Source organism: Diceros bicornis, chromosome 2 (assembly GCF_020826845.1).
Source record: "Diceros bicornis minor isolate mBicDic1 chromosome 2, mDicBic1.mat.cur, whole genome shotgun sequence".
NCBI lineage: Eukaryota > Metazoa > Chordata > Mammalia > Perissodactyla > Rhinocerotidae > Diceros > Diceros bicornis.
Genome location: NC_080741.1, coordinates 18,651,149 through 18,705,456, shown reverse-complemented (window position 1 = coordinate 18,705,456; position 54,308 = coordinate 18,651,149). Strand labels below are relative to the sequence as shown.

At 44.0% G+C, this 54,308-nt stretch overlaps 1 protein-coding gene across 1 annotated transcript; it reads left to right on the top strand.

Moving 5' to 3' along the window:
- The first annotated feature begins 5,684 nt into the window (after positions 1 to 5,684).
- Positions 5,685 to 47,155, top strand: LOC131412822 (inhibitor of carbonic anhydrase-like). Its single transcript, XM_058552923.1, has 17 exons — positions 5,685 to 5,727; positions 14,218 to 14,387; positions 18,597 to 18,705; positions 19,619 to 19,780; positions 20,768 to 20,915; positions 21,750 to 21,802; positions 25,053 to 25,231; positions 26,569 to 26,740; positions 27,645 to 27,787; positions 29,843 to 29,933; positions 31,088 to 31,144; positions 33,970 to 34,125; positions 36,954 to 37,095; positions 43,369 to 43,433; positions 44,344 to 44,528; positions 45,841 to 46,027; positions 47,075 to 47,155. Exons 1-17 carry the CDS (start codon positions 5,685 to 5,687, stop codon positions 47,107 to 47,109), a joined length of 2,097 nt encoding a protein of 698 aa, XP_058408906.1. The 3' UTR covers positions 47,110 to 47,155.
- The last annotated feature ends 7,153 nt before the right edge of the window (positions 47,156 to 54,308 follow it).

Here is a 54,308-nt window from a genome sequence, read left to right as displayed (position 1 = left end):
TTGCCCACAGGTCTGCAGAGAAGATTGCTCAACCTACTTTTGAAACAATCATTTATTTATCTATATGATCACTTTTTTGAGCCTTGTGTTATCCTAGGCACTATTTTCCAACATATGATTAACATGTTGAACAAGAAAAATGTAGTCTCTGCCCTCAGAGACCCTATTTCCTTTCAAAGGTATGAATAAATGCAGGAAGGAAATGTTATAAATGAGCACAACAACCTGTGAAATTCATTCATTCAGAAATAATATATTAGAGCCTTAAAAAATGAAGGTTAAAAATTAGTATCTAACATAGTCCTCACTTGTGCTTGTGTCGTGATGAAGTAGCTTTGCAGGAATTGTGTCCTGTTGAGTGCATCTAGGAGATGTGGATACAGCACCAAAAAACATCTATTTAAGAGCATTAGAGACTAGAGGTACCAACTTTCTGGAAGAGGGGCGGGGTAATACAGAGAAGTGAGATGACTTTCTGCAATCACATTTCTCCCGGGGAATCTGCCACTTCTGGGCACAAGGCCTCGCATCTGGCTTTGCCTGAGCAGAGGGCACTGCTAGCAGAGCTTATGGCAGTCCAAGGCTGCAATAACAGAAGTGGAGGCAAAGTCCCAATGAGAAGGGAGGTGCAGAGAACTAAGCCTGACAGGTGACCAGTTCTCCTCTTAAGATATTTGGCACAATTGGAAGCTCTCTGGAATGGGAGGCAAAAGGGACAATTCCACACCTTGGAGAGATCCCAATGAATAGAGCAGGTGTATTAGTTTCCTATTGCTGCTGTAACAATTACCACAAACTTAGTGGCTTAAAGCAACAGAAATTTATTATCTTAGAATTCTGTAGGTCAGAAGTTAAAGGGGTCTCAACGGGGCGAAATTGAAGGTGTCAGCAGGGCTGTGCTCCCTTCTGAAAGCTTGACAGGAGAATCCATTTTCTTGTCTTTTCCAGCTTTAGATCTGCTCACATTTCTTGGCTTGTGGTCCCACCCCCTCCCGTCTTCAAAACCATCAATGGCAGAGTCTTACATTGCATCACTCAGACACTAACTCTTCTGCTTCCCTCTTCCACATTTAAAGGATCCTCATGATTACATTGGCCCACCCAGATAATCCAGGATAATCTGTTTATTCCAAACTCATCTGATTAGCAACTTTAATTCCATCTGCAACATTAATCCCTTGCCACATAACATAACATATTCACAGTTTGTGGGTTAGGATATGGACATCTTTGGGGGGGCAATTAGTCTGCCTACTACACCAGGCTTTCAGTTGGAGGCTATAGAAGACTACCAAAGCTGCAACCTAGCCTTGATTCAGCCCAATCTGGTTGGATCAAAGTGATCAGACCCCTTTCTATCTTCTTAGCAGAAGGGTAAATGTGCTTTGGAAATGATGGCGTATCATTTGTTAAATTCCAGAAGACCTAATGAGTAAATATTTGGGGCAGAAAACCGTAATGTTAAGAAAGTCATCCACTTCTTTTAACCTAATTTCTCCTTCACATGAATGGAAGATAAATCTGTCTATGTCTAAAAAAAAAAAAGAAAAAATCAATTCCAGATGGATTCTAGATCTAAATGTGAGGGGTAAAACTACACAGCTTTTAGAAGGAAACAACAGAATATTTTCATGAACTTGGGACAGGCAAAGATTTCTTAAATAGTATACAAAAAGTGCTAAATATAAATGAAAGTGTTGAAATTGGACTCAGAAATATTGAAAATTTCTGTTTATCAAAAGACACCATTAAGAGAAAGAGCCACAAAATGGAAGATATTTGAAATACATACGTTCAACAAAGTTATCACATCTAGAATATGTAAAGAATATAAAATTCTTTACAACTCAATAAAAAATAAGCAAACAATCCAAAGGAACAATGAGCAATCACAAAATAAGAATCTAAATTGCCAATAAACATATGAAAAAGTGTTCAACTTTATTAGTCATCAGGGAAGTTGATATTAAAACTACATGAATTCATCAGATTCTCTAGAATAACTAAAATTAAAAAGTCAACCCAAACCAAGTGTTGGCAAGGATGTAGGGCAACTGGAACTTTCATACACTGTTGGAAGTGGGAGAAGAGTGGACATTGTACAACCACTTTTTAAAAAACTGGCAGCAGTTATGAAAGCTGACATAGGCATACCCTGTGATCCAGCAAATGTACCCTTGTGTATATATCAACAGAAATGCATACACATGTTCACCAACAGACATGTGCAAGAATTTTCACAGCAGTATTACTTCGTAATAGCCTTAAATTGAAAAATAAAATAAATGTCCATCGATAGACATTGATATATTCACCATTGGAATACCACACAGCAATGAGCATGAATAAATTACAATATATGAAACAGCATGGTTGACTCTCACCAATATTATGTTTAGACAAAGAAGCTAGACAGAAAACAGTGCTTGCTTTGTGATTCCATTTTATAAAGTACAAAAACAGGTGAAACTCATCTATGGTGTTAAAAATCAGAACAATGATTACTTTTGACAATTGGTGACTATAAGGCAGATGAGGGGGCTTGTAGGGGTACTGCTAATATTCTCCTTCTCTATCTGAGTGCTGGTTACATGGGTGTGTTCATGTTCTGCCAATCCATAGGCTGTACACTTATGATTTGTACAATTTCTCTATGTATGTGTAAGTTTAATAAAAGGTTTGCATTAAAACTATATAAATTCCTTTTCCTCTAGATTAAAAAGAGGAAGAAACTGCTATTCTTATTTTCAAAAATGAGAGGTCAAAAGATTCCTTGAGTGGAAGGAGAAGCAGAAGCAGCTGAGAGACCCACTTTGGGATCTCTGCCCTCTAGTTTCTTCAGCATGGGGTAGGTGTAGCAGGTGGCTTTCAGGACTTGTGTGTCACCATCATAGCAGGCCCAGAGTATGGGGTTTACCCCTTAGCAGTCTCTGGGGCAAATCCCATGCGAAAGACTCCTGATGAGTGTCTCACCAAGGAGAGGACTTGTTCATCCTTTCCTTTGGGATGATGTTCAGAAGGGATTGCTGGTCTAGAGATCACTTGAATCTCTGACCAGAAATATGCTAGTTATTTCCAGCTCCTGAGAAAATGGGCTGTGGTCAGCAGGGACCCTGACAAACTCTCCGCACAGCACGGACCCTGTGTAACTGAGGCTCCTATACCTTTCTCAGTGGGATCCACCTGGGCTCTCTCCAAAGCCCAGAGGGTCACCTTAGAAGCAGACCAGATGTGAAAGCTCCCCTCCCCACTCCACCCTACCCCTAGTCATCTGGCACATAGAGAGGGACAATGCACATTTCTTGAGTTGAAAACTTAACTCAGTTGGCTAGAGGTAGTGTGAAGGGGCAGAGGAATGGTGACAATCTCCCAGTGGGTTGTCTAAGGATGGTGATGTCTGCAAGATGGAAAAGGAAGAAGATAAGCTGTTTACTTTGAGGGGTGTGTGTGTGTGTCTATTTTGGAGAAAGGAAGGAGAGCCTAGGTTTGTGTATCATAGTCTCATGCCCTTGACCTTGTGACTTCTGTGATTTACAATCTGTTCTGACTCTCTTGGGACTACCTCTGTCCTTAGTGGAGGGCAGGGTTAGTCTCTGGCAGAGGGAAGAACTTTTCATAGTCTTGGTAGGGGCTGAAACAAACAACAACATTTACTTAGCAAAGATTCACCCTTTGCATACAGGGAGAGGGTGCAGAATAAAGAGCTATGGTGGGTTAAAATAATAAGATAGACTGTTGAGATTTAATTATAAGACATTCTTATATTCTTAAGGCCCAGTTCTGAGGATGCTTTATTAGACAAGTCTTGGTTTGTAGTTTGAATTATTATATTGCCAGTCCCCAAACTTAATTCAATAGGAAGTCTATTTTAAATGTATTCAGGGCAAAAGACTGAAACCAATACTTTACACAAGAGGGCATCTAGATGGCCAATAAGCATATAAAATCATGCTCAACCTCATTAGTCATGAGAGATACTGAAAATTATGGTGCAAAACCACCAACACTCCCACCAAAACGGCAAAAATGTGGAGCCACCGAACTCTCGTACTCTTAAGGTGGGAGTGTAAATTGATTCAACCCTTTGGAAAACTGTTTGGCAATATCTATGAAAGCTGAAGGTATGTCTACTTTATGACCCAGCAATTACTCTTCAGGGGAAAGACCCTGCAGAAATGCATACCTTTATGCCCTAAAAGACGTGTACTAGGATGCTCATAGCAACACTCACTGTTCATAAGAGCCCAAACTAGAAACTGCAATCCTTAACCAGAAAGACACGCGCTACCTACACAGTACAGGATAATAGGCAACACTGAGAAGGCATGGACAGCTACACACAACATAGATGAATCTTACAAACACAACCTTGAGTGAAAGAAGCCAGACACAAAATTGTACTTATTGTATGGTTCTATCTTTATAAAGTTCAAAAATCAGCAGAATTAGTCTCTGTAGTTAGAAGTCAACAGGTGGGGCCGGCCCCATGGCTTAGCGGTTAAGTGCGTGTGCTCCGCTGCTGGCGACACCGGCCAGATCCTGGGTGCCCACTGACACACCGCTTCTCTGGCCATGCTGAAGCCTCCTCCCACATACAGCAACTAGAAGGATGTGCAGCCATGACATACAACTATCTACTGGGGCTTTGGGGGAAAAGTAAATAAATTAAAAAAAAAAAAAAAAAGAAGTCAACGGGTGTCTTTGTGGGGGAGATGGGAAGTGACCCGAAGAGGGCAGCAGGGGCTCTGAGAACGTTCTGTTTCTCCATATGGTGCTGGTTATACGCGTGTTCAGTTGGTGATAATTCATCAAGTTGTACACTTAGGATATGTGAAGTTTTATGTGTTTATTATACTTCAATAAAAAGTTCTTAAAATGTTGTTTAAATCCGGAAGACTTCCCTCAGGCAGAGTGCACAGATTTCAGGAGCACGGGGCTGCGGGCTGCAGGGGCGAATAGAAGCTGCTCTCTCCGGGTTCAGCCTTCAGCAGAGGGTTGCAGGGGACAGTGTCATTGGTGGTGGGGGGGCCCTCTGGGAGGGACCCGGAGTGGGGAACAGAGACGCTTTTGGAGGAAGAGTCTGAGGATCCCTGAAAATTGTGTTCAAAACTTTGTGTATTTTGTGCACATTCTCTCCTGGGGGGAGGGCCCACAGTTTTCACCCTGAGGACTGTCGTGTCCCGTCCCCACCACCCGACTCCCCCGCGGTCCCAACGAGTCTGTTTTCAAAACATTTAACAGCTGCTTGGCTAAATGAAGGTCTGGGGGTCAGGGGTCCTGAGTTCTAGTAACGATCCTGGGACCCAAGCAGATCACTCTCACCTTAGGCCTCAGTTTCTCTCTTTGTGGAGTAAGGCGGTCAGTCCAGCGAGCTCCGAAGTCGCCTCGGCTCGTACACCCAGGACGTGGACCGCTAGCCCGCGAGCGGAAGTCCAGCTCCGTGCGCGGGGCAGAGCGGGCAGGCGCGGGGCGGCGGGCGAGCGGTCAGCTTGCCGCCCTCCCGCCCCGCGGAGGCCCAGGGCAGCTGGCGAGCTGCCCCGGGGAGGGTTGGGGGTGTGTGTGGCGAGGGCAATCAGCCCAGACCGGCGAACCCCTCGGAGGAGGCAGACCCGCCCCCCACCGGGGCAGGTAAAGCTGGCCGAGGCGCGGCGAACCGAGCCGGTGTCCCGCGCCCGCAGCGGAGAATGAGGCTCGCCATCTGCGCCCTGCTGTGCGCGGGGATCCTGGGTGAGTGCGCACTGGGAGCCAGGGTGATGGGGACCGGGTGCCAGCCGAGGGTCAGCTATAGCGGGACACTGCGCTGCCTGGGTCTAAAGGGCGCTGAAGCAGCCTGGCTGGCCCCAAAGTGCCTCTGCCCCCAGGTGCACCTGGTGCACCCGTGCACCGGACAAACTTGCTTCCTTGCAGAAACCCCGCAGTCTAGGGCAGGGATTCGCAAACTAAAACCAGCGGGCCAAATCCCGCCTGCCGCCTGATGTACAGCTGGATGAGCTAAGAATGCTTTTTACATCTTCAAATGGTTGAAAGAAAATCGAAGGTACAATAGTTTTGACACAAAAATTATGTGAAATTCAAATTTCAGTGCCAGTAAATAAAATTTTATTGGAACACAATCATGCTCATTCAGGTGAGTATTGTGCATGGATGCTTTCAGGCTTCATGGGCAGAATTGAGTACTTGTCGCTGAGACTGTGTGGCCCACAAAGCCTAAAATATTTGCTTGCTAGCCCGTTACAGAAAAAGTTCATGATCCCTGACCTGGAGGCTGTTGATTCCCTTTACAGTGAAGGAAACAGGATCAGAGGAGAGGCAGGATTTTCCCCAGAGTCCAGGGTTATTTTCAAGTGGCGGAGGGGCAAGTATCTAACCAAAAGGATCTTTCCTGCTCTGAACTGTACACGGCCTCCCAACGCTCCACACAGTAAGGAGGTAGAGGAATGTAGGGGGAAAACAATCCCCCTAGAATGGGATCCACCTGCCACTCGGTACTGTGTGACTACAGGCAGTCCCTTGACCTCTCTGAGCTGGTTTCTTCATCAGTTCAGTAGGAATTGCTTTTTCACAACACATGGTTGCTGTGAAAGTGAAATGAGGTAATGTACCTAATGGCAGAGCTCTAGACACAAGTGAGTTATCACTGGTAAAAGCCCTGCACATAAATGTAGGCGGCCCCTTCCTGTGTTGGGGGGTGGTGCCCAGGGCTCTTGGCTGGGTCACTGTAAGGAAGGTAAGGTACAAAGTCAATGAGCTCCTGTGTGTGAAGAACTCTCCCTGGCTCAACCACTGTAGGTTCTCTCCAGCCGTGGTTCTGTCTGGTCTTAGACTGTCTTAAAAAATTTCTGGGATAGGGTATCTTAGTGGAGGGGCAGGGTAACCTGGGCAGGGAGGAGGGAGGAGAAGGCAGGAAGGGCAAGGAGTGCCATGGTGGGCCCTCTCTGGCCGGGTACTGCCACATGGGGCCGCACAGTGAGCTCTGCTGGGGCTGGGGAAGGCTGGTAAGGTAGGGTAGGCTGTGATCCAATGACGGCCACAAGAACATCCAGAGCGCAGCCCCCTGGCCTCTCTCAAATTCTTCCTGAACAGGGCTGGTGGTGTTTGTTCTTCCTCCATCTCCTCTCCTGGCAATGCCAGGCGCTGACCCAAAGTTCATTTTCCCAATCGGCTCAGTGTTTACAAACCAGAGACAAGAGCTGCCTGTCCGCTCACTCCCAGCCACATTCCTTCCCTCTTGGCCACTGGACAAGGCTGGCGTATGGGATGTGCATTCTTCAAAGCTCAGTGTTCTTCTCTGACAAAAACTCTTCTGGCGGCAAATGAGAAAAATGCAACCAAACCAGCTTAAACTGAAGAGATCAAAGGAGTGGGAGTGATTATTAGTAGGCCTTGTAAGAGCCAAGAACCAGGGGCTCAGAACAGCCTGTACCTTGACCTTGGGCTCCATCTCCTTTCTCAGCCTCTTGCTCTTCCCGGGCTTAAGAGGTTTCTCCACGCAGTGAGCATGTGGCCACCAGCAGCATTTCCCTTCCGGGATCAGTTTGAAATATTCACAGTAGGCTCTCTTTGTCCCTTCTTGAAACTGTCACATGGTTGGGGGTAGTGTAATTGATGACTGGCCTAGTCTAGCTTACTCGACACCATTTACCCTTAGCTTGCTTGCACACACTCTTTTTTTCTCTTTCTTTCTGAAATCATTTTTATTGAAGTATAATTTACTTATAATAAAGTGCACTCATTTTAAGTATACATACAGTTCAATAAATTTTGACAAATATACCTACCCATGCAGTTACTGCCACAATCAAGGTGTAGAATATTTCCATCGCTCCCAAACTGTCCTCTACCCCTTCCCAGTTATTCCCACTTTCTGGCACCAAAGACAGGTTTTGCCTTTTCTAGGATTTCACATAAGTGGAATCATACGGTACATAGTCTTTTGTGTCTGGCTTTTTTTGTGTCAGTATAATTGTTTAGAGATCCATCCATGTTGTTGCATGTATCAAAATTCATTCCTTTTTATTGCTGAGTAGTATTCCAGTGTATGGCTTTACCCCAGTTTGTTTACCCATTCACTTGTTGGATGTTTAGGTTTTCTCCGGTTTGGGGATATTATGCTATGAACATTAGTGTACAGGTCTTTGGGTGGGCATATGTTTTCATTTCTCTTGGTTTAATATCTAGGAGTAGAATTGCTGGGTCATAACGGTAAGTGTATGTTTAACTAGTTAAGAAAATGCCAAACTTTTTTGAGTAGTTGTACCATTTTACATTCCCACTTAGCAATGTATGAGAATTTTAGTTGCTGCACATCCTGCTAACACTTGGTGTTGTCAATCTTTTCACATTTAGCCGTTCTAATAGGTGTATTGTGGTATCTCACTATAGTTTTAATTTGCATTTCTTTGATGAATAATGATGTTGAGCACCTTTTCATGTTTTATTGGCCACTTTTATATCTTCTCTTATAAAGTATCTTTGATAAAGTATCTATTCAAATCTTTCCCCATTTTCAATTGGATTATTTGACTTATTGAGTTAAAAAGCCCTTTCTGTATTCTGGATACAATTCCTTGGTCAGATAGATGTATTGCGATTGTTTTTTCCAAGTTTGTGGCTTAGCTTTTCATTTTCTAAATGACATCTTCTGAAGAGCAGATGTTTTACGTTTTAATCAGGTTCACTTACCAAATTTTTATTTTTTTGTTACTATGTTTTGTGTCCTCTCTAAAAATATAATTGGCTACCCCCAAAGTTGCAATATTTTCTTCTCTGTTTTATTTTAGAAGTTTTATAGCCTCAGCTTTTATGTTTTGGTCTATGATACATATTCAGTTAATTTTGTGTATGGCGTGAAGTAAGGGTTCAGATTCATTTTTCTCATATGGACATCCAGTTATTCCAAGACTTGTTTTTATTTATTTATTTATTTATTTATTTATTTTCCCCCCAAAGCCCCAGTAGATAGTTGTATGTTGTAGTTGCACATCCTTCTAGTTGCTGTATGTGGGACGCGGCCTCAGCATGGCCGGAGAAGCGGTACCTCGATGCCCGCCGGGATCCGGACCCGGGCCGCCAGCAGCGGAGCGCTCGCACTTAACCGCTAAGCCACCGGGCCGGCCCTCCAAGACTTGTTTTTGAAAAGAATATCCTTTCCCCACTGAATTACCTTGACAGCTTTGTTGAAAATCTACTGACCCATAAATATGTGTCAATTTCTGTACTCTATTCTGTTCCATTAAGCTGTATGTCTCTCCTTGTGCCAGTATTGCACTGTCTTGATTACTGTAGGTTTGTTGTAAGTCTTGAAATTGGGCAGTATAAGTCCTCCATCTCTATTGTACTACTTCAGTGTTGGTTTGGCTGTTTAGATCCTTTGCACATCCAAACATATTTTTGAATCAGCTTGGGAATTTCTATAAAAAACAAGTGTAGTTATAGATTATTATTGAGGTTGCATTTAATTTATAGATCATTTTGAGGAGAAATAACATTGGCGTCTTAACCATATTGAGTTCTTTAATCCATGACTATTCTATATCTATTTGTTTAGATCTTCTTTCATTTATCTTGGGAATGTTTTGTGGTTTTTATTGTACAAGTCTTGTTCATAATTTGTTAAATTTATCCCTAGATATTTTATATTTTTGGATGCCATCATAAGTAGTATTTTTTAAATTTCATTTTATGGTTTTTTCTTTTAAGTATTATAGAGATTCAATCGATTATAGTATATTGACCTCGAATCCTGGGCCAATTCTAAACTCATTTATTGGTTCTTTTTTTTTTTTTTTTGGTGAGGAAGATCAGCCCTGAGCTAACATCTGATGCCAATCCTCCTCTTTTTTCTGAGGAAGATTGGCCCTGGGCTAACATCCGTGCCCATCTTCCTCTATTTTGTATGGGATGCCGCCACAGCATAGCTTGACAAGTGGTGTGTTGGTGCGCACCCAGGGTCCGAACAGGGGAACCCCGGGCCACTGAAGCAGAGCGGGCACACTTAATTGCTATGCCACCGGGCCAACCCTCCTCATTTATTAGTTCTACTGGCTTTTTCACAGATGCCTTAAGATTTCCTGTATAGACAAACATGTTATCTGTGAATAAAGACAAATTTTTGTCTTCTTTTCCAATCTGTATGCTTTTTCTCTTTTGAGCTTTATTAAAACGGCTAAGACCTCTAATACAACAATAACAGAAGTGATGAAAGTATATATCTTTGCCTTGTTTCTGACCTGAAAGGGAAAGCATTTAGCCTTTCCCCATTAAGTATGATATCACCTGTAGGTTTTTTGTAGATGCTCTTTATCAGATTCAGGGCATTCCTTTCTATTTCTAGTTTACTTGGAGTTTTGAATTGGCAAGTACTTTTCCTGTATCTACTGCGCTAATTGTATGGATTTTTCTCTTTTTTTCTGTAATTTGTTGACATACACTCATTCCTGGGATAAGGGATAAACCTGTATATACGTGTATGTGTATGTCCATTAAAATTTTTTTCTGCTGGATTTGATTTAATATTTTATAAAGGATTTTTGTATCTATGTTCATGGGGGATATTTGGCTGTAGTTTTCTTTTCTTGTAACATCTTTGGATTTGGTATCAGGTTAATGCTGGCCTTAGAAAATGAGTTAGGAGTATTCCTTTCTCTTCTACTTCATAAAATAGTTTGTGCAGCATTGGTATTCTTTCTTTCTTAAGTGTTTGATAGAATTCACCAGTGTAACCACTTGGGTCTGGCACTTCCTTTAATATTTATTGTAGCGCAAGTTTGCTGTTACCAAATTCTCTCAACATTCATTTGTCTGAATAAGTTTACTTTTGCCTTCAGTTTTGAAAGTTATTTTCAGTGGGTATAGATTTCTAAGTTAGCAGGTTACTTTCCTTTTAGCACTTTAATGATGTCATTCCACTGTCTCTGACTTGTGTGGTTTCTGACAAAAAGTCTGTAATATTTATTGTCTTTGTTCCTCTGTGCCTAATTTGTCTCTTTTCTCTGGTTGCTCTAGAACTGTGAGTTTATAGTTTTCATAACATTTGGAAGAATTCTGGCCAAATATTTCTTCATATATTTTTCTGCCCCCCCCTTTTATCCCTAGGACTCCAGTTACACATACGTTGGACCACTTGATATTATATGACAAGTCACTGAAGCTTTGTTCATTTGTTTTTCAATCTTTTTTTCTCTCTGTGCTGCATTTTGGACAGTTTCTAATAATGTCTTCCAGATCATCTTTTTTCTTCTGCAGTATCTAATCTGTGCTTCATCTCATCCAGTGGAATTTTCATTTCAGATACTCTGTTTCCCATCTCTAACAATTCCTTTTGGCACTTTTTATATGTTACATTTGTTTCTTCATTATGTTCATGTTTTCCTTTAAGTCTCTAAGCATACTTACAATATTTAAAATAGGTTTTTGAAAGTTCTTTTCTGTTAATTCCATCATCTCTTTCATTTCTGGTTCTAATTCTATTGACTGCTTTTCCTCCTGGTTATGGGTTACATTTTCCTGCTCCTTTATTTGCATAGTAATGTTACTGGTTGCTGGACATTGTGAATTTTACCTTGTCAAATAATGGATTTGTCATTTTATTTAAAGAGTGTTAAACTTTGTTCTGGCAGGCAGTCATATTAGATCAGCTTAATTTTTTCAAGACTAGTTTTCAAAATTTTTAAACTGTGTTTACAATACCCTTTGTTCTAGGGTGAGTTTAGCCTACTTCTGGACTCTTTAGTAAACACACTGTTTATTCAGTGAGATTTTCTCTACTCTGAATGGTGGGAACTCAAATGATTCCTATCCCCATTTGAGCTCTAAGAAATGTTTGGCTTAAGCTCCCCATTAAATTTTCTTTCCCTGGCAGTTGCCTTTGCCTGGCCTCTACAATGCTCAAATTGGTATTTAGCCAGAATCTGAAGGGTATGAAGATTTCTGGATCTCAATCTCTCTCTCCTCTCTCTTTTTTCACTTCCCTGCTCTTTGGCACTCTGTGCTGCAAATTCTCCTTGCCTCAGCTGTACCAAACTGTGATCTCTGTCTCCTCAACTCGGTAAAACCATTTGGCTATTTGGTTTTCTCCCCTCTGCCCTGCCATCTGGAAGTCTTGTCCAGGAAGAAAGCTGGGGTGATTATAGGGTTCACCTTATTCATTTCCCTTCTCTTAGTGATCACAGTCCTACACTTTCTCTTGTCCAATATTTTAAAACAGTTTTTTCATACATTTTTTTTAGTTGTTTAAAGTGCTAGGGCAAGTCCCATATCAGTTACTCTTTCATAGGTGGAAGCATAAGTCCTTACTGCCTTTGGTTTTTTGTTTTGTTTTGTATTTTTATTTTTATTTCTTGCGTTTGGTTAGTTCTCTGTTTTAAAACCATGTTTCTGTCAAGATTTTAGCTTTTCCCCTAACAATGCAAACTTCATTCACCCTTAAAAAAAGCATACACTCACACTTAAAAAAAATTGGAAGTGAAAAAGTTACAGTTTTAATCATTTGAACATAAACACAGTGGTGACTGAAAATATAGACTTTCAAAAAGGTTTTACCAATAAATGCATGCCTTTGGGAAAAAAAAACTGCAATTGTATATAGTAGCTCCTTGTATAACTTAACCTGCTTGCAAAGCTATTTTCATTTATAGAGTTGTCATGTCTCTGCTGTTACCAGTCATTTCTAAGTACAAAATGTTTTAACAGTCTATATTAGCAAGCGGAGTAAACGTGCTTTTAAAGGCTCAAAATGCTCATGTAAGTTATTACTCCAGACATCTCTATTCTTCTCGAGGGCACATGGCCTGATAGTTCCATTCCCTCGCTTGATCTTCTTTCCCTGGGCTGCTACTATCAAAGCCTTTTTCAAATGGAGCCGAGTGGCCCCATTTGTCACTTCCTGTCTTTGGTATGGGATTCTGTCTAAGGAAATTTGGCATCTCCTGTCCCATTTCTTTTGATATTTCCTACTTACAGACAGTTAAAAGGCAGTACAAGTTTCAGAGTCAAACAGACCTGAGTGGTTCAAATATTAGCTTCATCTCAAGTTATTTAATGTCCTTGACTGAAGTTTTTTCTTTTTTTTTTAATCTCATCTACAAAATGGGAACATTAATATTTAAATGGCAGGACAGTTGTGGACATTAGAGGAAGGTCATGTGCCTGGCACACTGCCTGACATCCATGGCCTCATCAAACACTGGGAGCTGTTACTGCTATAGCTTTCATCTTCTAGATTTAATTTAAAATGACATTTTGCTCAAATACTGCGGATTTGTAAACAGCATTTTGCCTTTGTAATAGTCTCTACACTAATTACTACAGCTTAAAATACCAGTGAAATAAACAGGCACTGATTTCAATGCCTGAGCAATTAGTACTATGTGAGGTTGGAGCAGCCAATATGAAGATAAAGACAAATCACTAGGCCCACAGCTTCCTTCCCATAGGCTTTTTTTTTTCTTTTTTCTTCTTCAAGATGAAATTTGCTAATATAAAATTAATCATTTAAAAGTGTACAGTTCAGTAGTATTTAGCACTTTCACAATGTTTTGCAACTACCACCTCTATCTACTTCCAAAATAGTTTCATCACCCTAAAAGAAAACTCGTACCCATTAAGCAGTCAGTACCATTCCCCTCTCCCCCAGCCCCTGGAAACCACAAATTTGCTTTCTGTCTCTATAGATTTACCTATTCTAGGTATTTCATATAAATGAAATCATATAATGTGTGGCCTTTTGTGTCTGGCTACTTTTGTTTAACATAATATTTTTGAGGTTCATCAACGTTGTAGCATGCAGTAGTACTTCATTCTTTTTACGGCAGAATAGTATTCCATCATATGGGTATATCATATTTTGTTTACCCATTCACTTTTTTACATACGTTTGGCTTGTTCCCACCTTTTGGACCATTGTGGATAGTCCTGCTATGACTGTTTGTGTAACACGTGTATTTGAGTACCTGTTTTCAATTTTGGGGGGGTATATACTTAGGAGCAGAATTTCTGGGTCATATGGTAATTCTATGTTTAGCTTTTTGGGAATGCTTTTGGCTTTTTTCTCCAAGAGGAAAGGCAAAATCAGAGAAATGGAACCTGATAATTTATGAGCTGTGCAGCCAATCCAACTTATATCTACCCAGCCAACCCTTGACCTTGTCTTTAACCTCTTCTGCCAGCAGAGAAAGATGAGTGCTGTGTTTCCCTTACACCTCTGGCCTCTCTCCCCAGGGCTGTGTCTGGCTGTCCCTGAGCAAACTGTGAGATGGTGCACTGTGTCAAATCATGAGGCCAGGAAGTGCTCCAGTTTCCACAACTATATGAAAAGTGTCCTTCCTGTTGGTCCTCATATCACCTGTGTGCAGAGAGCCTCCTGCCTTGAGTGCATCAAGGCCATTGCGGTAAGTCACTGCTGCCTAAAGGAGAGTGGAAGAAAACCCATACTTTCTCTTTCTTTTTCTGCACTTGTTGTTGTTTATTGCTTCAGTACAACTTTCTCCCCATGGGAACTAGACCATGCTTTAGAGGAGAGAGAAATAAGCTGAAGACCTGAAAGTACAGGGGCTGTGTGTAGAGAAAAATATAGTTGCTCATTAATAGTAAAAACAGTAATAATAATGATAATAATAATAATTAAACAATGAATAGAGAAGGATTCAGTGAAAATGCCTACAGTAAAGCAAAGACAGGATTGCAATGGAAGAGAAATCTATAAAGACTTAGAAATAAACAAGAAACTCTAGCATCAATGTTACTACTTAACATTGTTTTTGGAATTTCCTGGTAATGCAATAAGATATAAAATGCGTATGAATGGAAACAAGCAACATATTAATATTTTCAGATGATTGTATGCCTAGAAAGTACAGTGGAATCAAGGGAAATGTTACTATAATTATTTATTAATGATTAAATTAGTTTGGTAAAAAAATATATCCTGTGGCCGGCCCCATGGCCTAGTGGTTAAGTTCGGCAGGCTCTGCTTCAGCAGCCCGGGTTTGCAGTTTCAGATCCCAGGCGCGGACCTACATCACTCGTCAGCCATGCTGTGGAGGCAACCCACATACAAAATAGAGGAAGACTGGCACAGATATTAGCTCAGGGATAATCTTCCTCAAGCAAAAAAAACAAGATGATTGGCAACAGATGTTAGCTCAGGGCAAATCTTTCTCAGCAAAAAAAAAAAAAAAAAAAAAAAAAAAAAAAAAAAAATATATATATATATATATATATAGGGGCCGGCCCGGTGGCGCAAGCGGTTGAGTGCGTGCGCTCCGCTGCGGTGGCCCGGGGTTCGCTGGTTCGGATCCCGGGCGCGCACAGATGCACTGCTTGGTGGGCCATGCTGTGGCGGCGTCCCATATAAAGTGGAGGAGGATGGGCACAGATGTTGGCCCAGGGCCGTCTTCCTCAGCAAAAAAAAAAAAAGAGGAGGATTGGCGGATGTTAGCTCAGGGCTGATCTCCTCACAAAAAAAAAAAAAAAAAAAAAAATATATCTATATATATATATATATCTCCCAATTAATGTCATTTTCATATGTCAACAGTTATTAGTTGGGGAAAAATACCCCCAAATTGTGGTCTCATTTATGTTTAAAATGCTATACAGAAAAATGTTTCAGGAAAAAAAATCATATGAGAGATCTACAAGATTCTCATAAATATAATACAAAAGTATGGGACAAATGAACAATATTTATTAATAAGTTAAAACATATGCCATATTCCTAGATGGGAAGACTACATATCATAGACTTGCATATTCTCCCAAAGTTAATTCATAAATTTAATATAGTTTTCATCAAAATACAGTCTTTTTAAAAGAATCAATAAAATAATTATAAAATTTTAAGAAAAAACACATGGATGAGGATATAAATAGTGTTATGAAAAAGAAAATTAGCAGAGGTGTAGCTGAGTCCAACGTGAAACTATAACACACTTAAATAACAGTGTTACAAAGAACAGGGTCCTGGTGCAGATGTAGAAGACCTAGAAGAGAACACAATTCAGATATATTCCCAGCTTCTATATATGCATCCATCTATCTAATTATTTACATGATACAATGTAGACGCAAACCATGATAAATGTCCAACATTAAGGGACTAGAGCCCCAGGCTTAATAAATTTAAGTAAGATACACGTAGATTTAGATTAATATGTATGAGAAGGCAAGCTTTCCAAACAAATGGCTGAGAAGGGATTCTTTAGTTGGATAACTAGGTAGCCATTTATTTATTCATTTAATTTCTCTTTTGTGAGGAAGATTAGCCCTGAGCTAACATCCGTCGCCAATCCTCCTCTTATTGCTGAGGAAGATTGGCCCTGGGCTAACATCCGTGCCCATCTTCTCCTACTTTATATGGGATGCTGCCACAGCATGGCTTGACAAGCCGTGAGTCGGTGCGCGCCCAGGATCCGACCCTGTGAAACCCGGGCTACCGCAGTGAGTGCATGCACTTAACCACTACGCCACCAGGCCAGCCCCAAGGTAGCCATTTAGGAAAAATATCAACGGAAATTTTTAATCCATTTACCAAAATGAACTCCCAGCTTGACTCAATTTGACTAATACAGATAGACATTACAAAAAAAATCACAAAAGTAGACAAATTTGGAAATGTAAAAATTTTAAATCTCTGACAAAGAAAAAATTTTTTAAAGCCCAAAGCTTACAAAAAAATATATTCACATCGGCTATGACAAAACAGTATACTATAAAAATTATATATGTGTGTCATTTAAATTTATAGGAAATGCTTAAGAATAACAAGCTATAAACAAACCACTCACAGAAAAGAAATTACAACTAATAGATGATATAAACAATAAAGGAAAACATTCATCCTTTTTAATAATTGAAGAAATGCAAATAAAACCACTCTTAAAGTAACACTTTATACCTAGTAATGTAATAGCATTTCTTAAATGATAGCATTTCTTGCTGCTAGGTGTGCATGAAATTGGTATGCATTGCTATTGGCATTATAAATTTCTACATCATTTCTGGAAAACAATTTGGAAATATTCAGTAAGGGTTATAAAGATGCACACAACTTTTGTTTATTTATTTTTCTCCAATTCATATATATAGAGGGCGGGTGATTTATTACAGGAATTTGGCCTTATGCAATTGTGGGAGCTGGTTAAGCAGTCTCTATGAGACTGTTGTCTTTGCATCTGATACTGGAGCCTGAGGAGGAGGCAGTCAGGAAGGGAAGATGTATATAAAGTGGGGAAGAGCAAGAACAGCCTGGAACCACAGTCATGAGCTGGAGCCCATGGGGATGGACTGAACCCATGTCAATTCTTGTTGCTTCCGACCTTGATGGTGTTCACAAGACCCAGTGGCCTTCTTGATCTTTTACCTCTATACTAAATCTCTCCTTTTCTCAAGTTAATTTAAGTTGAGTTCTGATACATGCAACCAATGGAGTACTAACTTTATATATATTCATATTCATATATAGACATTAACATACACAGATACATATATGTGTTAAAAAACAAAATTCAACTGAGTAAATTTTAAAGACCTTGTTGGCTTTGTTCAACGATTCATGAATCAGGCAGCATCCAGTCGAGGAGATAGAAAGGAGCTCTGAGGAGCTGTACAAAATGAAAGACTTTTATAGGGAGAAGGGAGCAGGAACAAGGAGGTTATACTAGGCAAAAAAGTGGATTGGTTATTGCAAAGTTACTTTCCTTTAGGGGATAGCAGGGATCTGTCAGGCAGATGACCTCACTAGTGCTGATCAGGGGATTCCTGATTGACTGGTTCAAGATTCCATTTCTGGGAGAGCTGAAACTATAATTAAATTGTCTTGGTTTGGTGACATGAGGCTGAGCATAAGTGACTCCATTTTGGGCCTGCTGTGTTGTTTTTAACATATGCATATATACATGCATACATATATATGAATATATATTGTAAAACATATATAAGAAAAAATGGGATGGGGAAAAGGAGGCAAGTATATAGAAACACAACACTAAATTCAGCAAAAGCCAAGTAACATTAAGTGTCAATTAATAAACGAATAAAGAGAATGCTTTCCATGATGGGTAGGGAAATGATCCAACCTCATTTCTGAGAAGAGGCTATGAGGTTACTGCTGCTTGCAGGAAGGAAGGAATCCTTGGCTGACAGACCCTTGAAGAGGGAATGCAGATCTGAGAGTGTAAAACATGCCTTCTTATGGATGGAAATGTTGTACAATTCATTCACTCATTTATCCAACAAACATTCATTGAACACCAATTTGTAGTAGGTGCTGGGATTCAGGAGGACAAAAACAACAACAACAACAAAAATGCCTTGGTGGAGCTTACATTGCAAAGGGGAGGGCGAACAATAAGGAAAGTTTGTCAGACTGTTGATAAGGGCTGAGGAGAAAAGCAAAGGGGAGTCCAGCATTTATGAGGTGGTAGTTTTAGGAGTGTGGTTGGAGAGAGACTCACTGAGAAGGTGACATTTGAGCCAAGGGAGGTGAAGGAGGTCCGAGCCATGTAGGTCTCTGTGTACAAGTGTCATTGGCAGAGAATTAGGTGAACACTCCTCAGAGGTGAGAAGATCCATTCATGAGCTGGTCTCTTCTCTTCCAGGCAAAGGAAGCAGATGCTGTGACCGTCGATGGAGGTTTGGTGTTTGAGGCAGGCCTGGCCCCCTACAACCTGAAGCCCATCGTGGCAGAATTCTATTGGTCAGAAGATGGTATGTTCTCTCTGGGGACTGAGGTGTCTGGTCTGACACAGCAGCCATGGGGGAAGGCAGGGACTGGGTCAGCGTTACACTTGCTGGAGCTCTTTGGACTGGAGGAAGCTGTCACCTATGCTGACCCATGAGGGTTGGGATGCTGGCTCTCCTTGGGAAGCTGTGAACTTTGTGCATCCTGATGGAAATGCCATTGGTGCGACTGGATGAGAGGGGGAAGTGCTGTCCAGAGTCCATCATCCATCCGTTGGGGTTGCACCAGCAGGAGGTCCGTCTCTGGAGACACACAGGCCCTGACAGCCTCTTCCCTGTGCTAAGTCCTCCACAGGTGCTGCAGAACATGGGCCTGTGTCCGTTGTGAGGAGCGGTTTTGAGGGAGTCGAAGAATGGGCCTTTGCCTCCTCCCCATACTTGTCCATTAGTGTCATCAGTATGTGTGTCAGCACAGCCCGCCTCAATTTGACTCCAACTTGCAGGGCCCTGGCAAAATCCTGGGGATGCCCCTGTGTCCTTCCTCTCACACCTTCACCTTTGTGTCTGGGCTGCAGACAGAGAAGCAGAGAGGGGAGAAAAGCCTTTGGCGAGAAACAGTAACATCACAAGGCCTGGGAGCCGAAGCTCTCCCTGAGAGCACCCTGCAGGCCCTGTGACAGCTGGTGCCCCCTCCTGCCTCATATCTCCAGTGGGTTGGAGGAACTGGCAGAAAAGGAACTAGTGTTTATTGCCTTGAAAAGGCTCAGTTTTCTTTCTCCTGTCAATCAATCAAAGGCTTTTTTCGTTTCCTTTTCTGCCGCTTACCAGGGGATGGTTCAGGCCTAGGATCCCCTGAAGTTCCCCGTTGCACATTCCGGAAGATTAGTAGTGACGATGTGGCATCTTCCTTTGGCCCTTCTTTCTCTCTGCTCCTTTGCAGGCCCACAAACCCACTATTATGTCGTAGCCGTGGTGAGGAGGGGCAGTGACTTCCAGCTGAACCAGCTCCAAGGCAAGAAGTCCTGCCACACCGGCCTCCGATGTTCTGCTGGATGGAAAATCCCCATGGGGATGCTTCTTCCCTCTGACCCTGTTGAGGAAGGTGAGCTGGCTGGGGCTGGGTGCCCGCAGGCAGGGCTCCTCCTCCAGTCGCCCACGTGGGTTGTACTGGGGCCATACAATCAGTGTCAGGTGTACGTGCCTTAGGTGGGGGCTTGGGACGAACGCAAGAGGGGTGAGTGGGCTGGAGCTGTGAGTTTCTGTGTACTCGTCTTCTTGTTCCGTCACGATAAGCCAAGGTGAGCCTCGGGTGCCCTTTCAGCTCCTGAAAGATGAAGGCCAAATCTTTCTGTGTTCTGCAAAAGGGCGTCTGTCTGAGTCCAGCCAGGTCTGTAGCATTCACGTTTCTCCTGTAATAGGGACAAGGGGCTGCTGGGGTCAGATGGAGTGCTGTGGCCTGGGCCACAGCTCTGCCCATGTTTGCCCTCTCTTGGGGTTCCCACTCACCTGTGTCAGACTCTGCTGGACGTCTGTGTGGGCAGTTATGAGGTGGCTGTTCACATGTCCCCACATGCCCACTAGGCAAGTTATACCAACCGCCTCCATGAGCCACCACAGCCCCTGGACCAGAAGGGGAGAGGAGTGGGTGGGACTATGTCCTGAGGGAAGGAAGCACTGTCAGGGGCTCCTGCCATGTTTAGAGTTCTGCTCAGCCCCCCTAGAGCCTCCATGTTGGTAACAAGTTGAGGGGCGCTGGGACTGCAACTTGGTTCGGTGTAGGCCAGCAGCTCTTGTGCCCTGCAGTTGACGAGCTAGGAAGCATCTCATGGGTTGGGGCCCTGGGCCCATGAGCGAATATGATGCCTGAATGCACAGGGACCCCGGGCACCCACTCCCTTGGGCGTGGGCACTGTCAGCCACCTCTGGCAGGCTGCACCTGGCCAGCCCACCCACACTTACTTCCTCAGGACATCCAGGAAGTGTGTGCAGACTCATGGGCTGTCACACAGGGCCACTCACTCACACACGTGCACAACCCCAAGGCCTCAGCCAGCTCATGCCCTGAGGTCCCTGTGTCTGTGTTGAGCAGCAGTGGCCAAGTTCTTCTCCAGCAGCTGCGTCCCCTGCGCGGATGGGAAGGAGTTCCCCAGCCTGTGTCAACTGTGTGCGGGAAAAGGGACAGACAAGTGTGCCTGCTCCAACCAAGAACCGTATTTCGGCTATTCGGGAGCCTTCAAGTGAGTGAGACACCCCTGCTCCTCCTTCTCACACTGAGGGTGGGGAACCTAAGGCACAGGGAGTAGATAGGGCCTGCCCCAGTCCACCTAGAGTGTCAGTGTGAAACCTAGGGCCCGAGTGCCTCCCACGGCCCACCCTCGCTCCTAACCATCTGAGGAGCAGTCTTCCATGTGGGAGCCCCTCTTGTCTCCCCAGAGTCTGTGGTCTGCCTGTGTTACCCTCCTGGACCAGGGAGGGCTGAGGCGACAGACCTGTTTCGGGGACTCTGGGATCCACAGATATAGGCTTGGGCTCCCGGCCAGGCCAAAGGCCAGGACCTCCCAGCTTGCTTCTAGAATTCTGCCTGAGCATCTCCCTGTGTCAGGGACATGTGGCTGCCTCTCCCCAGCTCCCTCTCAGCCCCCTGCAGGCACCTCTCCGTACTCCGTGCCTGTAAGAGAAATGGCTACCACTCAAAACCACAGTGAAACTGGCTGGGAATCCAAGACTATCCAGAGTTTTTATCCTCCATGTAAAAGGCTTTAAACTTTTAATAAAAAACAAACATCTGTTGCTATAGGCTGCCTTGGGAGAGGAAGGTGAAGGTCCTTCTTTCACACCATCCCTCCCCAGAGTTGCCTGGTATGTGGCTCACAGGGCTTCTGCCTGCTTCAGACCTGGGCTTGGCTGTGGGGGTTCAAAGGCCCCTCAGACAGGGCCATGGCCTCTGTGGAGACAGTCAGAAGCCCAGGAAACTGTGGGCAAAGCCCTGTGAGCCAGTGGAGGGGCTGCACGGGGGCGGGGCAAACCTGAAGCATGGACAGTAGCCTGACTACAGCTCTCCTGTTCCTCAGGTGTCTGCAGTATGTGGGGGATGTGGCCTTCATGAGGCATTTGACCGTGTTTGGTAAGTGCTAGGCAGAGGCAGAATCATGTGGGCCACACACTGGCTAGGGGAACTGGTTCTTGCCTGGAAGTTTCCTTACATCTTGAGATGGATGATGACAAGATCCTTAAAGAAACAGGAGAATTTTTGTATAAAAACATTTCTGTTATTTGTACTTTGTTTAGTGCTCAAATTGTTCAGTCTATAAATCTACTAAACAAATTTTCTGAACGTTTAAACAGTACTTACCAACTAATAAAACAAAACAGGTTTTAATAACCAAATTCTCTTAGTCACTGAAGTATTAATTTCAAATTTAATCACATTCTTCTCAATGCTTCATTATAAACAGCTCCTAAATTCTTCAAACACATAAATTATAATGATTTCTCAACTTATTAGCACATCTATAATTAAATCTGTTGCAAAAGCATTATTACCATGGACAAAAAAGTATATCTTCTTTACTTAAAAAAAAACACAACAACCTTTCCAGAGTTTTGGGCAATTTACCAGAAACAAAAAAAGGTAGTATTTCAGACAAGTTGAGGTTACAGATTCTGGGTTTTATAACCAACCAAATTTCTACCAGATACAGACCACACTCATATCACTCAAGATGTTTAAAACCAAATGTATATTCACATGCTAGGTTCACTTTTTAAACAAATGTCTGCTGCCTCAGGGAGAATTTTGAGTCCTCGATTTTTACGTAGGCCTTAGTTCCTTACAACCTCGTGTCTTCCTCTAACGTGAAATGGATGTTCAGTGTCCTTTGTTCCCCTGTTCGGCTGTTCACAGTTCACTGTCCCCTCATTATTACACACTGACCTGGTTCGTTAGCATTTTGGCAATTGATGCATGTCTTATTATCAGTAATTTTAATTAGTGGGGTCATCTCTGGGTTTCATCTCCCAGAATCAAGTTGTTCCAAATAATTGTTGTTTCCTCTCGTTGTTCAAATTACCACAGCCATTCAAGTGGGAAGCCTCTTCTAACACTCACTCTGAAGTATTTGAAAACATCCTCACTTTCTGAGAACAACAGGTTGTCCCAGACCATCCTGACTGACCTTTGCCGAAAACCACTTGTCTGTTATTATGTAAGAGCCCTCATTGTGTCTTTTTTTTTTTTTTGTGAGGAAGATCAGCCCTGAGCTAACATCCATGCCAGTCTTCCTCTTTTTGCTGAGGACGACGGGCCCTGAGCTAATATCTGTTGCCCATCGTCCTCCTTTTTTTTCCCTTTTTCTCCCCAAAGCCCCAGTAGATAGTTGTATGTCATAGTTGCACGTCCTTCTAGTTGTTGCACGTGGGACACCGCCTCAGCATGGCCAGACAAGCAGTGCATCAGTGCGCACCCGGGATCTGAACCCGGGCCGCCAGTAGTGGAGCGCGTGCACTTAATCACTAAGCCACGGGGCCAGCCCCCCTCATTGTGTCTTAAGTAGAAGTTTATGAGGGACCATCCACTGGCTTTGGGGGTGAAAATGAGTGTTTCTGGTGAGCTGTTGCCACTACTGGGCCCTTGGGTGTCTGAGGTGGAAAAGTTCGTTCTTTCGGAAGCTATTAGATCATGTGGATTCTTTTAATTTAATTCTAACTTACTAAATTGTTAAAAATTTTTTTCTTTTAGTATAAAGACTTAAAATGTATTTTCTCTACGACATACCCAATTCAAAGTGTCACCATTCACAAGTACTCTAATTGTACTCCTCTTTCAGTATGAGATTTTATCAACCCCAAAGACCTTCTATATTGGTTTTCTAGGGCTGCCATAACCAAGTACCACAAACTGGGTGGCTTAAGCAACAGAAATTTATTGTCTCATGGCTCTAGAGGCTAGAATTCCAAAATCAAGATGTTGGCAGGGTTGGTTCCCTCTGAAGGTTGTGGGGAAGAATCTGTTCCGTGCCTTTCTCCTGCTTCTGGTGGTTTGCTGGCAATCTTTGGCATTGCTTGGCTGGTAATTGCATCACCCCAATCTCTGTCTTTCTCTTCACATGGCATTCTTTCTGTGTGCATGTCTGTCTGTGTCCAAACTTCCCCTTTTTATAAGGACACCAGTCATGCTGGATTAGGGGCTCACCCTACTCCAGTAGGACCTCATCTTAACTAATTACATCTCCAATGACTCTATTTCCAAATAAGGTCACATTCTGAGGTACTGGTGATTAGGACTTCAACATATGAATTTTGTGGGGGACACAATTCAACCAGAGCACCTTCTAATACCTAGACAACAGGAATCAAAGAGCCTGTTTTCCTCACAAGATTTTCTGGTCCTTCTTGTACCTATAGAGTGCCCTGACTCGGCCCCTAGGCCTCCGTCCATCCCTCAACCCTTCCACTACCTTTCCCCAGCAGGCTCTGCCTCCAGGAGAGTGTTGCTGCTTTAGTGGGGGACCTGGATTTTCCTAGCATGGTGACATGTCAGCCTCAGACTAGCTGAGACTTTGATGAGTGACTTCAACTCCCTGAGCCTCAGTTTCCTCATCTCTAGAATGGGATAATCATATTACCAGCTCCTCCAGTTGTGAGGATTAAGTGAAAAAGAGTGTGGAGAGCCTTCAGCAGTCTTTGGTGTGCTGTGAGTGCTCAGAAAACATTTGCTGTCGACATTCACATTAGCAGAGCCACAGAGACGTGGGGCAGTTGGAGGGGCCCTGGCCTGAGCGTGCCTCCCAGCCCTGTGTCCATCTGTGATGAGATCCAGTCATGTCATCTCCCAAGGCCTCAGATTCCTCGTCTGTATAAAATGTATTTGGAAAAGATTCTTTTTCAGTCCTCTTCAGGTTGTTAAAAAAATGATTAAAGAAGATAATTTAGCTGATAGAAACAAACTTTATTTAATACTTCACAAAGAGGACAGTCTCCATTCGGAGAACTGCAAAATGGAGAGGAAGGCAGGGAGCTTTTACAGGATAAAGAATAAAGAACAAGGAACCTGAAAATATCTGATTGGCTGGGGCCACATATTCAACCTTGTTTGGGGTGAGAAGGAACAAGAAAATTAGTATACAGCCTAGAGCTGGCTTGGCATCTGGGGATGGGCCTACTGGATGTACTGGGTTTCTGGTCAAGTGGAGCATTTATGAGGACACAAGAGTTATCTATGTTTCGGTCTGCTGATGTGGCACCCCATGCAGGAGCGGCTCCATCTTGGGCCTAGAAAGCTACTTCAACAAGGGCAGTTTGTGATTCAGTGAGGAGCAGGGATCACAGCTCGTGGCTCTGCCTGCAGTCGGCTCATCTGGGCTTTTCTCCCCCAGAGAACCTGCCATACAAGGCTGACAGGGAGGCGTATGAGCTGCTCTGCTGGGACAACACCAGGAGGCCACTGGATAAATACAAGGACTGCTACGTGGCCCGGGTCCCCTCCCATGCCGTTGTGGCCCGAAGCATGGACGGCAAGGAGGACTTGATCTGGGAGCTTCTTAACCAAGCCCAGGTATCCCCACCCACCATCCTCCCCTCCTGCTTAGGGGTCCCTGCTTGGATTTGGGGCATTTTCCTTGACCCTTCTAGCCACTCAGGAAGTCCTTCTCGGTGTTGGACACAGCAGGACCCACACCACACATCATCTGCTTCACTGACAAGCCACTCAGTCTGTATATGTTATAGACAGTGAGGCCATAAACCCCTCACCTGGCATCATCGACCTGGTGAGTCAAAGACTCTCTGCAGAAGACCTTCCTTGCCCCATTTTATTCTTTTCAGTTCTAAAGGGATCCTCGGGATGCAGTGTAGATGCCCCTCCTTGGTGAAGTATTCTCCGATTATCCTATTGGTCTGTCATCCCTCAGTGGCAGGTACCCCAGCCCGAGCGTTTTCCCTCTGTCCTGCGTTGGTGGTAGCCTTGCCCAGCCAGCCCTCATTCATCACCCCGTCCCATCTCGGTCAGCGTTCTCTGCTCAGCACTGGGGATTCAGAGATGAACTAGACAAAGACCTGCCCTTGAGTCGCTCACAGAGGAATGTGGAAAATACAATGAGTACATTGTACATTGAAATGATCACCAGATGAGATGGCACAGCCTTGGGGACATGGATTGTGTACTTTGCAGAGAACAGAGGGACTGATTTGCAGCATGTATCTGGGAGGATTCCTGGGCCACGGGGAGCAAGCTGTGTGTACCCCTCGGAAGTGTAGGGGTTTGCCAGAGAAGGCAGCAGGTGACATTTCATGCACAGCCACTGCAAAAGCAAAAAGCAGATAGACATTGGAAAGAGTGTGTGGGTAGGTGCTACCTTCGACTACAGTCAGGAACAGCTTTGGGCCAGTCAGCAGGAATCACAGGCAAAGGCGACTGCTTGAAATCCTTCAGGGCAGGCCAGGGGTGGGAGATGAGCCCAGGACTCCTGACCTCCAGGCTTGAGGGCAGGGTGCTGGAGCACCAGCTGCTCCAGGATGAAGGGCCACTCTGGGCAATCAGATGGCCATGAATGAGGCCGCCTTCAATGACTGCCCTGTGAGAACATGGCATTGGAGAGGGGGAGCTGCCTGGCACATGGTGACCCATACCCCATTGTACACACTGGGGGGTAGCCCCTGGCAGTTTCCCTGAGGCCGCAAAGGTGGACAAGTTGGGGTTGGAGTAAAGCATTCCTGGAGAGAGACTTGGGCCCCCCATGAGCGCAGGGAGTGCGGAGGGCCTTGGCCACTGTCTTTGCTCTCAGGCGCTCATATTTTTCTCCCTTTCTGTTTTCTGTGGGTTTGGGGTTTGTTTTCCCTTTATCTCTCTATGCCAGCCTCCTTCCTTCACTGCTTCTTTTATCCTTTGAACAGGAAAGTGTTGGAAACAACAAGTCGGCAGAATTCCAGCTCTTTGGCTCTCCTCATGGGGAGGACCTGCTGTTTACAGACACTGCCCGTGGGTTTGTAAGAGTCCCACCTAAGACGGACGCCAAGCTGTACTTGGGATATGAGAATTTGGCTGCCATTCAGCATCTAAGGAGAGGTGTGTGAGGTTCTGGAAGGACCCCCACAGGGTGGGGCCATAGAGGCTTTCCCCGTGCCTGCAACCCTCACCCAACCTCCACTGGCCTGCGAGCCCAAGGGAACCACCAACTGCATTGGGTTAATGAGGGGATTTTCTGCTGAGCTGGGGAGAAGGTCTGAATTATGAGATCACACAAGGGTTTTGAAGACCTTCAGATTACAGACACTTGAAGTAATGATGGTTCTGGCTCCCTTGTATCAACCAGGGTCACCCCTCCCAGAGGCAGGTCTCTGATAGGGAATATAGCCCATCCTAAACTAAATGCGGAATATGGCCTCTGCCACCATGAGGAGTGGAACTAGAATTTCTGAAGGTTTTAATCCAGCTCCTGCCTTCCTCTGGATCCCTATGGTTCATTTCTTCCTTTTTTTAAATTCATTTAGTCAACCAATAGTTATTGAGCATCTACAAGAGCCACTGCATTAGGCATGGGCATATAGTGGTGAGCAAAGACACTGGGTAGGGGGAGAGCAAGCAAGCCCACCCAGAACAGACCCCATGACTACCTACTGAGGAACTCTCCCTGGATGGGAGAAACCAGTCCTGTAAGAGAAAACCCCTGAAGGCCTTGAGCTGGGCTAGTGCTCAGAGAGGCTTCCCCTGAGGAGGTGATGCCTGAGCAGGTGAGTTCAGGAGGGAGGGGAGTTGCTCTGCCTTCCCCGCTCTTGCTGAGAACCGAGTTCCCCATTTCTCCTGGAGGGTGATAGGCAGGAATGAGCGGTGACGTGGGCATAAAACATACGAACTCTGCTGCTGTCACTGAAGACCCCGTTGGGCAGCCACTCTGCAGCCAGTGCCACTAAACACCTGAAGGCATCTTGGGGCTTCCTTTGGACGCCGGGCTCTTTTCCACTCGTCCTAGGTGAGGAAGACCCCCAGAGGGTGCTGTGGTGTGCAGTGGGCCACCATGAGAGGGCCAAGTGTGACGAGTGGAGTGCAGTGAGCGGTGGCGCCTTATGGTGCACCACAGAGGAGACCACCGAGGACTGCATGGCCGCCATCCTGGTGAGGAAGGCCCCACTCCACAGCGGAGCTCGGACGCCCAGACATGCGGCCTTTCTGGCCCCTGCCCAGACGCCTTCCCATTCACCTCAAGGCTGAGATGCACCTCAGCTTCCCCCACCCTCCAAAGCCCCACCCTCCTCCACCCCACAGGCCCCTCCAGCTCAGGCTCAGCAGAAACCCAGAGCCCGCCCAAGACCCAGACTCCTTTGGCGCTCAGCTCTGGAGTCCGGGAGCTCTGAGCGCATCCTGCTGAGGAGCTGCAGGAAGTGGGGTGACATCCCAGGGAGCGGTCAGGGCCTCCGTGGATTGTGAAAGCAAATCAACCTTCTCAGTCCTTTAGTCATAAATTTAATATTTTTTCTGATGATAAAAAATGCTGGAAGAGAAATGAAAAGTAAAAATCATTCACAACTTCATAACTTAGAGATCCTCACCACATAATTTCTGAGTTATGAAGTTGTGTTGTTATTAACTTTCCATTTCTCTTTGAGCAGACAATATTTTTGTGATTAGAGAAAATAAATGTCTAAATAAAAGTCTGAAAAATTGACAAACTTAGGAGACACACAGTCTTTCTTAAGAAAGAAGATTCTAATTTTGGTAAACCTCCCTGGGATTAAGATTAAGATCTCGCAGTTTATACAGTCTCCTAAATTTGTCAGTTATAAGGATTAAATGAATTTGAGTGCACGTAACATTGCCTGGCATATAGTAAGCAGCCAATAAATGTTAGCTAGTGTTATTATTATTTCAATCCTTGAGCACATTTGGTGTACTTTCTTAGGTAATGAATTCACTTAAAATATGTTTTTAATGGCTACATAATATTCCATCAGGTATTTCTGCCTCAATTTATTTAACCAATTTCTAAATGTCTACATTTGGATTATTTCCAAATCTGTTGCTATTATGGATAATATGGGATTGAATATTTTTGTTCTATAACCATCAATATTTCTGAGTACATCTTTAATCGTCATGACGGCTAATATTTCTGGGGTTACTTACTGTGTGCCAAGTATGTTTATGAGCTCTTAACTTGCATTAACTCATTTAATCCTCACAATAAGCCTATGAGGTAAATTTCTCACTCATTTTATGGATGAAAAAAATGTATACAGAGTAGTTTTTAGGGATGTGTCCTTGGAGTAGTCAGATCCTGGAGACAATGTGATATCGTGGTTATGAGCAGAAGTTAAGGAATTAAACTGCCTGAGTTTAAGTCTTAGTGACCTTCTATTGGACAAATTATTTAACCTCTCTCTGCTTCAGTTTACTAATGTATAAATGGAGGAGACTTATAGTACCTACCTTATTGGATTCTGTGAGGAATACATGAGGTAATCACTGTAAAGTGGTTAGAAGGGCCTGGTACGTAGCAAGGGCTTGGTAAGTTTTTGCTTCTATAGTTAGTACTGTTTTAAGGTAGACTTCTAGAAGGGCAGTTAGGTCAAAAGGGAAGAGTGTGTGTGTATCTGTGTGTTTTTATCTCGATGACCTTATCTATGACTGTAAGTATACATATTTTTCTCTGTTGTTGGAAAATTTCATTGATTAAAATAACAAGTTAACTATTAGTGAATTGTTTAATTAGAGAAATTAATTATTTGTTAAAAATCTTTGCTATGCCAGGGCTCTGAGTATAGTGCTAATGGGGTTAAGGGAACAGAATTCAACTCCACCATATGGAAGAAAATGTGTTCCATAGAAGCATATTAAATACATTCCCTGAGTCTGGCCATGTGGATTGTTGAGTGACAGTGGTCACAAAGAAAGTGTAGTGAGACATGTCCAGTATTCAGCATAGGTCTCATGAGAGGACACAGAGACAGCCAGGGAGTATGACCTGGGTGGAGCACTTGCTCCTGGGTCAACGGGCCAAAAGCATGTCCAGTTTTGTAAACCCCGTGTTTATGGCAGAAGCTTTGGGTTATCCATGATTGGGTTAATCATAAGGACATGTGACATGAAACCAACAAGATGGAAACCTCTGAGGGTCAGTGAGACAGGATAACAGCCTCACTGTTGTGCTATTGATGTATTTCTTAACTTCAGAAAGGAGAAGCTGATGCCATGAGCTTGGATGGAGGCTTCATCTACACGGCGGGCAAGTGTGGTCTGGTGCCTGTCCTGGCAGAGAACTACAGTAAGTGGAGGGAAGTGCCTCTCTTTTATTCCCCCTGGGGCACGGACATAGAAAGATGAAGAAATAATTTAGTTCATTGTTGAGATAATAGTAACTATTGTTGGAGTGTAGAGAGCTAGTAGATAACATCCCTCTTCCCTGGAGTCAGAACCAATTAAGATACAGACGCAGGAGTTAGGCAGAAAGACACCAGAATAACACCTTTATTACTAAAGGAGTGATATTGGAGGGCATGGTAGAGAGCAGGCCACAGGGCTTGCCAAATTGCCGGTGAGTTAGAGTCGCCCACTAGTTCAGGATAACAAGTCTGTTGGCCTACCCCATGGCTGAGGGTAGAGGAAAACACATTTTGTCATAGGTGAGAAGATCTAAACTACCCTCTCACCACTCTCTTCAATAAAGAAAGAAGGAATTGAGCCACGTGTGCCTAGATCCTTTTGCCAAATTTACTAGTCCAAAATTAACTCACTCCAGCTGCACTGGAAGATTGAGGGGTGGGGCCACCAGGTCATGGTCTTTAGTGAGGATCCATCCACATGAAAAAATAAAGCCAGGGGAAAAGTGGATTTCACCAGCATCATTTGTTAGACACCTCATCTGCTAGGTATCTACATTATCCTTTGAAACAAAACAACTCTGTGAAGTAAATAGTGGTATCTCCATTTTACAGACGTAAAAACAAAGGCTTAGAGAAGTTAAATGATGTGTCCAAGGTAGAATAAAGACTGCTTCCAGGTCTTTCTGACTGCATGGACTGGTTCTTTCCCCTCCAACATGGCAAGAATATAATGATTTCCAACCACAGTGTAGAGCTCGGAGGGCAGGAAGGACGGCAGGATGACTTGACTCACACAGTGAATGCAGAAGGATCTTTGTCAAGATCTTCAATGAGCATCTCATTTTCTTTCTCTGTAACTCCCTGAGTGTTGGGGACATTCTGGGATGGAACCTAATGTTCAAATGGCAAAGATCGGGGGAGAGGAGGTAAAAGGGGACTGCAGTTTTGGCTTGTTGATGACTGATGACAAACTGTTTAGTTAGTGTTTCTCCTCATTTTATTTTTGACTCTTGAGATTGAGAAGAGCATGACTCTGGATTGAGTGATGTGAGAGCTTAAGGCGATGTACCTCGATTGTTTTTATTTTTCTTTTTAGTGCCTACAGATGGCAATGAGCAGCTTGGGTCTAAGTGTGTGAATACACCCGTGGAAGGTGAGTCAGATCAGTAACTCTGGAACTCAAAGTAAAGGCCTGTTGTTGGGGAGAGGGTGAGGAAAGCCTTAGAAATAAACAAAAGTTACTAGAGTTGTAAAAAAAAGAAGAACAAAAAGAAGACACCACAGTTCATTGTAAAGGAGCAAATTTATTGTGAAGCTATAATAGTAATTATTGTTTGTAGGGTGCTTTACAGTTGACAAAGGACTCCTGCTTGCGCTATTCCCGTTTACTCAGCACTCTCTAGTATGTGGGCATCACTGTCCCGTGCTATGTAGATGGGGAAAGTGAGGCTCAGGGACTGTGTGACTTGCCCAGGGCCACATAGCCAGGAAGTGAGAAGAGGCGGCATGACTGGAACCCCGTGCCCTTCCTGACACCACACTGCTCCTTGTCACCTGCTCCTGCCCATCTCTGCTCGGTCAGCACTGGGACAGGAGCCCATTCCTGACATTTCTGGGGCTGAGGGGAGGCCTCTCAAGAGGAGGAGAGTCATAGATGCTGCTAATGAAGAGGAGGAGGAGGATGAAATCAACCCTTGAGCTTGTAGCAGCTGGATTTGAATAGCAGAGGAGTCGACCTCGTCTTTAGAATGGGAGACCAGGTGACAGGTTCTCCTATCTGTGTCTCCACATAGGCAGAGAGAGTCTGTGTCTGTCCCGGAAGTACCTAATCTTGGGCATTAGCTAGAACAGTGGTTTACCATCCAGTGTAGTGCCTGGACCAGCTGCATCAGCATTACCTGAGAACTTGTTAGAAATGAAAGTTCTTGGGCCCCATCCCAGATCTACTGAGTCGGAAACTCTGAGGGTGGGGCCATTGCCCTGTGTTTTAACAAGCCCTCCAATTGATTCTGCTGCACATTAAGGTTTGGAAACCACTGTGACAGAGGATCCTGAGATGAAAACAGGTGCTCACTTGGGTCTGGAGTTTCTTAGGAGAGAGGCAAGCTGGGAGAGGTGGGCTGGTTTGGAGCACCACAGCTCAAGGATCATCTGTTTCCTGCCCAGCAGTGGGTCACAGGGGCCCCGCACCACCTGCCCTCCAAAACGGCCTGTGGAGTGCAAAGCTGCTCATCCTGAAGCAGCCCCTCTTCATGTGCAACAGGACCCAAGCCCTGGGATATGCTGTCCCTCTCCCTTCTCTGGTTTCATGGCCAACAGTCTTCTCTGAATCATATCTTTATCCCCAACCCTAAGGGCCAGCGTTTCATCAGACATGTAGTCTATTCTGATTGTAGATTACACAAAGTCAGAAAGAACTCTAGCTGCTGCAAGACTGGTTGAAATTTCCAGGAACTGCAGTGATATGCAAATGTAGGTCAACAAGGATGCCTGCAAGACAGTTCAGGGTGGCTGACTGTGATGGAGAAGGGTAGATCTGAGTAGAGATGGAGAGGCTTTAACTCCAACTCCCCCCCCACACACATACAATGGATGACAATAATTAATGCCACTTGTGCAGAAATAGTTACACCTCAAGAAAGGCGCTGTAATAGTACTTGGCTGCTGGGATGGTGTAATAGAGCACATTCTGGGAGGCAAGGGCTTGCTGTGGCCTCAGGAGAATCTGCTTCACCAGAGAGGGGCTCTGGCACTGCTTCTGCCACTAGCAACACGGCTGGAAACCTATCGATGTAACCTCCCCTTCCCATTCCTAACATACAGTGTGCTCATGTTAGCACATCTGATCCCCCTAAATAACCCTCTGGGATGGGTATCATTGTCACCATTTTACTGAAGAGAAATTTACAATCCTAGATGCTAAGTGACTTGTCTGAGATCATTTAGGAAGTGACTGGTGAGGCAAGTCTTCCTCCTGCCATGTTGACTCCCAACTTTCCAAGGCTTGAATATATAGAGACATGAACCTCAACAGCAAGAAAGGGAGCATGGGGATAAGGGGGTTGGGGGAGACTGGTGGTGGTGAGCCACATTATCTTCTAATTCTGAAGATTTATGATTCTGATCTTATTATAAATTCAGCTTTGCAGTTTAGGCCTTATTCAATAATCACAATTCAGTTACATAATACTGAGAGAGAAATACATGAAATATCAATGGTGTTCCCATTAGAATCAGGAACTAGACAAGAAGGCCCACTTCCACCAAAGATATTTGGCATGATTTTGGAACTGAACGCAGTAAGATAAGAAAAAGAGATTTTTTTTTAATATTGGGGAAAGAAAGAGAGATTAAATTATCATTATTAGGAAATGATGTTATTGTAAACCTATAAAATCAGAGACAATTTTAAAAAATAAGTCATTAAAGCTCTTTCTTTTGGACTTCTACTCAACAGAAATATTTAAACAGGTGCACACTCATATGTACAAAGACTCATATAAATAAGTGGTTTGTAATAGGGGGAGTGGGTCACAGTGTAAATGCCTGCCAGGAGCGGGATTATGGAATAATCCATACAGTGGAACGTGACTTAGATTCAACTAATAAATAGAATGAGATAGCTATATCTATTTCTACTGAATCAAAAAGATGTCCACAATATATCACTGAGGAAGAATAAAGCAACTCGCAGAAAAGAATGTATAGCAGGATTCCACTGAAAAAGTATCAAGTACGTGTGTAAATACTTGTGAATGTACGTATGTAGACATCTCTGGAGGGCAGTAGTGTCTGTTTGGCCCGGTACCGAGTAATGGTAGTTATTGGGAGGGTCCTCTGCTAGAGCAAGGTGAGAGGTGCAAGATATTCCCCCTGCCATGGGAGAGTGGCTGGCAGGGCTAGCCGCAGCAGCTCTAGAATACGTTTTCGGGGGGCCCTGGAGCTATTGAAATTGCATCTTGGTATCTTTGTTGCGAGGTTACTACATCGTGGCAGTGGTTAAGAAATCAGATGCCGACCTCACCTGGAACTCTCTGCGCGGCAAGAAGTCCTGCCACACCGCCGTTGGCACTTCTGCAGGCTGGAACATACCCATGGGCTTAATATACAATCAAACTGGGTCCTGTAAACCTGGTGAGTGTGTTCTGGGAGGTGGTACGGCAGCTCCTTCCTTGAGCCTGTGCCTGTGCCTGTGTAGGGGAGAAATTCAGTTCAATGAACAGCATAAATGGGTGGTGGGGTCAAGGGTTGGACAGACATTGTAGGCGAGCCTCACATCTCCTTGAGCAGGTCCTTCCCTTTCTCCTTACCTCCTTGGGAGTGGCTTGGCCCAAAGGGCAGATCTCAGGGAGATACTCTATTCTTCATGTCTTACAACTGGCTCAGGGAACAAGCCTGGGGTTGCAAAGCAAGACTGGGGTGTATGTGTGTGCACGTGTGTATGCGTATTGTTTTCCCATATAAACTGAATTGGCTGCTTTTGTAAAATTGAAAACCTTACACCAACAAGTCCTTGCTTGAGTACTTTATGTTTCACTTGCATCCTCATCTCTCTTAGATTCCCATATTAGTCATTTCAGCAACTCTTGCCAATACCCAAAAGACTCCTGCTCCCCTGCTTTCCCCAGCCATCTGACAAACCCAGCCCTGCATGAACCCCCATTACCTGCTCTCTTCGCCCTCTGCATCTGAGCAGCTGAACACGGCTGGAGAATGTCACAGGGCAGAGCATTTCATTCCACTGGAAACGCTCCAGCTGCTGGCCTCAGTGGGCCCCTGGAGCTCATGAGCACCCCCACGGTTTCTCTGCTCCACACTCCCACACTTCCCAATAGTTATCCTAATGTCCTAACTGTCCACACACCCCATCCCACACCCATCTATCACTCTTTCTCAGCAGATGATCTTATCTGCACCTGAAAGAAACAATTGACACTGTCAGAAAGGTTCCCCCTCCACATCCCGCTGCCAAAGCCGTGGGCCTCCTGATGGCTGCATCTGCTTAGCCTCCCTCCACGACCCAGCCAATCCCTCTGCCTGCCCTTGGGTGCAGGCCCCGCCCTCCTCCCCTCCCCAGAGCCTTATACCCTCAGTTACCACTTCTCCCTCTGGTATATCCAATAATTTCTCTCAACATGTAAACACACCCAATGTCTTCCATCTTCAAAAATCCTCCCTCTCCCAACATTCTCCTCCAGCTCCTGCCTTCTTTCTCCTCCCCTTTACTGCCAGCTTCTTAAAACCATGGTCTGAACCACTCACCTCCCACTCACTCCTCCACTCCCTGCCCTCTGGCTTCTCCGCAGAAAGAACTCTGGTCAAGGCTACCCGTGACCTCCATGTTGCTCAACTGGAGAATGGGCTCCAGTCCCTTCCTCCATGATCTCTCTTTCTTCAAGTTGCCTTAAAACACTATCTCCTGGCTTTTGTGAAAACACACTGGCTTGGTTTTTCTCCTACCCCTACCAAGTCCCCCTTTCCCAACCTGGTTAATAAATGTTAGATTATTCCCCACTCTAAACTCAACCCCCAAGCACCCACATCCATGCCTACTGCCTTGATTACCATCTAAACAAATATTATGTGTACAAAGCTAGGCACATAGCAAGCACTAGATAAATGTTTGCTGCTATCAATATTATGTCTATATGTTGATAACTGTCGAGTTTTTATCCCTAGCATAGATCTCTCCTTGACTTTCAGACCTGTATCTATTGAACTGCCTATTTGACATGATCTAGTTGGATATCTCAAAGGCACATTAAGTTCAACCTGTCCAAAATGGAATGCATCATCTCTGCCAGGCCTGGTCCTGCTCCAGAGCTGCCTAGCTGGGTGGAGGAGCCCACAGACCATCCACTTGCCCCAGCGGGAAACTGACCCGTCATTTTCCACACACCCATCCATCACCAGTGATGTCGGGTTCTCCCCGCTCCACCGCTCTCCCTCCCCTTTGTGCTACTCTAGTCCAAGCTGCCCTCATCTCCCCTGGACGACTGCAGTAGCCTGCTGCCTGCACCCCACATTGCCAGAGCAATCTTAGCAAAGTACAGATCTGACAATATCCTGCCCACTACTCCTGGTCCAGCTTTGTCCACAGCCTTTCAGAAGCTCCACATTTCTCTAAGAATAAAGAACAAAATCTACGCAAAGATGTAAAGGGTGGTCTGGACCCTGCCCCCTCCCCACACACTCTTGGTCTGGGTGGTCCAGCCCCATTAAGCTCCCTGTGCATTTGACCCCCACCCCTAACCCCCGCCCTAGGCTTTTGCAGATGCTGCTCCCTGTCTGGAAAGCTCTTGCCCCCTCGCCCTTCACTTGGATGAATTCCTATTCATTCTTCATATCTGGACTTTGAGGCTTCTCCCTGACTCCCAGGCCTGCGCAGGGTTCCTTTATCTGCAGCTTGTGGAACCATATTCTTTTTCCCCAGAGCACAGGGGGAAACACGAATTCACTGGTGATTGTCACCCCACAGACGTGGGTTCCAGGAGGGGGCGGGGCCTGTGTCATTTCCTCCATGTGGTACCTAGAACCCAGCACAGAGCTTGGTGGCTGGGCCTCTCAGGCCCCTTCCTGGACTTGGAGTGATGTTGGTGCACCTTGTATAGAAGGGCAGAGGCGGCAGAGGTCGGAAAACATGGGACAGGTTCAACCAGCATGACTTCTGTTTTTGTCTGCTCTCTTAGGGTTAAATCCGTGTCTGCCCTTCTCACCACTGCCCTGTGCCGGGACAGGGTGGACGTCTGTGAGCTCCCAGACCCTGTCCCAACTTCAGCTGGTCCCCCTTTACTTTGCTCCAGCTGAAACTTTTTTTTTTTATTCCTTAAGGTTCTTGTTTCTAATAACATGATACTAAACACCTGAAGTGTCTTTACGTCATTCAGGCAATTCTACGGTCAAGGTCTGAGGCTTTCTTGCTAACAGGCAGGAAAAGCTGACCTCCTGTGTTCTCTGCACAGATGAATTCTTCAGTCAAAGCTGTGCCCCTGGGTCTGATCCGGATTCCAGTCTCTGTGCTCTGTGCAGCGGTGGCAGCAATGCAGCCCACATGTGTGCCCCCAACAGCCACGAGCGATACTACGGCCCCAGTGGGGCGCTCAGGCGAGTAGTGTCTGTGCCCCACCTTTCTTTCTGGCACCAGCCCAGTGAACTTCTTATCCTTTCACCTTTTTCCTCGTCCCAGCATCTGGGTGCTGCATTTAGGAGGAGCCAGAATTAGAAAACAGAACTGCGAATTCCCAGTGGCTCCGAGGACTCAAGTCCAGCCCCTTTCTGGAGCACTCTCCTGCAGACCTGCTGACTTAGGGCACCTGCAAGGATGGTGGGTGCAGGGTCCCAATGCTGGCTCCACTCTTGCTTTTTTCTTCTGTGTGATGTCGGACAAGTCATAGAATCTTTCAGAGCCCATTTAAAATCAGAGGAGGGCACGGGACATGTGCTCCTTACACCTGGCTGAAGAGTACATTTTAATAGATACTCCTGGGCTCCATCCGTTCAAGACAGATTCACTGAGCACCTAGTTGGTGGCAGGCACTATTCTAGGTAGAGAGGTTACAACAGCGACACGACACACGTGGCCCCTGTGCCCCTGAGTCTCGGGGGAGAGGAGGACGGTAAACATCTGAAAGAGGACAATCACTTCCCGACTGCGGTGAGTGCTACAGAGGAACCAAGGCGGGTGATGTGGCCATGACTCGGGTAGGGGACAATTTTGGAAATGGTGGTCAGGGAAGGCCTCAGCAAGCAGAGGGACCATGTGAACTGAGGATGAAATATTGAGAGGGAATCAGGCCTGAGAAAATCTGGAGGAAGAGTCATCCAGGAAGAAGGAACAGTAAGACAAAGGCATGAGGTTGGGACAAATCATGCTGTGTCTGAGGCCAGAGAAGAAGGCGCTAGGGTAGAGCATGGCAGGGAGAGGGTCAGGTGTGTGAGGAGGCTGGAGCCATGGGCAGGGGCTGTCTCGGGCCGTATGGGCCCGACCAAGGAGGCGGATTTAATTCTAAGTGTGATGGGCAGTGCAGGGTGCTTTGAGGCAGTAGGGCATATTGTGTGAATTAGGGTTGTGTGGCTGTTGTGTGGAGAATGTGAGCTTCTAGAAGGGACCCTTTTATTCGTCACACTGCCAGAAGACTTTGTCCCACCCTCTCCAAAGTTTTGTCTCTTTCATAAGCCGGACATAAATTACACATTTTCACAGATCCTACTACAACAATATATGCTGAACATTAAACCTAGGCTAAAACAGTATATATATATTTTACATCTGAAAGTACATAAGTATTAGGGTCGATGGTCCCATCATGATAGCATCACAGAAGACCCAGAATTGTCAGAGTTCTGTCTTGAACCACGATTTCCCCTCTTTCCAAAATGAAGATGAACTGAACACACAAAGAACAATGCGAGCTTCAAACATCTCGTTCTCCCACCCACTCCTACCTGCCTTCCCACTCCCTCTAGCCTCCCGACTCCAGCTGCCCTTCATTCCTACTGCCCCGTGATCCACTGATCCTGCGAGCTCTTCCCTGTTCTCACTCCCCGTCATGTCCTTTTTCCCCCCCTAGTCAGTGCACATTCCACAGCCAACCATGATCATTATTCCCCTGTGCATGTCCTCAATGCCCTCCTCTCCTGGCTGAACTATGACCTTGATTAGGTCCCACATCCCACCACTCAGTGCCTGCACTTCCAGGCTGACTGGCCTCCCAGGATTGAGAACCCGCCTCAAATGAGCCATATGTCTCTAGTCCCTTCACCACCCCACTCGCCTAAAAGATGATTCCATACTTTCTCCTCTCCTCCATCCCCCAACACTTCTTCCTCCATCTACCATACCTTTGTTTCCTATTTCATATGAGAAAATTGAAGCAATCAAAAGAGAAATTCCATATTGTCCCACTGCCACATCTACCCACGTGCCGGCATCTGTGCCCATAGACACTGCGCTCCCTCCGCTTACTTGGGAGCACCTGGCTGTCTCCTAGCTAAGCCCACTGCTGCCCCTGCATTGACTGCCTCTCCTCCAGCCTGATCAAGGGCGTTGCCCCAGCACTTCTCCACTCTTTCTCCTGCATCATCACATTTTCTTCTCTACTAGATCGTTTCTATCAGCAGACAAACATACTGCTATTTTTTTCATCTTAAACATAAATAAATAAAACCTCTCTCGATCTCACTTTCCTCTCAACTTCCCATTTCTCTCCTTCTCTTTATAACAAAATCCCTTGAAGGAATTTAATGTCCTTGCTCCAATTTCTTTCCTTTCAATCTTCCCAGAACCCAGTTTAGGAATCTGTTCACCTTCTCCACCTCCAACCAGTGGAGTTGGCTTTATTATTGTTTTTAAATTATCTACAGAAAACAGCGCTCCTAGTTGTTGACACACGGGCAGACTACTCCCACCACACCTCCGCCTTGGTACACCGCCATCCACCACGCAGCTGAAACTGTGCTTTTAAGTCGCCAGTGACCTCTGTGTTGCTAAATAAATCCCAAGGCCAGTTCTCAGTCCTTGTGTTTCTTGATCTACCAGCATCGTTGGCGCCACTGACCACTTCCTCCTCTTGGATGCATGTTTGTCCTTGGCTTCAGGACACCACGCTCTCTTGGATTCCCTCCTCCCTTTCCTAGTGCTGCGTCTCAGTCTCTTTGCTGGTTCTGCCTCACTTCCCCAACCTCCACATGTCGGTGTGCCCCAGGACAAAGTCTCTTCATGCCCATATCCTTGATGGTTTTATCTAGTCTCGATCCATCTATATGCTGACAATTCCCCAAATTACATTCCTGTTCAGATGTCTCGACAAAATTCCAGACCAAACTCCAGACTGGTATATCCAACTACCTACTGGACATCTCCACTTGGATTTCTAATCACCATCTCAAATTTAAACATCTCAAACTGAGCTTCTGAAATTTCACACACTCTCACCAAAACCAGTAATTCCTGCAGTCCTTCCCATCTCAGTTAAACGCAACTCCATTTTTGCTTTTGGAAAAAAAAAGACAAGACCTCGGTGTGTGTTATCTACGTCTACTCTTTCTCTCAGATCCCATAGCTGGCCTATCATCAAATCGTGTTAGCTCTACCTGCAAAAGGTAACCAGAATTGACCTCATCACCCATGTCCACTGATACCACTTTGATCCAAACCACCATCATCTCTCTCCAGATTTTTATAATAGCCCCCTAAGAGGTCTCCATGCATCTGTCCTATCCTTCTTCCCCACCACAGTCTATTCTCAACACATCAGCAAGAGTGAGTCTGTTAAAACATAAATCAGAGCATCACATTTCTCTGCCTAAAGCTCTTCAGTAATTTCCCATATCACTCAGAGTAAAAGTCAGGGTCCTTCTTTGACCTATAAGGCCCCTTTGTGATCTGGGAAGGCTCTTTGTGACCTAATGTCCTACATCTTTCCCCCTTGCTCTCTCTGCTCCAGTCATCTTGGCATACTACCTGTTCCTTGAAGACATCGGGCACACTCCTGCCTCAGGGCCTTTGCACTTGCTCTTACCCCCATCTGGAGTGCTCTTCCTCCTCACATCATCTTGGTAGTTCCCTCACTTCCTTTAGGACTTCTCAGGGAAGTCTTTCCTGGCCACTCCATATATAATTTCACACTCACACCCTTGCCAGTATTTCATATCCCCCTTTCTTGCTTTATGTTTTCTTTAGCACTTATCACTCTCTAGAATACTATACATTTTATCTACTTATCTTGTTTAATATCTTTAATAAAATGAATAAGGATGCCTTTGGTTGCAAATGAAAAATCCCATATGAACCGTCTTAAGCCAAGGGAGAAGTTTTAACAGGAGCTTCCTTCTTGTAAGGGCTGAGTCCTGAGCCTCAGTAGCCAGCCAAGATACTTTAAGATCAAAGTTCCTAGATAAAATTCAGGAATTAAATTAGAATTCCAGTAAACAACGAATGAAATTTAAGTACAGTCCTGTGTCGCTTAATGATGAGAAAATGTTCTGAGAAATGTGTCATTAGGTGATTTTATTGTTGTGCGAACATCATAGAGTGTACTTACACAAACCTAGATGGTATAGCCTGCTACACACCTAGGCTATATGGTACTAATCTTATGGGAACACCATTGTATATGTGGTCCGTCGTTGACAGAAATGTCGTTATGCAGCACATGACTGTATAAGGGGACACACTCTGCTTCTCTCTCTCTCTCTTTCTGCACATCTGCCTCATTTTCTCGTTCCCTGCAGGGTGGTTTTCTCTGTTCCTCAGTCCACATGGAAGGAAATATCTGTGACCAGCAGTGCCAGCATTGTTACAGCTCCTCAGTTATAAAGAAGCAGTCAAATACAGACCATAATGTATTAGTTCCGATTCCCAGGAAATGGAATTGTCAGCCCACCTCAGGTGAAAGCTTCCTGCTCACACAACTCATGCAGTGAAGTTGTGTTGTAAAGTTCTAGCTGCCTCCACTGTGATCAGGTGGATTGAGAGGGATAGGAGGGAGAAGTCAGTTCTCAAAAAAGTATTAAAAGTTTGGTAGACCAAACAAGAGCCAAGAATTTCTAAATAAAATTATACAGAAGGAATTTTTTTCCTAGATATAAAAATCACATTATAATACTATATAATACTGTAATACAGTGATCGATACAGGCTGGTTATGTGCAAGAATGACAGATAAATCAATGGAAGAGAATAGACTTCCAAGTCAGATACATGCACGTATTACATTTGGTCTATAACAAAGATGATATTTCAAATCACTGGGGCAAGGATGAACTTTAGAGATCAAGTAAAATGAGTACAGTGACTGGTCCCTGGATCTGGTGACCCTGGCGGGAGCAGATTCAATAGTGAGTCAGTCCCATAAGCTCACCGGCAAGAGCCAGTGAGGGTGGTGTGCAGGGGTGCTGACGGTTAAGTGCGATGAGTCCTTTTAGGTGTTTGGATGAGTAGGGGCAGGGGGCCCATTGCTGAGGGCAGTGTGGGATCAAGTCAGTACTTATTGTTTTTTAAAAAAGAAAAGAAGTGTGAGTGCTGATGAAAAGAGAGCAGAGAACAGGGGAAGGCTCCAATTATGTAAGAGAAAAAGGATAACCATAGCAGAAAGTGCTGAAGAGCCTGGGTGGGGATGGGATGCAGGGCGGGGAGGACACTTTTGCTGGGAGGGACACCTTGCCTCCTTCTTCGTACCTGGAGGGCGAGAGAGGAGCACTGGAGCCTGGGGCTGGCAGATTTGGCAGAGGGATGCTGAAAGACAGCCCGTGTGATGATTTCTGTGTTTTCTCTGGAAAGCAAAAGCACGTGTCAGAGTGTGTGAGTGTTGGGGAACGGGTATGTGTAGAGAGAGTAGTTTGTAGGAAGCAGGAAAGCATTTTGAAGTCATTGCTCTATAGCGTGGGGAGCTGGCTGCCTCAAGCAGTGGTTCTCACAGTTGAGCACAAATCAGAATCTTCTGCGGGGCTTGTTAACAGATCGCTGGGCCCCACCCCCAGGTTTCTGATTCAGTAGGTCTGGGGTGGGGCCTGAGAATATGCATTTCTAACAAGTTCCCAAGTGGTGCCGATGCTGCTGGTCCCAGCCCACACTTGGAGAACCACAGGTCTAGAGTAGGGAAAGGAAGGCAGGAATGCCCAGGTGAAGTTAATGATCAGGAGGTCTGTGGTCTGCCTCATTGCTGATGATCATCCTCATTCAAGACTGGGACTGTATGAAGGGGAGGGGTGAAGGAAAGAAATAGGGCCAGGGAGCTTAGGAAACTCGAATGGGAGCAGTTGATCCTAAGTATAGAGCGATCTGAAGTTAGGAGAGAGAGAAAACTGGAGAGTTGCTCCTGATAATTAATAATTAGTATCAATTTCCAACTGACTGAATGTCATAAAACCAATTTTAATGTGCTCAACATTTCTCATAAAGAATGCACCTTAAATACAGAGAAACATTTTTCAGAGAATTAAGCGTGAACAAATATTTAGTGATGCACATTAACTTTTAAGGCTGAGTAGACATATGGGTGTGACAAGACTTCAAAATCACATCTTCTCCACTGATTTTAATCTCTGATGTGAGTTTTGATCCAACCAGAGAGTCATCCTCAAATATCTCTGTTAATAGGAGAACACAAGCATCTCCTCTGGAGAAACCAATCAGTATGAGGAACCAAACAATGGTTACCTACAGTAAAAAGTAAAGAAGCGGATTTCTTCTTCTATTCTATTTCCCCTGTAACTCCCAGGACAACCGGGCATTACGGTTGTGTGTGTGAAAGTGGTCAGTGTTGGATGTGCCCCGTGGCCCGGGTCGAGGGGTGTGGGCTCTCAGTGAGTTCCTCTCGGTGTCGCTCCCTCCCACCCCTGTTGATCCTCCCCGCTGACCTGACCCTTGCTGTGCAGGTGTCTGGTTGAGAAGGGAGATGTGGCCTTTCTGAAGCACCCCACAGTCCTGCAGAATACTGACGGTACGTGCCTGCACTGTCCTCTCCTCCTTTGGAAAAATCTGAGTCTCTCACAGGAAATCACTCTCTAGTCGGGCCACAAGGGAAGTTTATTAACTCTACCAGATTCCAGTGACTTTGGTTCTAACATTTTTTATTTAGGGAGTGAGAAAATCCTTCATGTCTGGTCAGACTTGACAGGGTTGGTTATCACATTGGCCTTGAACTCAACCGACAAACACATGGGGGCTGCAGTCCATATGAGCACGTCTGCCTCTCTTGATTTATAGGCATTCTTTATATGTTCTGGGTACGAGTTTTTGTCAGCTGTATGTACTGAGAATATCTAGTCCCTCTCTGAAAAGGCTTGCCTTTGCACTTTCTTAATGATGTCTTTTGATGAGCAGACATTCTTAATTTTAATATAGTTCAATTTATCAATCTTGTCCTTTCTGGCTAGGGGGTTTTCAGGCCTAGTTAAGAAATCTTGGCCTTGGGCCGGCCCCGTGGCTTAGCGGTTAGGTACTCGCCCTCCGCTGCTGGCGGCCCGGGTTCGGATCCTGGGCGAGCACTGACGCACCGCTTCTCCGGCCGTGTTGAGGCCGTGTCCCACATACAGCAACTATAAGGATGTGCAGCTATGAGATACAACTATCTGCTGGGGCTTTGGGGGAAAAAAAATAAATAAATAAAATTATTAAAAAAAAAAGAAAAAAGAAATCTTTGCCTTTAACAGGATGGAAAATCACTAACCAGAAAGGGTATGAATTTGTGAGTTTATGAATGTTTCTCATCTGTTTTATTTTAAAATCTTAATTGTTTTATTTCTCAGTGTCTCTGTGATTGTCCCAGACAGTGGTGGTTGGTCACATCCCCCAGTGAGGGCACCTTGACCAAAGCTGTCACCTGTGGCTGACCCGCTATCTGTCCCCAGGAAAGAACCCTGAAGCATGGGCTAAGGATCTGAAGAAGGAAGACTTTCAGCTTCTGTGCCTCGATGGCACCAGGAAGCCTGTGACTGAGGCTCAGAGCTGCCACTTGGCCAGAGTCCCAAATCATGCTGTGGTCTCAAGGAAAGATAACGCAAATTTTGTTCGTAGAATGCTCTTCAACCAACAGGTATGGACACCCATGGGGTCCTGTCTGCATGCCCCAACTGAGTGCTCAGTTCACTTGCAGAGCTGCACAGACTCACCCCAGCCCAGTCTCACACTCTTTCTCCCAGGGCAGTGGACTTGATTCTTGCAGCCCTGCCTCTGATGAAAACTGGTGGCTGTGTTTATTTCTTGTTCCCCAGCTATCTAGGACATCAAAGTGGACTAAAAAAGCCTCAGACACGTGGGCATCTGTAGTGTAGTGGACTCATCTGACTCTCTGAGCAGAGTCATGGTATCTCTTGGGCTTGTTCAGTTACTCCACGAGAATTATCCCTTTGTCTCTTCTTCTGTCACAGAAATAAGGGAGCTGGCTCAGTGTCCTTCACACTAGGCTGAGCTACATGTGGGGAAAGCAGAATGGAGATTACTCTACTTGACCTTGGGTGGATCCCAATGCATTTCCTGAACCTAAGCAGGCTGAGCACTGTTTGAAGCTTCGTGAACATTAAAGAGCCAAGATTCAGACAACTTATGACCTGTATAGGCAGCCAACAAGGCCTGATCCTATGGAGTAGCGGGCTGCCTAAATCAAATGGTCTTAAGGAAAACCCAAAGCCTTGTCTCCCTTTTGCACTAGTACACCCCATTCTTGGAGGAGCCCCAAACGAGTAATCCATGTCTTAGCATATGCTGCCCACACATTCCAGGTAAAGGATAATGACCCAGAGAGAGCTGGCAAAACAGGAGGCTCTTGGTCATGGATTTTTGAAAGGATGGGCCCCACACAGGGCGAGCTGCCATCTTGGCCACAAGGGAAGTGGATAAAGGAAGAGAGGGGAGGGGAAGGAAGAGATGGAAATGGTCGGGTGCCCGGGGAAGATCCAGAGAATAGAAGAGGCAAGGTAGCAAGGGCCCCGGGCAGCAGGAAGACATGCAAGTATGACCCAGACTGTTGAAAATATCCAGCGCTGCGTGGCAGAATAGCGACACAGTGGCAAACTTGGAGCTCTTTCTGTTAGCAGTTGCTTTGTATACATCATCTCACTATTTAGTGTTATTATCTCCACTTACTATTGAGTAAACTGAGGTTCACTGAGCTCAGTAAAGAATTTTCCTAAACTCACATGACAAGGACAAGCTAGGGCCAGGACTTGAATCCAGAAGCCATACTTTTTGCCATTTTACTACAGTGCCTCCTAAACTGTTGCCGTGTCCCAGGTTTCCCCAGGGGCTGGAGCTGAGCAGTCCAGCAGACTCAGGTCTTCTGAGGCAGAATATACAACCTCGTGCTCCCTGGTGCTGCTGGTCACTCACTGTCTGTCTGTCTGACCCAGGAGCTCTTTGGAAGAAATGGGTTTGAATATAGGATGTTCCAGCTGTTCAAATCCTCGACCAAGGACCTGCTCTTCAGTGATGACACGGAATGTCTGGCTAACCTTCAGGACAAAACAACTTATCAAAAATACTTAGGGCCAGAGTATCTCATGGCTATCGCTAATGTGAAACCATGCTTATCCTCTGGTGAGTAGAGTAAAGCACTGAGGAGCAATAACATGGGAGTCGAGGTAAACATGTTTGTATTAAGGACCAGCATGTGCCAAGCCCTGAGCCAGTACCAATAGGAACACAAAGACGTGTAGGGCTTGCTCCTGGCCCTGCAGGAGGACTCAGACCTACCAGTGGGGTGACTCAATTAGACAACAGTGTAAGACGTTACCTGAAAAAAGGCCAAATCATTTGAAGGAGACAGACAGTGTAAAAGAACTTGAGATCATTTGGAAATTGAACTTGTTTACATGTGTATTTCCTTTTTTTTGCTAATAAAATGAAAATATATGTGTGTGAGCACTTCAGGGTAGGGAGAGGGTTGCGAAATGACACATATATACCACTCATAGAGGACCAATTTTCAAATATTTTAAGTAAAATATGTAAATAATATTAATAGAAACAAATAAATAAAGTGTAGCTAGCCTATAGTAGGCCTGTTATATTTATATATATATATATTTTAGAATGGCAAAGCTGTCTTAAAAAGAAATAAATTGAAAAAATAAAATTAGAGCTGGGATAATCAAATTATTGGGAGTGTGCCGGAATTTTTGTTGAATTATTTTGTGTACTGGAGATGAAGAGAACAGGAAGAAAGGAAAATGTAGGTATTTAAGTATAGCACTGACCTCAGTTAGGGGAGAGAGAGAGAGAGGGAGAGAGTTTTAAAAAAATCTTTAGGAGGGGCTGGCCCCATGGCATAGTGGTTAAGTGCGTGTGCTCCGCTGCTGGTGGCCCGGGTTTGGATCCCAGGCGCGCACCGACACACTGCTTGTCAGGCCACGCTGTGGCAGTGTCCCATATAAAGTAGAGGAAGATGGGCACGGATGTTAGCCCAGGGCCAGTCTTCCTCAGCAAAAAAAGAGGAGGCTTGGCATGAATGTTAGCTCAGAGCTGATCTTCCTCACACACACACAAAAATCTTTATTACCTACCGTTTACTTTTAGAAAATAGGAACAGAATTGTGTTTAGTAAGCAAAGGCAGTACCTAAAAGTCTTTCTCTTATGCTTCACAGAACTTCTGGATGCCTGCACATTCCATGGAAATTAAAAACTGATGAAAGTGGGCAACCGCAGAGATGCTCAGAGCCTGCAAATATGGTGGGGCCACATTCTCACTTCTCTGTATGTGGGTCGGTGTTAACATTAGTTATCTTTATAATTATGTACTGTAACTGATGCAGAAATTAAAATGAAAAAAATTATTGTTTCTTCTCAGAAAGCTTCATTAAATGTTCTCAGATTTTTGGGAGGAGAAAACTTTCTTTATACTAGAATTGTGCTTCTGAAGTTAATATCTATTAAACTGTACCTTTTTTTAGAACTCTACAAGGCTAGCTCAACTTCCCTCCCTATTCTCTGATTATTTTACCCAAGAGTCAAGTCACTTAAATAGAATTTAAGCAAAAATCTGTCTGAAGGGAGACTGAGTGGTGATTACAAGCATGCAAAAAAGCATCGGTGCACATAGTATCAAAGACTTACATAATAAAAACAAAGGATAAGGAAGTTTGTATATTTTAACATTTAAGATTCATAAAGTCAAGTGAAATCAAACTCCTGATTCAGATTAATTGGAAAATATTAACATTACTGCAAAAATCCAATCCTACTGCACTTTTATAGTCAACTTCCTGAAAGTGTGATTTACACTTATTTCTTTTAAGTCAGTTTCTTATCAGAGATTTCGCCATATCTATTATTACCATAATGCCAGCCTATGGTGGTGCCTCAATAAACGTTGACTAGGAACCTAAGTTGTATATTGTTAAATGTCACTTTTATGAGTGTGGACTTCTGCTTCCACCTGTGAAACAGTGACCAGTACAGGACTTGCCCTCCTTCCATTAACAACTAAGAAACTGGGCAAAATATATGAAACAACTGTTTTCAAACATTAGATTATAACAGCATAGGACTATGATCCTTGAAAGAGGGAAAGACAAGAGGTGAGCAGAATGATGACACTACTTTTTGCCTAGAGGAAATTTCCAGATCATGGCACAGGGAGGGGGAACCCAAGAGATCCCATTACTTTGAGTTGAGGAAACAGAGATAGGAGCTTGGGGAAGCCAAGGTGACTGGATATTGTATAGAGAAGAGATCTGTATAAGAGTCTCCAGCAAAACACCAATCTGCATGTGTGTAGAATGAAATTGAAATCCATCAGGCGAGGCAATGAATAACTGTGAGAAACGTATAAACCGAACAATTCCCAGGGCTCACACAGGCCAGAAATCATTCACATTCCTACCAACCAGAGTGAAGAGACGTCCTTGAACACCTAAGGATTTCACTGAAGGTGATGCCTTGGACGTGGGGCTGCTCTATAACTGCCCTTACTGAGAGTGAAACTAGCCTTGGTAGGATCAAGCTGATCTGCAACTAACTTAGCTGCCTTCTAAAAGAAACCTCAGTACTCATTAAAGGAAGATAACAAAATCTAAATATTCAACAATGTAGCATACATAATATCCAGCATCAAATGCAAAAATTACCAGATATGCAAAGAAGCATAAAATGTGACCCAGAGTCAGGAGAAAAATCAACCAATAGAAACATACCTAGAAATCACAGAGATGATGGTATTCAGAGAAGGAACTTTAAACAGTTGTTATAAACATGCCCAAGGATTTAAATGAAAACATGAACATAGCAAAGAAAAAAGTGTAACGTTTAAAAAAGCATGAGTGAAAATCTAGAGCTGCAAAATCTGTGTTTTTTAAGGAATTTATCTGTTTCACCTAAATTGTCTATTTTTGCCATAAAATTGTTCAAAATATTTCCTTATTATTCTTTTAATATTTATAGGATATGTAGTGATATCTCTTCTTCCATTCTTCATACTGGTAATTTGTGTTTTCTCTCTTCTTTTTTCTTGATCAGTCTAGCCATAGCTTTACCAATTTTATTAAATTTTTCAAAGAACAAATTTTGGTTTTATAAATTTTCACTATGGGTTGTCTATTTTCTATCTTATTTTCTGTTCTTAGCCTTATTTCCTTTCTTCTACTTACTTTTCATTTAATTTGCTTTTTTTCTTAGATTCTTAACATGCAAGCTTAGATCAATTATTAGGACATTTTTCTTTTCTAATATAGACATTTAAAATTATAAATTTTCTGGGGCTGGCCCAGTGGTGTAGTGGTTAAGTGCGTGTGCTCCGCTGCGGCAGCCCAGGGTTTGCAGCTTCAGATCCTGGGAGCATGCTGATGCACTGCTTGTCAAGCCATGCTGTGGCAGTGTCCCATATAAAGTGGAGGAAGATGGGCACAGATATTAGCCCAGGGCCAATCTTCCTCAGCAAAAAGAAGAGGATTGGTGTCAGATGTTAGCTCAGGGCTAATATTCCTCACAAAAAATAAAAAAAATAAAATTATAAATTTCCTTCTAAATACTAGTTTAGCTACATCCCACAAATTTTGGTATGTTGTATTTTCATTACCATTCAGGTAAAATCTTTTTTTTCTAATTTTCCAAAGATTTCTTCTTTGATCTGTTGTTTATTTAAAAGTTATTTTTAATTTCCAAATATTTGGTGATTTTCCAGATATGTTTTTGTTATTGAATTCTAATTTAGTTCCTTTGTGATCACAGAATATATTCTAACTTCAATTCTCTTTAATTTATTGAGTTTTTTTTTAATGGCCAGCATATCATCTATCTTGGTGGATGTTCCATATGTATACTTGAAAAAAATATGTATTCTGTAATTGTGGGGCATAGTTCTACAATGTGTAGTTCTATAATACATAATGTAGTTCTATAAGTAACAATTAGGTCAAGTTGGTTAATGTTATTGTTCAAATCCTCTGTCTTGACTCATTTTGTGTCTGCTTTGTGCATTAATTACTGAAAATCTCCAACTATAAGTATGGATTTGCTCATTTCTCCTTCTAGTTCTATTAAACTTTGCTTTATGTATTTTGAGGCTCTGGTAGGTGCATATGCATTTAAGATGTCAGGCTTTCTTGATGAATCGACTCCTTTATCATTGTGAAATGTCCCTAGTTGTCTCTGGTAATACTTCTTGTCCTTAAGTCTTCTTCACTGGATATTAATATTACCATTCCACCTTTCTTTTGATTATTAGTGTGTGCTTAGTAAATTATTTTTTATCCTTTTATTTTTAATCCATATTTCTTTATATTAAGGTGGGTTTCTTATAAAGAGCATGTAGTTGGCTCTTTCTTTTTTCATTGAGTGTGACAAGTTATACCCTTTTAAATGATATGTTCAGTTCATTTATTATAATGTAATTATTGATATTTGTTTTCTATCTGTCTCATCTGTTTTTTGTTCCTTGCTTCCTCTTTTCTGCCTTCTATTGGATTGAGTATTTTATAGTATTCCATTTTATCTTCTCTATTGGCTTATTAGCTATTCTTCTTTGTTTAATGTCTTCTGCAGGGTTTGCAATATACATCTTGAGCTTAATACTAGCATCAAATAATGTTATATCACTTTGTGTATAGTGTAACAGCCTAGAATAGTACAGTTCCACTTTCCCTAGTGATGTGCAGATAACAACCAGATCTTCAAGGTAAAAAACGCCCTGATTTGTATCCTTTGCCAGTTTCATGGAGTAAATGCTGTCACCATGGATGATCTCAAGGTACTAAAGTGATGTCAATGAATTCAGAGTTGAGACGAGATTTTGTGAGCCAACACAAGCTGACTGCCCTACCCCACTGATTTCCCTCTTCTATCTTTTGTGGTCTCATCATACATTTTACTTCTACATATGTTGGAAACTCCACAATACATTTTTATTATTTTTACATCAAGCGGTCAATTATCTTTTAAAGAAACTTAAAAATGAAAAAGAAAAATCTTTAATATTTGCCCACATTTTTACTGTTTCTGGCTCTTTTCATACCTTTGTGTAGGTTACAGATTTTTAAGATGTTTTGTGGATGTATCTTTCTGGCATGCTTTCTGGCATCTCTAACATCTGTAGAGATGTTATTTTTCTTCCCATTTAATGTTTTTCTTGTAATAACTTTGTATGATATTTGACCATGATACTTTCTTTTGCTCAATTTAGGTTAAATTTGCTTTCCTGAACTTTTAGAATAAGGCTATTTTTAGGAAAGATTTTCTAACTTCACAGAGCTCCCTCTTCTACAGTTTTGTGTATTATTCAAAAACATAGTAGCTTGCTTTCTAGGGTTTCTTGATTTTATTCCCTTGTCCACTTTGGCCTAGACTTCTTTTTACTTCATCCTTGTTGTCCCTTTCCTGCTCAATTTTGATTCCACTTCTAGTACTGTCTCCTGCTCCAGATTGCTCCAGATCTTTCAGTCCTTCTTGGGAAAGATATTTTCACATCTGGTGGTAGGTCATCTCCCTGCCGGCTGCCCCCAGAAAGCCATGGGCATGCTTATCCTTTACGCTGGGGCTTCTCGGAAGACTGTCCCCTGGAGTTTCACCTGCTACAGAGTCCTCAGGCTCTGTTGCCCAAAGCCTCAGAGACTGTTGGCTTGAGTTTCTGCCACCAGATCCCCCCCTAAGGAGAGCCAACCTTGAAGTCTTGAGTGGCATAGACCTGAGGCAGGAGCCTGAACACCCTGGTCCAACAGGGACCTTTCACTGGTACTGGGGAAGAGCTGTCAAGTACCCTACCTCCACTTCCTCCCAATTCTAAGAACTTGGAAAGAAGTCCAGAACAGATAGTTAATGTTTACCATTTCAACATATTTGAGGTAGCAATGGATCCTTTTGAGGATTAATAAAAGCCTGGGACTCTCACCACCTTCCCTGGGGTGAAGGAGTGGGGATAGAGGCTAGTTAATCTGTTTTTAGGCAGATGCTACCCTGTGGGGCTGATAAGTGTTGTTAAATTACACATAAAGACAAGTTGCATATATTTATGTAAAAGGCCTATCTGTAGGAACATTTAGAATAACTAAAAGGGTAAGATAATTCAATTGTAGAAACCAACAGTTGACACCAATTATCTACAAATCAGTATACGTCAGAGCTTTACTTTGGAACAGCTGAGAAACCAGGTGGACTTGGGTCTTCTCTTTCCACAGAGAGCAGGGACATTAAACAATGGCATTTGCTGTGGGGCAGTAGAGGGATCAGTGATCTGTTTGTTTTGGCCCCAGGAGCACTAGACTCTGCTCAGCTTAACCAGCCACTTCTCATGGGCCCACCTGAAGATCCTGGGACTTGACTTCTCTTGGTGAAAGAGAAATGGGAAGTGAAATCTTTAACTAACCTTGGAAGAAAATATGAATGACACCTTCCAAGAAAGCATGTCACGGGATGGTGGGGTCAGCTCAGGACATTGCGTCCAAAGTCCTAGGTTTTAGCTTTGCCTGCCCTGCTGGGCAGCCTACCAGTTACGTCTTCTGGCTGGGCCTCAATTTTTCTCTCTGTAAAATGAGGTCATTGTACTAGATGGCCTTGCAGGGTATGTTTTGCTGGAGGGCCCATTAGCAATGGAAGGAGCCATAAAGAAATTATGTAGAGTCACTTCATTAATTCACTAAACGTGTTGTTAGTACTTCCTTAATGCTAGGTGTTCTGTAATATCAATAGTCATTGCCATCTATTGGTGACTGCTACATGTCAGGCAGGGCCAGTATTTTAATAGCACTGTGAGTATTCTTTAAAATGACCCTGGAAGGTAGGTATTCATATTCCTATTACTAATGAGAAAAAGGAGGCTAGGAATAGATAAGTAACTTGTCCAGCATCACACAGCTTCTATATGGCCTACAATTCAAACCCAGGAGTCTCTGACTCCAATTTCACACTCATTTTATTTCACAGATTGCACGTAATACCCAGTACCTGTCTTTAAGAATGGACAGGTGTGGGCCGGCCCTGTGGCTTAGCGGTTAAGCTCACGCACTCCGCTGTTGGCGGCCCGGGTTCAGATCCCGGGCGCGCACCGACACACCACTTCTCCGGCCATGCTGAGGCCGCATCCCACATACAGCAACTAGAAGGATGTGCATCTATGACATACAACTATCTACTGGGGCTTTGGGGAAAAAAAGGAGGAGGATTGGCAATAGATGTTAGCTCAGAGCTGGTCTTCCTCAGCAAAAAGAGGAGGATTAGCATGGATGTTAGCTCAGGGCTGATCTTCCTCACAAAAAAAAAAAAAAAAGAATGGACAGGTGAATAAAAGGAGTGCACACGTAACTAGTGTACAGAGAAAAAAATGCTGCCAGGATCTGTATCTTCTCTATGATACATTGTCTAGGACCTAGTGGTCAGCATGCTTGTAGGGCTCCCTGCTGTGGTGTGACCTGATGGGCTGGACTCACAGTGCTGTGCACAAGGGACTTAAAGGGGGAGGATATTGGTAATGACACAAATAAAAGTAAGAATGATGTTAACGTGCTGGGTACAGTACTAGGTGATTTTCTTTAATTGCTAATTTTGTTCTCATAATAACTCTGTGAAGTAGATACTATTATTCCCATTTTCTAGGTAGGAAACTGAGGTAGTGAGAGTTAAGTAACTTGCCTAATTCATGAAACAACTGAATGTCTTACTGTATAGAAGTGAATGTAAAGAAGCAAATGACCAAATCACACTAGCTTCAATGGTGCCCCATCCGGGGAATCAGGGCCGTGCGCTCCTCTTGTCCTCGTCTTTGCAGTTGTGATCCCCTCCCATATTTACTTCATGCTGCTGCTACCACCACTATGTTCCTGCTTTGCAGTGGGCAGATGACTTCCAAATATAAATCTGGGAATAAACCCCACTTCTAGGGCAGATTCCTCTACCTGAGATCCTTCCTTTATTTTAAAATGCAGACTCCATGACACCCACATGTCCTGGCCCACTTTATACTAGGCTCTCAAAATTCCCCAGCCTTCTTTCCTCCTCCCTAGCATCTTACTTTGTGACCTGGGAGAAGTTAATTGCCAGAGGGGACCCTGGAGTGGGGGCTGAAGCAACTCCTGTAACATGTTGTCTGTTTCACAATTTCGCCTGAAGCCGACCCTGCCATGGAGCTCTAAACTGTGCCCCCAGCCCTGACCTCTAACCCCCTTCCCAGCTTTGCCAAGCCTGTCCAAGTGTCCTGCAAACAGCGTGCCAGAGAAGCCCAGCTTTTCATGTATGCCTGCCTTTGATCAGGGACTTGTGTTCCTTTACACATGACATTTGCAGAGTCCACTAAGCTCCGGGGTCAGTGGCCTTTGCACCTGTTGGCCTAGAGGTCAGGGACGGCTGAGTTAGGTTGAATATTATAGTGATGAGGAAAGGGTTTTCTTAGGAGCT

Excerpts from the sequence above, each read along its gene's own strand:
- LOC131412822 (XM_058552923.1), top strand. The coding sequence starts at position 5,685 with ATGAGGCTCGCCATCTGCGCCCTGCTGTGCGCGGGGATCCTGG. Across the intron at positions 25,232-26,568 it reads AGCTTCTTAACCAAGCCCAG|GAAAGTGTTGGAAACAACAA; the intron begins GTATCCCCACCC and ends TCCTTTGAACAG. Across the intron at positions 37,096-43,368 it reads GGCCCCAGTGGGGCGCTCAG|GTGTCTGGTTGAGAAGGGAG; the intron begins GCGAGTAGTGTC and ends CTTGCTGTGCAG.